Source organism: Hemiscyllium ocellatum, chromosome 13 (genome assembly GCF_020745735.1).
Source record: "Hemiscyllium ocellatum isolate sHemOce1 chromosome 13, sHemOce1.pat.X.cur, whole genome shotgun sequence".
In the NCBI taxonomy this organism is placed as follows: domain Eukaryota; kingdom Metazoa; phylum Chordata; class Chondrichthyes; order Orectolobiformes; family Hemiscylliidae; genus Hemiscyllium; species Hemiscyllium ocellatum.
In genome coordinates this window covers 68,412,318-68,484,406 of record NC_083413.1, presented here as the reverse complement: position 1 = coordinate 68,484,406, position 72,089 = coordinate 68,412,318, and positions in this window count along the sequence as shown.

Genomic DNA, 72,089 nt, shown 5'->3' with positions numbered 1-72,089 from the left:
TGCCACCTCAACCTGCACAGTATTGGAAAACTGAATTTGCGCGAGAGACAAAAACCAACTGCCATTCCATCTGCTGATTTTTATTGAGTATGTTCTACTCACAGCTGACAACAGGAGAGGTCATTCTTTAAAACCCATTTCCAGGTAAATTTGGCAAGGTTGGTATTTGTTATCCATCCCTGAGAAGGAGGTGATGAACCTCCTGCTTGTGTAGTTTGATATAACTGAATTTATATACTCGGTCGGCGCAACATCGAGGGCCGAAGGGCCTGTACTGCGCTGTATCCTCCTATGTTCTATGTTCTATGAATTGTTTTTTGTTTCATTTCAGAGAAGATTAAAGAAGTATCCAGAAATGCGTTAACACCATCGGGAAAATGACAGATGGGAAGAACTTGGAGAAACAACATATTTCGTTGACTAAATCTGGCTTCCGACTATTTTAGTGATGTGGTTGATGATGGCAAAGTGACATTCATTGCTCATCTCTACAAAGGTGGTCGGTAGGATTAATTCCCCATGAACCACTGCAGTCTGTGTACAAATGACCCTCTCACAATGGTGCCAGGTTACACAGTAACTGGTGTGTTCATATCAATTTCTGATACATTATTCAACATCAAACAAAGACAGCTGCCAGAAAAAGAGCACAATCAGCTCCAATTGAAAGCTGTTGGTTTGCCTGCTTCCTATAACAAATGGGAAAGGGCAAACTGAGTGGCACAGAGGCTCAGTGGTTAGCAATGCTGCCTCACAGTGCCCGGGTTCTGGGTTCGATTCTGTCCTCAGGTGATTCTCTGTGTGGAGTTTGCACATTCTTCCTCTGTTGACGTGTGTTTCCTCTGGGTGCTCTGGTTTCCTCTCCGAATCCAAAGGTATGTAGGTCAGGTGGATTGACCATACTAAATTGCCCGTTGTGTCCAGGGTTGTGGAGGATAGGTGGATTAGTCATGGGAGATGCGGGGTTACAGAGGTAGGGTAGTGGTGGTGGTGGTGGTTGGGGGGGGTAGGGGGGGGGTGAAGGGGGGGGTGGGGGTGGTCAAGGTGGGATACTCTTCAGAGGATCAGTGAGATCTCGATGGGCCATATGCCTTGTTTCCACACTGTAGGGATTCCCTGACTTGCTTTTATGCAGTATTTTTGATGAACTCAGGATATTCCATAGTTTACAGCTTATGAAGTACATTTGAAGTGCATTCACTGTTGGAATATAGTAAGATTGTGCATGCTATTGAAGGGTTAATTCCATCAACGGGTCTCATTGAATGCAGAACAAAGAGAATGCAAGAATCACGAGAGATGTTTGCACAGTGCATAAGTGTTTCATAACTGTCAACTTTATTACAAGACCTTCAGATCTTTCTTCTGTATATGTTAATTTTTAAATCATGTGTACTGTGAAGCCTATCAAGCAATTTTGTTGCAGACTTCATCTCATAATTGTACTGTCAGAGCCCCACAGTAGATAACTGCAGCAAAAGAACAACTCCATGTAATTGAAGTGCAAAGCTGCTTGGTAGATCAACCACTGATAGCACATTACCACAGTAGTTAGCAGGGTAATGACCCCCTCGTAGTCGGCAGGCAGTTAGAGACAACAGGAAATACATCAGGAAGTTTTGCGGAGTGATTTCTGGCCTCATGAAATTTGAGATGAAACATTCTGCTGAATGAAACATGGGAAAGGTTTACATCAAGGCCTGGTTATAATAATGTGGGGTTGTGCTCACTCTGGGCCCAGTTATGTTGAGTCAAATGTCTTTTCGCATTTGTTTATGGGATATGGGTGTCACTGGCTAGGCCGGCATTTATTGCGTATCCTTAATTGGCCGGGGGTCAGTTAAGAAACAAACTCATTGTTGTCACTTGTTGGCCAGACTAGCTGAAGTTGGCAGATTTCTTTCCCTGAAGGACATTTCTGAATAAGATGGATTTTTACAGTGATTACAAGGTCACCATTGAACTTACTTTATCTCCCAGATAATTCAGGGAATTCAAGTTTCACCACCTATCATGGTTGAATCCAAACTTATGTTCCTGGGACATTAGCCTGGGGATGCAAATTACTGCAACAGTGACATTATACCATTACCCTTCACCATATGCATGCAGTCTCACTAGCTACCTGCTTGGAAAGTGACCCAACACATTGCTAGCATTAGCTTTGGCTCACCTGCACATCTTAAAGTAAGTCTAACCTTCATAAAAGGAATCTGCACTCAGTGTACAGAAGTCATGCAAACTGTCTGGAGGAACACACAAAGAGGAATAAATTGTACAAAAATGAAGCAATGGCCAAGGTGCGTTTTCTGATATACTTTTGGAGACATTGGTACAATCAGTGAAAAGGAAGAGAAAACTGAAGGCAAGAGGTCCGTAAAGCTTAAGAAGAGACTGGGCGCTGGTGGTTAAGGAGTACCTGGCCCTGGGGAGCTGACAGCAGTGCTGAAAGAAAATCAGTGACCTCACATAATCAATGGACACATTACATCTTCTGCCTCTCTCGCTGCAATGTACCAGAGTCTGTCACCATCCATTAACACATTAGCAAATTGTACAAAAGTTTATCACCCAAACACTCCATGTCTCTCTCACACATCTTTCCCGGATGCTAGCCTAATATTTACCTGTAACTGTTTCCATGAATATCCAGCTTTCAGTATAATAGGCACGACACCCAAGTACATTGCTGTGCGCTATTACTGATTTGACTTACCTTCTCATATAAAACAACTTGGCCCGTAACAGGACAGAAGTGAACAGATTTCAGGTGGTCAAGCATGCTTGTTTCACCTGAACCCTCCGACCAGATAGTCCTTTGCTTTGTAGTTTAGGCACTTATAAAACGTTTGTAAAAAACATTTAAACTTACTCAAATGGAATTAGTCGGAAATGGAGGTGAGTTGGCACACAGACTGGAGGCAGTCTCTATACTGAATTTGAGGCAGGTGCTGGGAGGCAAGTCCCTATCCTGGACTGGAGGTAAGTCCCCAGACTGGCGACTATCACAAGGCGGTGAGTCCCCATCATGGACTGAAGATGAGGCCTTAAGTTTTAAAGCCCAGCATGGTTTAGAGACCTGTCCTGGAGTGGTCTAGAGACTTGGCCTGGTGTGGTCGTGGGACTTGGATTGGTGTGGTCTAGATACTTGACCAATGTGGTCTGGGGACTTGGATTGTTATGGTCTAGGGACTTGGCCTGGTGTGGCCGTGGGACTTGAATTGGAGTGGTCTGGAGACTTGACCAGTGTGGTCTGGGGACTTGGACTGAAGTGGTCTAGAGAATTGGCCAGGTGTGGTCTGGGGACTTGAACTGGTGCGGTCTAGAGACTTGGCCTGGTGTGGTTCAGAAATTTGACCTGGTGTGGTCTGGGGACTTGAACTGGTGTGGTCTAGAGACTTGGCATGGTGTGGTCTAGAAACTTGGCCTGGTGAGGTCATGGGACTTGGATTGGGAAGGTCTAGAGACTTCACCGGATATAGTCTGGGGACATGGACTGGTGTAGTCTAAGACTTGGCCTGGTGTGGTCTAGAAACGTGGCCTAGTGTGGGCTAGGGACTTGGCCTGGTGTAGTCTAGAAACTTGGTTTGGTGTGGTCTGGGGACTTGGCCCAGTGTGGTCTGGGGACACGGACTGGTGTAGTCTGGGATTTGGATTGGTCTCGAGATTTGGTCCAATGTGGTCTAGAGACTTGGCCTGGTGTGGTCTGGGGACTTGGACTGGTGTAGCCTGGGGACTTGGGCTGGTGTGGCCTAGAAACTTGGCCTAGTGTGGTCTGGGGTCTTGGGCTGGTATAGTCTGGGGTCTTGGATTGGTGTGGTCTAAAAACTTGGCCTGGTGTGGCCTGGGGACTTGGGTTGGTGTGGTCTGGGGATTTGGACTGGTGTGGTCTGGGAATTTGGATTGGTGTGGTCTAAAAACTTGACCTGGTGTGGTCTGGGGATTTGGACTGGTGTGGTCTGGGGATTTGGATTGGTGTGGTCTAAAAACTTGACCTGGTGTGGTCTGGGGATTTGGGCTGGTGTGGTCTGGGGACTTGGACTGGTGTGGTCTGGGGACTTGGATTGGTGTACTCTGGGGATTTGAATTGGTCTAGAGATTTGCTCCAATGTGGTCTAGAGACTAGGCCTGGTGTGGTCTGGAGACTGGGTGCCGACACGGACCGGGGTGGAAGGATTGTAAATTATGTATTTTGATTTATAATTTTTAATTTTTCCTTTTCTTTCGTATGGAGGATTTTAAAACATTTTTATGCCAAATACTTAAGTATCTGTACTGAGGTATCTATGCCTAAGATGACACAATAAGTGCAACTTGTAGACTCTTCACTTACATACACGTGACAATAAAGCTAATTCAATTCAATGAAGTGATGAAAAACATGTCTCTCATGTTCCTGGCTCACCTGAAGGCTGGAGGAGTGTTCCCTAAATCCGCAACATACGTAAGGATTTCTCCTACCCTCCTTGAATTCTGTTTTGATTCTCTGTCCCCATACTCCATTTCCATAAGCAGCTCAAAAGGAGCTCCTTCCTTTACTAAAGAGGGTTTTCTCTTCACAGAGAGAAAGCACCTCTGATCTCGCTGTCTGGGTGCAACATTGTTCCCTTAAAAATCCACACATCCAAGCTCCTTCAGGAATATTAAAGCATTTCCACAGGCTATAGTAACAAAGCCAATTCAAAGTTTTCTCTGGCCGAAGCACATGTTCAGTTGGGATTGTTTTATACATTTGTTCAGAGGATGTGAGCATTACTGGCAATGCCAACACTGATTACCCATTCCTAATCATCCCTAAGACAGCAGTGGGGAGTCACACTTTTGATTCACTGCATTCCATGTTGTGCGGGTACACGCACAGTGCTGTTAGGGAGGGAGTTCAAGAATTCTGACCTGATGACAATGAGGGAATGGCCTCATCATTCCAAGTCTTGTTAGTCCATGGTATTGAAGAAAGCTTACAGAAAGTGATGTTCCCAAGCATTTGCTGCCCTTGTTCTTCTCGTTTTTGGGGAGGCAATGGCCACGTGGTATTATCACTAGACTATTAATCCAGAAACTCAGCTCATGTTCTAGGGACCTGGGTTCAAATGTTGCTCTGGAGAAATTTGAATTCAATAAAGAATCTGGAATTAAGGATCGACTGATGACCATGAAACATAGCTGATTGTCAGGAAAAACCCATCTGGTAACTCACATCCTTTAGGGAAGGAATCTGCCATCCTTACCTGGTCTGGCCTATCTGTGACTCCAGACCCTCGGCAATGTGGTTGACTCTTTTTTTTAATAATTTTATTGAGAAGAAAATTTTGAATTTTTTTACAAAATATAAAATTACTACAAAATAATAGAACAATCTTGCAATATAATAGCAATAACAGTAAACAAAATACTACTCTACTCCACAAACAATTTCGGAGGAAAAAAAAACTCTACACAAACTACAATTCAATAAATAACTAAATCAAAAAAAAATTAAACTGAGCTGAACCAAGGCAAATTAAATTAAATTACCTTATGTTACAATACTCAGCGCAAGCCCACCAAAGCTCCCCATCACAGGGAGCATCAGTTGGCAAACTCATATTTTTTCAGAAGTCTTTCTCCCAGGGGTCCCCAGCCCCCCAGACACAGCCCTCATGGCTACACAAAGGCCCTGACCAATATAGCCAATAGGTCTGTGCCTATATAGTTCAAAAAGGGCCGCCACCTCCTATAAAAAAGTTCCTTTCTCTGGTGCACCATACTTTTCTGGAAGTCCAGGGGATGGGCTCCATAACTAACCTATGCCACCCCAAGAGTCCTGAGGGATTTTCCGACACCCAGCTCATCACAATGTTCTTCCTCACACAAAATGGAAGAATACTAAACTGTTTCTTCCCATGCATGTCCAAAGAGGGGAGGTTTGGCAAACCCAAGAGGAGGGACACCAGATCTACCTTGACCTCAGTTCACATGACACCTTCCAAAACATTCACTATAGCACCCCAATGCCTATAAAGCTTGTGGCATGACCACAAATAATGAGTAAGAGTACCGACATCTGTTTTACATTTGAGGCACACTGGGGATGCTCCTGTCTTAAATTTCGTAAGCTGCTCCAGTGCCAAATAAATCCTGTGGAGTACCTTCAATTGCATAGACTGTGTCCTATTGCAAATCAAAATCTTCCTTACGTTCTTCCAAATATCTTCCTACTTCTCTGGTGAGATGTCCACCCCTAATTCCTGAGCTCAGATTCCACACAGCCACTCGATGTCCTTCAAGATACTAACATCTAATAAATGGTAGAGGGTATTGACTGAGAGAGTGCCCATGGACCGAAGCACTCTCCTATCCATATATAATTATAGGGACTAACCATTAATTTAGTCTTTTTCTGTATAAAGTCTCTAAACTGAAAGTAACAAAAGAGGTCCCTTCCTAGATACTTCATATTTCTGGCTCAGCTGCTGAATAGATGTCATGGCCTCCCCATCAAATAAGTCTCCCAACCAGGAAACTCCTCAGGACTCCCAGAGCCTAAAGCTGGAATCCATTGATCCTGGCCTGATTCCTACCAACCCTACTATGGGAGTAAAAGGGGAATTGCCCTCCCTTTGTTGCATCATTCTCTATGCTTTAACCGTATTAAGGACAATCGGGTTTCTGCAATGGTCCGTAACAGTCCTCGTCTTGTCCCATGAAACAACAAGTCAATGAGAGGACATTTTGCCCAGGAGGCCTTGATATCCAGCAGATTGGTCCTGGCAAGCCCAATCAGCCACATAGGATAGTAGGGAACTGAGTTGGTATTTCTTAAAGTCTGGAAAATCCACTAAAGCTGAAATTTGGCAAGCTTAATAAGAGGCCAACTGTGACGCCAGATGAAAAAGCCAAGCCAAATCTTAGCCTCCGTAGCGCCTGCCTGGGTAGTATCAAAGAGAGCATTCGTATGGGGCATAATAAATAAGGAAGAACATTCATTTTAACCAGAGCTATTCTACCCAACCAAGATATCGGAAAATCCTCCCAGCACCAAAGGTCCTGTCTTATTTTCTCTTGCAACTGCACAAAGTTAGCTTTATATAATTGATCAAAGGCCGGGATGATAAAAATGCCTAAATACAGAAAACCTCCCTGTGACCACCTGAATGGAAATCGGATTCCAGCCCCAAGCTCGGGTACTCTGATAAAACCCCAACAGGCATGGCCTCTGAATTAATAAAATTGATTTTATACCCCAAGAAAGAGCCAAATAAATTAATCGCTCGTATAAAACAAAGCACAGATATCGCCGGGTTAGTTGGAAAGAGAAGAACATCATCTGCATAATGGGTGATTTTATGCCTTCCTGATCCCACCTCCAGGGCAGTTATATTGGGGTCCTTCCAGATGGCCTCTGCCAACAGCTCAATCACCAATGTAAATAGTAACCGTGAAAGGGGCATCTCTGTCGGCTATCACTACCAATACTAAAATGGTTAGGCCTTATACCATTCATGGGAACCACTGCTTTAGGGTCACTTTATAACACTGCCACCCTGGCAAAGACCCCTCCAAGGCCAAGCCATTCCATAAAAGAAGTACGGCCGCATCACCCGGTCATACACTTTCTCTGTATCCAGGGAGACTACCAAGCCCAGAATCAACCCTTGCTGGCACACCTGAACCATATTTACCACTCTCCTCATATTATTAGAGGACCTGCAACCCCTAATAAAACCTTTCTGGTCCTCTTTCACAATGAAGGGCAAGACCTTATCCAGCCTCAACACCAGCATTTTTGACAAAATTGTAAACTCCATGCTTAATAACGATATGAGCCCGTACAAAGTACAATCCTCTGGGGCTTTCCCTCTCTTGAGAATAAGAGAAATATTTGCTTCTCTCAGAGAGGATGGGAGGCAGCCCTGGCTATACAAATAATTGTACATATCCAACATTGGCCTGGCCAGCATGTCTAGGAACTCCTTATAAAACTCACTCCGAAATCCATCTGGGCCGGGTGCTTTACCACCATGGAGCTGCCTCACCACCTCCTGTACTTCTTGGATTGTCAGATGGACATTCAAAAGAGTCGCCTGCTCTGACGTTACACCTGGGAGGTCTATAATCTTAAAAAAGGACTTCATCTTTGCCAATCAGTCTTTACGGCCCTCTGACCTGTACAACCCAGAGTAGAACTTCCTGAATGCTGCATTAATCTTTTTGGGATAGCAGGCGATGGTACTAGCTTACTCTTGAATGAATGTGATAGATTGGGGGGGGGAGGGGGGGGGGGGGCACTCTCTTCTTTCTGGCCAAGTACACCAGATACCCTACCTGGTTTATCGCCGTACTCAAATAACCTCTGTTTCACAAAGGAAATCTCCCTCTTTGCTGTCTGGGTGAGCACAGTGTTCAGAGCAGCCCAGAGGGCTGTAATTCCCTGCAACTTAATAACAGACAGTCTGTCAAAATATGCTGTCTCTGCTGCCTTCAGTTAGGCCTCAAGCATATGCTGCTGCTCTCCCTTCTGCTACTTCTGAGTCGCTGAGTAAGAAATAATCAAACCCTGTGCATAGGCCTTGGCAGTCTCCCAGAGCAGCGATGGATTACAGGCCATACCCGAATTAATGTCCCAAAATATTTTAAATTCCTGTGAAAAATACTCAATGAACCTGCTATCCTTCGGGAGGAAAGGATCCGTGCAGCAGTGCCACAAACTTGTCCCATCACCATTGGCTCTAACCTCCAATGTACACAGCCACATGATCAGAAAGAGCTATGTTCCCAATTGCAGGACAGCACCAAATTCAAAAAGGTCGATGGGACAAAAAACATGCCAATCCTTAGAGAAAAAAGTGAAGTCCCTACCCTCAGGGTGAAGACATCTCCACACATCCACCATCCCTGGCTCACTGGTCAGGTCCACCAACTGCCTGGATTGTGGGCAAATGCCCGCGAAACCCCTAGGCATCCTATCCATCTCTGGGTCTATAAGTTGGTTAAAGTGTCCCCTTATAATTGTATGACACGCTCAAAGGGCCATCACCCTAGAGAGTGCATTCCTTAAAGATTTGAGGGAGTATACCGGGGGACAATATACATTCAAGATCCCATATTCCTCTCCATGTATTAAAGATTTGAGGATCAGAAACCATCCACATTTGTCCTTAATTTGGTCTTACAACTGAAATGGAAGGTTCTTCTAAATGAGTGTAGCTACTCCTCTACTTTTCGAATTAAAGGATAAATAAAACACCTGGCTGAACCCTTCCTGCTGAAACTTTAAGTGTTCCTTATCAGTTAGATGAAGTTTTTGCAGCAGGGCTATATAAATCCCTTCCTTTCTAAAGCTTAGAAGTAGCTTTTTTCTCTTAATTGGTGAATGACTCCCCTTAATGTTCCAGGTGTACCATTTAAATGAGCAGTTAGCCATAGTCATCCAAAACAGCCCATGACCCCCTGGAAGGAAGAACCCCATTTATAGCACACTGAGTGGAAGCAGTAAACAGTTTGTATAAACTTGAAAATACAACTTCAAAAACTATCAAATCAAAATTTCTAACAATTACTTCTACAGCGAACCAACATATAACGCAAATACGAGGAGACTTCCCCCCTTGCCCACAGGGGGCGCTCATGCTACCCACTAGCCCCTGCAAGACTCCTTTTAGCTGAAACCACGCCCCAGGCAAAGCAAAGTACAAAAAAGTTACACGCATCTTAGAACAAGAGAATTAAAAGTGAGCATTCAACACATCCCATCCATACTTTGATCCTACGCAATCCTGGTTAAAAAAAGAGTGCAACCCCCTCCCCCACTCCGGTCTCCTGGTAATGCTTCTGCAGCATGGCCAAGATCGGTTTCAGCCTGGTCCGGGTCTCCTCCATCGCTGAATCGATCTTCTCTCAGAGTTTCACGAACTCCAAGACCAGTCTCTGCTGCACAGGTAAGTCCCCAGGAATGTTTGCGGAGGCTGATCCTGCGGACACAGGCGTGTCTGTTGATGCAGGGCTTGTTGCGATCTTTATGGTCCTTTTCTCTTAGTCATTTTCCTTACTCATTTTAACAGATATACAACAACTCTGGTGATCAAATGCTATCGACTTTTACCACAATGAGTAAGAAAGGGAGGGTGAATGCACCACTTGTCCGGGTTCTGGTGCAGAGCTCAGCAGGGCAGACCTACTGGATCGCCGCCATCTTGGATCTCCCCAATGTTTGACTCTTAACTGCCCGCTGGGCAATTAGGAAGGGGCAGTAAATGCTGGCTGAGCTGGGGAAGGCCACATCCCATGAGTGAATAAATAAATTAAAAGTTTGGAGAGGTTACAGATTGGAAGGAGCTTTACTGTCAAAGGAGTCTTGCTGAGGTGATTAGGAAAGAGTGTTAACAGGACTGCATCAGGGAAATTAGCAGCACATGAATCAATTCGGCATTAGGTGTTGACTGACATGCAGTCCACCCACTCTGCTGGACTGTAAGCACACAATCTCACTAGCGCCCTTTTAAGGTAACCCTAAGTTCTCTGGGACGCAGGTGACTGGAATCGTTTGGACTACTGTTCTTTCTCTTGGGCTTCTGTCGCCCTAGTGCTGCGAAAAGTATTGAGATCAGTTCTGTGGTCCAATTATTTATTTATGATTTTTTTAGACCAAATTTTGAGTTTGTCAAATCGAAAGGTACCAGTGAAATGGAACATTCGCCTTGGATCCACAACCCATCTAAAAAAAATTAACTACTCCCACGACAGACATTAGGGCATCTAAATGACAAATAACAGTTCCTTTACTTTTTCCCAACCTCAAAAGAGCACAATTTTCTTGCTGCAGTTTGAGGTTTTTCCACTTGAACCATTTGCTTATTCTGAATGGGGTGAGTAATTAAGTATTGTGGCCTTTCAGAATGATGGAAGAATACAGCACAGTAAAGGTCATTTGACATCTTACAGCACTGAAATATCCATCCAACAAGTTCCATTCCCCTGCCTTTTACTCATAGACTTTGTTTTCCTTTATTTATTTACTTTTATGCAAAACTGATAATGTACTGTGTTATATATTGTGTTTATTTCCCATGCTTCCTGATAAGACAGTACATATCCACATAACATTCCTGTGGAAAATAATCTTTTCTAAGCTTTTTGGTGACAATTTTACATTTGCGACCTCCAATCACAGACTAATGGGAATAATTCTATTCTTGACATTCGCATCCCACCAGAAATTTAAATAACTCACTCAGACCTCCAGCTGACCTTAACAGTAAAACCAAAGTGCTAGTGATCTTCCTGATCAACTGTAGGCCACAGGGTTTCGATGGTGGGGAATTAAGTGCTGGTAATGCTATTTAACATTAATGATAGGTGGCTAGATTGTCCCTTCTACAAGAGGGTTATTGCCTCACACTCAGTGCTACTTCCCAGCCCAAGCTGAATGTTGTCAAGCTTCTGTGGATGCAAACACTGATTGAGTAACTATCGCAGCAATTGCGAATGGAATTCGACTATGCCAGCACTATCACGGACTTCATCAGCAAATTTGTGGAGGACTGTTTACCAAATAAGGCGAAAGTGAGGACTGCAAACGTTGGAGATCAGAGTCGAGAGCGTGTTGCTGAAAAAGCACAGCAGGTCATGCAGCATCCGAGGAGCAGGAGAGTCGATGTTTTGGGCAAAAGCCCTTCACCTGGAATGAGGCTTGTGAGCCAAGGGGTTGGTGAGATAAATGGGCCCAAAACTACAGAATTGATCACTGACTTCAGAATGAAAGAAAGAGAACACGTCCCCATCTACAACAAAGGAACTGAGGTTGAGAGGATAGAGAGCATCAAGTTCCTAGGAGTGACAATAACCGTCAACCTGTATTGGACGTCCCGTGGAGATGTGATGGTTAAGAAGGCACAACAATGCCCCTTCTTCCTCAGGTGGCTCAGGGAATTCAGCTTGTCCATAAGGACCCTCATCAACTTTTACAGTTGCACTGTTGAAAATATACTGTCAGGTTGCGTGATAGCCTGGTACGGCAACTGCTCTGCCCAGGACCATAAGAAACTACAGAAGGTGGTGTACCTAGCCCAGACCATCACAGAAGCCAACGTTCCACACACAGACTCCATTTACACAGCTCGCTACTGTGGAAAGGCTGTCAACATCATCAAAGACCCATCGCACCCTGGTAATGATCTCCTACAGCCTTTTCCATCAGGAAGAAGATACAGAAACTTGTACACACACCATTCAGGTACAGTTCCTTCCTGGCCGTTTTTAGACTGATGATCAACTTCAAATAAGGGCTTATGCCCAAAACATCGATTCTCCTGCTCCTCAGATGCTTCCTGACGGCTGTGCTTTTCTAGCATCACACTCTCAACTCTGATCTCCAGCATCTACAGTCCTCACTTTCTCCTTCAACTTCAAATGATGCTGATCTCGCTAGTGTTGATCTTGCTTAGCTCACGCTCTGTGTAATGTAACCTGAATACCTCTATCTAAGTTTATTTCTCACCCTATGATCTGTAGGTCCTTGCTCACTATGATCTGCTTGTGCTGCTCGTAGACAAAGTTTTTCACTGTACTTAAGCACAATGACAGTCAATCAATCAATCAGGTTGTGTGCAAATTGTTCTGTTACATTTTCTGCTGTGGAGTGAGGAGGATGTTAGCTGGATTGGAGGATTTTAATTATGAAGAGAGAATGAATAGACTGCAGTTGATTTGCCCAGGACAGAGGAGACTGAAGTGATGCCATTGCAATGTTTGAGGGGCATAGACAGTGTAGACAAGAATGAACCATTCCCCCTCGTGAAGGAATCAATGACCAGGGGTCATAGATTTAACATAAGGTGAAGGAGGTTTAGAGAGGATGTGAGAATTTGCTTTTCACTCAGGAGGTGGTAGGAGTCTGGAACTCACTGTCTGTAAGGGTGGTAGTGGCAGAAAGTCTCACAACATTTACAAAGTATTTAGACATACATTTGTAATGGGTAAAAAATGAGGTCTGCAAATGCTGGAGATCACAGCTGAAAATGTGTTGCTGGTTAAAGCACAGCAGGTCAGGCAGCATCCAAGGAATAGGAAATTCGACGTTTCGGGCATAAGCCCTTCATCATGACAAGGCATACAAGGTGGTGGGCCAAGTGCTGGAAAAGATGCTCGTTTTTGACAGGAGGAGACTTGGTGGGCCGAAGGGTCATTATCTGTGTTGTAGAACTCAGCGACTCAATGACTACAACATTGATACTGTAATTACAAGGGCAGGTCAGAAAGTGAAAAGTCTGTGGTGAGTTCCTAAATCCCCAAAGTCTGTCCACTAGTTAGAAGTCAGCAGTGCAGTTTCAACACCAAAGAAGATCAACACCAGCCAGGACAAATCTGTACACTTGATTGGTGTCTCACTCACCACCCAAACAAACCTTCAGTCTCTCCATTATCAATATACTGAGGCAGCAAGATCTAGAAGATTAATTAAAGCAACTCGCCAAATGTCCTTTGACATCACCTTCCAAAGCTGGGACCTCTACCATTCAGAAGAGCAAGGGTACAATCACATGACAATGCCACCCATGAGTTCTCCTCCATATTATGCCACATGGAAATGTACCGCTGCTCCATCAGATCAAACTGCTGAATTTCCTCTCATTGTGAGTGATTCTTTACCAGATGGAATGTAATAATTTAATAAGACAGCTCGCCACTACATTCTCAAGGGCAAATAGAATTGAAAAATAAATGGTGGTTTCATCATGCTCTTATCCTCGGAAGGTGATTTTTTAAAACCTGCATTCCATGTGGGCTTCAGTGGTAGGATTGGGGCTACAGCATTTTAGCCTAAGAACCTTACATTCACTGTGAACCTATTCATTTTCTCTATCACTGCCTTAGCTCTCAACCTCCAACCAGCCCCATCCAAACAACATGGGTTTGCTGAATTGACCCTTCAATGTTCTGGATCTGGAAGAATGACACACACTGTTATGGGATTGCAGTAACTTGCATCAGCTGAGGGTATCACATACATTTTCACAGCTACCTCATGTTGTGCTAAGAACATAATGGGGCTTGCAATATGATATTGATGGAAGTGGTGACAGGATCTCACAGAGAACAGAAGCAAAGTTACTCAGGAGTAATCAATCTGGATTGAGATGAAATTGACAGCAGGTTAGGTTTTGATGGCAAAGTAACAACCAGAACCCAATGTGAGTCACAGCACAACCAGGATGTAAGACTCATACTTTTATCAAGAAATCTATTTTGGTCAATTAAACAATGGATTTTAATCTTTCACACCATTGAGGTCATATAGTGGAACTGTTGTTCGCATTGTCTATCAGAAGTGGAGGAAGTCTCTTCACTGAGCTTACTCTCTTTACTAAAGAGCACTCGATGACTGGCCAGAGATACCAGGAGGCTGGCAAAGTCATGGTGTCATGTTTAATCACAGAGACTGGAGGTGGGGAAAGCACTGGTGATAACATTTGAATAGACATTTTATCTATTTGATCAAATGAAACATGATTCGAAATCAGTTACTGAAGCAACTTCAGCCCATTTTTTGACTTTAACGCAATCACTTTTTTAAATTATTATCAAACTTGAAAATTAAAATTGAAAACCAAGCTACAATATACAATCTTACAAGGCAAATAGACAAAAATGAAGGGTAATCCTATATGGCACACTTTGATGCTGCTGATAGTTCTCATGACCTTTCACACACCATATTGTTTACAACACATACGCCTTTTTACATTCCCAGAAAGTCAAACATGTCATCATGCCTCATGGCATTAATAGCTCAGTGTACGTCTCATCATTGTAGCTGAGAAGGAGTAATACTAATGGAAGCATTACACAAATGGGCATTCTTTCCTCAACTATGGGTCAAGGACACTGAGACCTCATAAAGACTTTTTATAAAAAATATCGTCTGATCCTTTCTTTCAAATTCCTTATTTTCTCACCTTCATTCCTAGAGCTGCCTCCACTCACTATGATCTAACTGGGTCTCAACACCCCGGCTTCTGAAGAAGAGTCACAGGACCCAAAATGTTAACTCTGCTTTCTCTCCATAGGTGCTTCCTGACCTGCTGAGTTTCTCCTCCTATTCCTGTTTTCACTTTAGATCTCTGCATCCCTTCATTTCTATTCCTGTACTCATTTCCATTTTTGTATTATCCAATCACTGCCAGCCACACATTTAGTTGTTTAGATCCTTCAATCTGGAATTCCCCCTGAAACCTTTCAGTTTGTCTCCCTCTCGCACTTCATTGAAGATACTCTTAAAAAGGAACCTGTTTGAATCAGATTTTAGCTGTCCTTGTACCTCCTCGATGACCAGTGACTAATTTTGTCTGACAATGAAGTACATTGGAAGATATTAAAATTTAAAGACACCATACAGCATGTTGTTGCTCTTAGGGAGGATCATCTATCCTGAAAGGTCAGGTTATTCCTGCCATTATGGCAGTGTGAAAGCTTTTCTTTACTGCAGTCATTCGAGTCCTTTGTGATAAATCCAAAATCAGCTGTAAAATGTAGCAGTGTAAGAAGTAGAAGTAGGAGTGGACCATCTAGCCCTTGAGACTGCTCTACCTCTCAGCACAGCATGAGCCTTAATTCCACTTTCCCTCCCACTCTGACTATCCCTTGATTTCCTGATATGCAAAGTCTGTTTGTCTCTGCCTTAAATACATTTCATGGAACGTTCTCAACTCCAAAGGTGGAGAATTCTGGAAATTTGCAAGCCTTTGAGCGACAACATTTATCCACGAAATGATCAGCCTGAGACTGCACCTCTGTGTAAGTGAATATACAAGTGATGGTAACATTTATTAATAACGGACTCTTCACCCACAGCTCAATGCAAATATTGTTCATATGCACTCTATTGCTACAGGCCCTTTCTTTTCTATCTAACTTCAGCATGTTCAGAGATTAGCAGAGGTTCCGTATATTGATATTGAAATAATGGCACTTCATCTCTTCGCACCATTTTTTGTAGATTGCTGTCCATCAACATCTAAATCCTGTTACTTTCCAAATGTTTCTTGCCCCTCACCATTAAGAAAATATTCCAAACTGCCTTTATAGACAAAAACATGGATGACTTCACAGGGGTGGGAGGGTAGCTCAGTGGTTAGCATCGCTGCCTCAGAGCGCCAGGGACCTGGGTTCAGTTCCAGCCTAGAGCAGCTGTATGTGTGGGGTTTGCACATTCTCCTTGTATCTGCGTGGGTTTTTTCCGGGTGCTCTGGTTTCCTTCCACAGTCCAAAGATGTGCAGGTTCAGTGAATTGGCCTTGCTAAATTGTGCATAGTATCCAGGTTAGGTGGATTAGCCATGGGAAATGCAATTTGATGGGTCAGAGTGGACTTGATGGGCCAAATAGCCTGCTTCCACATTGTAGGGATTCTATGATTCTACAGAGCTGTATGACAAACACCAGTTGCCAGAGTGGGGGCTACCTATTTCTCCCTATGCCCTTTTGGTCCAATCATTTGCTGGTGAGTTTCCAATAATATTCCTACTTGAAGCTGCAATTTAACTTGCAATAAACCAAATGCATACAATGGGAATTTATGTGTTTAAATTGCACATAATAATCCAGACGAGTTTACAAAGAGGCACAACAGCAAGTACAATGAATCTCAAGGAACTTTGTCTCAATCCATCTTCACTACATGACCAGAATTTATCAAGGATGGCATAATCTGATGCTATCTATTCCGGGATCTTCACCTTCACAGTGCAATTTGTACACAGACCAATAATGCCCGGAGCAGAAAATACTGTCAGCCTTGGCAAGTTAGCAATCCTTAACTATCCACCAACATTGGGGTAAAGCTTTATTTTTTTAAATTCACTAGTGTGTATGAGTGTTGCTGGCTGACCAGCCTTCATTTCCCCTGCCTAGCTGCCCTTTAGAAGGTGGTGGTGAGCTGCTGTCTTGAACTCCTGCAGTCTATTTGCTATAGGTTGACCCACATTGCCCTCAGGGAGGGAATTCCAGGATTTGGTCCATCAACAGTAAGGGAACAGTAATATATTTCCAGGTCAGGATGGTGTGTGACCTGGAGGGAAACTTGCAGGCATGGTGCTCCCAGTGTATCTGCTACCCCTGTCCTTCCAGGTGAAAGTGCTTGCACATTTGGAAGGTGCTGACTGAGGATTTTCAGAGAATTTCTACAGTGCATCTTGTAGATAGTACACACCCCTGCCTCTGAGCATCAGTGGTGGTGTGAGTCACTATTTGTGGATGTGGTGCCAATCAAGTGGGCTGCTTTTCCCTAGATGGTGGCAAGCTTCTTCAGTATTGTTGAGGCTGTAGTCATTCAGGCATGTGGGGAGTATTCCATCATGCTCCTGATTTGTGCTTTGTAGATGGTGGACAGGAGTCAGGAGTTACTCACTGCAATATTCCTATGACCTGCTTTAGTGGCCATTGTATTTATGTGATGGGTCCAGTTGAGTTTCTGGTCAATGGTAACCATAAGCTGTTGATAACAGTCAATAGTCAATAATAGTAACTTAGTTGGGTGTCATGGGTATGTGGTTAGGTTGTCTCTTATTAGAGACAGTCATTGCCTGGAATTTGTGTGGTGTGAATGTTACTTGAGGAACAAGAAGATTGGATTTGGAATTGACCATTCAACCCCTAGAAGTGGTTCTTCCATTCAGCTCGAACATAACTGATCTGAACGATTGTTTAGTGCTGAATTAATAAATGACACTAGGTTTTAAACATAGAACAGTGCAGCACAGTACAGGCCCTTCAGCCCTCAATGTTTTGCTGACCTTTTATCCGACTCAAAGATCAAACTAACCAACATATCCTTCATTGTACTATCTTTCATGTGGCTATCCAAGAGTCGTTTACATACCAAGGTCATTTATAAAATCACAAAGAGCAGAGGTTCCAGAACAGATCCCTGTGGAACGCCACCAGTGCCCAAGCTCCAGTCTGAACACTTTCCAATCTACCACCAGCCTCTCTCTTCTATGGGTGAGCCAATTCTGTATCCAGACAGCTAGGTTTCCCTGTATCCCATGCCTCCTTACTTACTGAATGAGTCTACCGTGGGGAACATTATCAAACGTCTTGCTAAAATTCATGTACACCACATCCACTTTCTATCTTCATCTATGTGTTTTGGCACACCCTCGAAGAATTCAATTAGGTTTGTGAGGCATGACCTGCCTCTCATAAAGCCATGTTGATTATCTCTAATCAAGCTATAGTTTTCCAAGTAATCACAAATCCTATCTCTCAAATTCCTCTCCAATAATTTGCCTACCACAGACGTAAGACTATTCAATCTGTAACTCCCAGGATTACTGTTTACTGTCCTCCAATCATCTGACAGTAGTCCAGTGAACAGTGAGTTCACAAAGGTGATCACCAAAGGTGCAGCAATCTCTTCCTTCACTTCCTGTAGTATCCTAGGGGATATCCTATCTGGCCCAGGGGACTTATTTAACCTTATGTTTTCCAAAATTTTCAGTACATCCTCCTTCTTAACCTCAACCTGTTTGAGCATATCAGACTGTTTAACACTGTCCTCACAAATGTAAAGGTCCCTCTCATCAGTAAATAGTGAAGAAAAGTATCATTAAGGACCTCCTCTACCTCCTACTCCATGCACAAGTTCCCTCCACTATTCCTGATTAGCCCAGCCGTCACTCTGGCCATCCTCTTGTTCCTCACGTAAATGTAGACTACTTTAGGATTTTCCTTAATCTTACCCACTAAAGTGTTTTCATGCTCCATTCTAACTCTCCTAAGTCCATTCTTCAGTTCCTTTCTTGGCTACCTTGTAACCCTCTCAAACCCTATTTGATCCTTGCCTCCTCAAAATCTTAAGTAAGTTTCCTTCTTCCTCTTGACTAGATGCTCCACATTCCTTGTCACCCACGGTTCTTTCAGTGTACCATCCCTTCCTTGACTCAGTGAGACAAACCTGTCCAGCACTATCAGCAAGTACTCCCGAAACAACCTCCACACTTCTGTTGTGCATTTCCCTGAGAACATGCATTCCCAATTTAGTTCCTACCTAATAGTATTGTAATTCCCCCTCCCCCAGTTAAATACTTTCCCATACTGTCTGCTCCTATCCTTCTTCATGACTATAGTAAAGGGCAGGGAGTTATGATTGCTATCACCAAAATGCCCTCCCACCGAAAGATGTGGCACCTGGCTTGATTTGTTGCCAAGCACTAAATCCAATATGGTCTCCCCACTAGTTATTGAGTCAGGAACCCTTCCTGGACATACCTGACAAAAACTGCTCCATCCATACTATTTGAACAAGTAGAGTCCAATCAATATTAAAGTCACCCTGACAACAACCCTGTTATTTTTGCACCTTTCCAAAATATGCCAATCTGCTCCTCAGTGTCTCTGTTGCTATTAGGGGTTCTGTAGAAAACTCCCAATAAAGTGATTGCTCCCTTCCTGTTTCTGACATCCACCCAGACTGACTCTGTAGATAAAGCCTCCTCGACGACTTCTCTTTCTAGAGTTGTGATATTATCTCTGATTAGCAATGCCACCCTTCACACACCTCTTTTACTACCCTCCCCCATTCCCATTGTAAAATCTAAACATGGAACATTCATCAAGTTTTGATACTTATAGCTTGGGAAGAAATCAGTCAAAGATCTATTGAGATAGTTTCAGGAGAAAGTGCTTCGTAAAAGAGTTAAGTTGGAAAAGGCAGCTTATTGTTCACCCTACGCTGTATGCTTCTCTGTTACTGAGCAAGAGAAAATAAGTTCCGCAAAGACTAATAAATGGAATATATCCACTGTACTGCAGCATCAAAATTCTGAGCTGCTCATTCATCTCACCATTCTGAAAGTCTGATGCAAAGAAGCCTTGTGTCTATTTCCAGAAATGTAACACCTGCAAAGGGTTGACTAACCTCATGCATTGAATTTCCATACTCTAAACTTATATGGAGCATTCAATAGGATGTAGAGGATTTAGACAGTCACCCTGGAGCCAACTTATTTTCTTCCTTCTGTGAGTGTGTTACAATGCAATCTACTTGCAGTTTCTGGTGGAAATTGTGGTTCTGAGCTTGTGTTTCAATGTGCAAATGTCATAACATGAGTTATTTGTGTACTCTGTAAATAGCAACTGACAATAGTTTGCAACGGTAATGTGCTTGGAATGTTTGTCTCCCCAAATGTCCTACAGCTTACAGTTTTGGTTTGTGTATTATGTCCACTTCTGGTAGTAATAATGGCCTGTGCTTTATTACTCCCAACATTTCCTATACATTATAGTCAGCTGTGGATTGAAATGTGCTCAGGAGCAAGCCAATACCATGTGTCTGCTTTCACCTCAATGTTATTGAGCCTGTTTCCATGAGGAAACGGTAACATTAAGGGTGAAACTGGATCATGGATCAAGCAATTCAGCAACGTTTCCTGACCAGTTGGATACGAAGACCCAGGCATCTTGCAGAAAGAGAGGAAGAAATCTTTTGGAAACTGTATCCTATGTAAGTATTTAGGATGTACAGTCTTACAGAGAGGGGGAGCGAAGGTTGGTTTATGAGTGGCCTAGATGTGGTTTTCATCCACACTTGTTGTGGCAGCCACACAACTGATCACAGGTACCTCTTGTAAAGGTACTTTCCAATGAAGGACAAGGAGCCCGTCTATATTATAAACATTAATCCAAGGCTAGACATTTTAATAAAAGAGCTCATCTTACTGCCAATCCTTTCTTCAGTCCAACTATCCCTGATGAAGGGCTTATGCCTGAAACGCCGATTCTCCTGCTCCTCGGATGCTGCATGACCTGCTGTGCTTTTCCATCATCACACTCTCGAATCTAATCTCCAGCACCTGCAGTTCTCACTTTCGCCTTATTTGGTAAACAGTCCTCCATGCGTTTGCTGATGAAGTCCGTGACAGCGGTAATGTAGTTGAATTCCATTCTTAATCGCCAGCATCTGCAGTCCTCACTTCCTCCTAGTCACTTTCTCCTATCCCGTAATGTGGCCCATCAAGACTGGGTACATTTATGACTAATGCTTTCCTTGATGCCCCAATCAGGTCATACCCTCTGCTTGTGTTCACCTATCTACACCTCACCACCCTGCCCCTACTCCCAAAAGCCCCTTCACCTGTAGCTCCTCTTACACCCACACCCCATTCCTGAAGAAGGTTTACACCTGAAACGTTGACTTCTCCATCTCCTGGTGCTGCCTGGCTTGCTGTGTTCTTCCAGCCTCCTGCTTGTCTAACATGTACAGAAAAACATGCTTGCTAGTTGGTAAGATAAATGTGAAGGGGGTGGCACAATGTTTGGGTATGAAGATATGTGGTGGGTTGTTAATTGTAGGGGAATAAATGATTAATAAATGATAAATGGGCCTTACTAGTTAAGTGTTACATGCTGTGCTAAAGTTAGTGATAGAATGAGGAGGCGATGGCCTAGTGGTATTATCAATAGACTATTTATTCAGGTAATGTTCTCGGGATCTGGGATTGAATCCCATCATGGTAGATGGTGAAATTTGAATTCAATGAAAATCTGAAATTTAAAGTCTAATGATGACCATGAAACCATTTTTAATGTTCAGGAAAAATCCATTTGGTTCACCGATGGCCTTTAGGGAAGGAAATCTGCCATCCTTACCTGGTCTGGCCTCCATGTGACTCCAGACCTACCGCAATGCAGTTGATTCTTAACTGTCTTCTAGGCAATGAGGGATGGGCAATGAGCGCCGGCCCAGCCAGAAATGCCCACATCCTGTGAATGAATAATAAAATTAATGATATTAACAGCACTATCTTAACACAACGTTCGGAAGAGGTCTAATTCAACTTTGTGGGTTCTACACAGCTGCGCATTAAGTCTGTTTCACCAGTGCAGAGTCCGATTGAGGAAGTGATAAGTTTCTTGTGGTGACTATGTGGGCTGAAGATTTTCGAAGTAAAATGTTCTGTCTGAGGTGGTAGAAGCAAGGTAAGGAAAGGCAGAAGGCTGTGTGAGTTGGACCGTTCACACCTTTTCTTGTCCTTCTGGTACAGAGTCAGCAGCTCAGTGTGGAAAATTGCCCCAGTGAAGGTGGTACGTGATAACCAGAGGATGTATAAAATGTACATCGGAGATTACACCAAGTAGTCATGATGTGAGGGGGCTGGGTGGGTGTGCTGCTCAGCAAAAGATTTTATAAAAAGCACAGTAACAAAAAGAGCACAATGCATGTTTCACAGCCTCCTCTGAGTATCTATAAGTGTCTTTGCATGGAGGTGGTGGTGTCATGTGAAACAAATTTAGATTGCTCCACGCCTTTTTGCATTTTGTGGTAATGACCAGAGACAAATTTACAGACCCCCTTTTAAGGCCTGACTGGCCTTTCCCTGTAAATACATGAATAGTGCAACCATGAGGGTTGGAAGCTGAATTTTTATCAGGGAGGCAAACCATGAGGTAGAAGAAACACAGGTACATACCCATGGCTCATTCCTTGATGATCTGTTATTCTATATGAAATGGTGAAGATACTGATTCTATCTTAGGCGTTGGATTTAACAGGTTGCCCTGTACCTTGGCTAAAACATTACACAGGAGGACCCAACCCCTCCACACGAGTGACGCACTGCTTTTAAATGAAGTAGTTGGCTATGATTGAGATTAGGCATGCCTTTTGCCCCTCGGAAACTGAGAGTGGCCAAGAGTGTGGTCCCCACTGGCATTGCAGCAATGCTGAGGGGAAACACGTGATGTCAAATCCAGCCCAACAAGAGAGTGCCCATGTGTTCTCATTGGGGCCATGTTGACAGCCCCATCAGTGGGAGTGGGATGGAAGTCTAGGAGTTTGGAGGGGGATGTAGGAAGTTTGACACCTTGAGAGAGGTCCGTCTGATGGGCCCAGGGCACCGATTGATAAGGGACAATGCCCAGGTTGTTACCAGCTCAACATGGCGTGGGCCTCTGCTACCACCACTGGCATGTCAGCTGTGTAGGATGAAGTGCTTAAGTGGGATCTGTTGTCCATTTCATACCCGCTGAAAGGTGGGTTGTCTGAATCCCTGCACTGAAAAAGTTGCAGCGGGACAGATGTGGCTGGGTAGGTAGTCAGCCAATGACAACCCATTGGACTTAACATAACCACCCCCCTCCACCCCATCATTAAGCACATGCACAAAAGGAAATGTTGAATTCAGCATCATTGAATGTAAAGGTACAATAGTGGAACTAAATACCAGAATGAGTGTGAATGATAAACTTAAAGTAGTGATTGGAACAAGGCCAGCCAGGTAGATCTCATAGGATAAGAGTTCCCTAACTGGGGCTGTTAACCTGTTCCAATCAGAGAGATCTAGCTGGCAGATAAGAACAGGAGTGTCAGGGGTTCTGCTCACTCTAGAGGCTGGTTCTGAGCGAGCTGGGTCAGTGTCATGTACTATGTGCATGTAAATAAAGGGTGAAATGGTGATGAGATATTGACCTTAATGGAGTTTTTTCAGTGGTAATGAGAGAAATACACACCCCTGAAGAGACTCACTTGCAACAGTCGTCTGTGAGTTGGGGTAAGCATTTTTGGCATCATACTGTTACTTGGGAAGCTTGACTTATTCGATCCTGCCATCGAAGACTGGGTCCAGCATATGGAAAGAAGGCATCTTTTTATTTCAGGCAAATTACACTGGGGCAGATGAAAAGCAGCAAGTAATTCTCCTGAAATCCTGGAGCCACAGCTTTTTCAGTTATTAGGAGCTTAACTTTCCTGGAGGTACCAAATACTAAAACGCTTCAAGAGTTGACAGAATTAGGTAAGGAATATGACAATCCCAAACCTTTTCTAATTCTGAGATGCTATTGGATTTACTTGGCAGTTCAAGAAGCAGAGGAATTGTGGTGAAGTTGAGATGACTGGTAGAAGCATATGATTTTGGTTTATCCCTCAATGGGATGCTGAGAGACCATTTGGTGTGTGGGATTAATGATGTGACCATGTAAAAGGACGTACTAGCTGAAGCCCAACTGGACTCCAAACAGGCAGTATGACTGCCTTTGTCATTAAAAGATGCGGCAAGTGGAGCTTATGAGTTACAGGGTATGCTTATGGAAATGGACACTCTCACCAGTCTGACTGAGCTTGGGGAATGCCACTTGAGGTCATACAATAGCGTAGTGATATATCCTGAGCAGAGGGACTCCAGGTTAATGAAATCCCAAGACAAAGCCAAGCCTCAGCCAAATGGATAGAATTTTCTCGGAGATCCAGGCTGGCAGGCCATTGTAGTTGCTGCAAATATATGGACTCAAGAGAGCAAAAGAGTCTCACTGGGCCTAAACTGAGAACTCTCAGGCCAGTATCTAGGAGAGTGAGCAGCCTGGAAAGTTCCCCTACAGCTGGTTCAGAACAGTTAAATTGCTTAACAACATCCAAATCAGACCCAATCAAAATAAACTTCTGGTTAAATGATCACCCAGTTCTAATGTAAGTCAATACTGGTGCGGCTGTATCAGTGATTGCACAATCAGTCTTTACCAAAATTCAACCTCCTAACCTTACATTTAAGAAAGACCTCAACCAGGCTGAGAACCTATACTGGGGAGCAACTGAGATACAACTTCAGTTTGGTCTTATGAGAAGCTGCTGGTTCAGTTACCACTGTTTGTATAAATGGTTCATCCAAGCTTGATGAGGGGGAAATTGGGTAAGATAGATTCAACATTGATCAATAGATTCTTGATGCCTCAAGGAATTAAGGGCTACGGGGAGAATGCGGGTAAGTGGAGTTGAAATGCCCATCAGTCATGATTGAATGGTGGAGTGGACTTGATGGGCCGAATGGCCTTACTTCCACTCCTATGTCTTATGGTCTAACATAATTGGCTCCAAATCTTTCAACTGGAAAATGGATGCCTGAGTGAGGTCCTAACTAAATACCTGGATGCTTTTTTTGGGATAGACTAGGGATTATTAAAGGGTCAAAGGTCACCTTGCATGTTGATCAAGAAGCATTCCACAATTCTAGAAATCCCACCCGGTGCCATTTGCCTGAAGTGAAAAAGTAAAGGCAGAAATCAGAAGGCTGGAAATCAAAGGAAGCATCAAGCCAGCACAGTTTACGGAAATGGGCAGCACCGGTTGTATTGATTTTAGCCCAATCCATCAGTTTGCCTTTGTGGGGATTTCAAAATAGTAAACTGCATTTTGCAGCTGGATAAATGCCCAATCTGTAGCATAGAGGATTTATATGCAAAACTGGCAGGGTGGGGGGAGGTGGGTGGGTAGTTGGGAGGGGACATGAGCCATATGTAACTGCAGTTGCGATTGGATGAGGATCCCCAGAAATATGCTACAATTAAAACCCAGAAGGATTTGTACCAATATATGAGATTGCCTTTTGGGGTGTCACAAGCTATCTGCAGAGAGCGGCGCGAGCTGGGCAGAAGTGAGGTTGGAGCGCAGAGCTGGTCGGGAAGGTAAGTGATTGGTATTTGAGTGGGTGTGTTCTAGACCCCAGGCCCTACTTCGTAGGGCCTCCCTCCCATCTTCCTCCTCTAACCTAACTTTAAAGTCCACAGGTAAGCGACTCAGTGTTATTGACTCAGTGTTCTTGTTTTGGAGACAAAGTATACAGTCATGGCAGCGCAGGCAGTGGAATGTTCCTCCTGCAGGATGTTTGAGGTAGGGCTGACCACCGATACTCCTGCCGACTTCGTCTGCAGGAAATGCAGTCAGATCCTGCTCCTCACCGAACGAGTTAGGGAACTGGAACTGGAGTTGGATGAACTGAGGATTATTCGAGAGGCTGAGAGGGTGATTGATAGAAGCTACAGGGACATAGTTACGCCGGAGAACAGAGGTAGCTGGGTAACAGTTAGAGGTGGGAAGGGGAAGAAGCAGGCAGTGCAGGGTTCCCCTGTGGTCGTTCCCCTAAACAATAAGTATACAGCTTTGGAAACTGTTGGGGGGGACAGCCTTGCAGGTGTAAGCTGCAGTGACGGGGTCTGTCACATGAGGTCTGGCTCTGAGATTCAGAAGGGAAAGGGGGAGAGGAGGAGAGCGCTAGTTATAGGAGACTCTCTAGTTAGAGGGACGGACAGGCGGTTCTGTGGACATGGGCGAGACTCTCGGATGGTTTGTTGCCTCCCGGGTGCCAGGGTCCGAGACGTCTCGGACCGTGTCTTCAGAATCCTTAAGGGGGAGGGTGTGCAGCCAGAAGTCGTGGTACACATTGGCACCAACAACATAGGTAGGAAGAGGGGTGGGGAGGTCATTCAAGAGCTCAGGGAGTTAGGCTGGAAGCTAAAAGCTAGGACAGACAAAGTCGTCATCTCTGGGTTGTTGCCGGTGCCACGTGACAGTGAGGCAAGGAATAGGGAGAGAGTGCAGTTGAACACGTGCCTGCAAGGATGGTGTAGGAGGGAGGGCTTCAGGTATTTGGACAATTGGACTGCATTCTGGGGAAGGTGGGACCTGTACAAACAGGACGGGTTGCACCTGAACCAGAAGGGCATCAATATCCTGGGGGTAGGTTTGCTAGCACTCTTCGGGGGGGTTTAAACTAATTTGGCAGGGGGATGGGATCCGGACTTGTAGTCCAGCAAGTAAGCTAGCTGTTTGTCAGGATGTCCAAGAATGTAGGGAGGCTGTGGAGAAGGTAGCACTGACAGGGAATACTTGCGGACACAGAGATGGGCTCAAGTGCGTATACTTCAATGCAAGGAGTATCAGAAATAAGGTGGGTGAACTTAAGGTGTGGATCGGTACCTGGGACTACGATGTTGTGGCCATCACGGAAACGTGGATAGATGAGGGACAGGAATGGTTGTTGGAGGTTCCTGGTTACAGATGTTTCAGTAAGATTAGGGAGGGTGGTAAAAAAGGAGAGGGGGGTGGCGTTGCTAATTAGAAATGGTATAACGGCTGCAGAAAGGAAGTTTGAGGGGGATCTGCCTTTGGAGATAGTATGGGCTGAAGTCAGAAATGGGAAAGGTGCACTCACCTTGTTGGGTTTTTACTATAGGCCCCCTAATAGCAGCAGAGATGTGGAGAAACAGATTGGGAAACAGATTTTGGAAAGGTGCAGAAGCCACAGGGTCGTAGTCATGGGCGATTTCAACTTCCCAAATATTGATTGGAAGCTCTTTAGATCAAGTAGATTGGATGGGGCGGTGTTTGTGCAGTGTGTCCCGGAAGCTTTTCTGACTCAGTATGTAGATTGTCCAACCAGAGGGGAGGCCATATTGGATTTGGTACTCGGTAATGAACCGGGACAAGTGATGGGCTTGTTAGTGGGTGAACATTTTGGTGATGGTGACCACAATTCTGTGACTTTCACCTTGGTTATGGAGAGAGATAGGTGCGCACAACAGGGTAGATTTTACAATTGGGGGAAGGGAAATTACGATGCTGTAAGACAGGATTTGAGGAGCATAAGTTGGGAGCATAGGCTGTCAGGGAAGGATGTGGTGGAAATGTGGAACTTTTTCAAGGAGCAGATACGACGTGTCCTTGATATGTATGTACCTATCAGGCAGGAAAGAAATGGTCGTGTGAGGGAGCCTTGGTTGACGAGGGAGGTTGAATGTCTAGTAAAGAGGAAGAAGGAGGCTTACATAAGGTTGAGGAAACAGGGTTCAGACAGAGCAGTGGAGGGATACAGGATAGCCAGAAGGGACCTGAAGAAAGGGATTAGGAGAGCTAAGAGAAGGCATGAAAAATCCTTGGCGGATAGGATCAAGGATAACCCCAAGGCATTTTATGCGTATGTGAGAAACATGAGAATGACGAGAACAAGGGTAGGTCCGATCAAGGACAGTAGTGGGAGATTGTGTATTGAGTCGGAGGAGATAGGAGAGATCTTGAATGAGTACTTTTCTTCAGTTTTTACGAACAAGAGGGACCGTATTGTTGAAGAGGAGAGTGTGAAACGGACTGGTAAGCTAGAAGAGATACTTGTTAGGAGGGAAGTTGTGTTGGACATTTTGAACAACTTGAGGATAGACAAGTCCCCCGGGCCTGACGGGATATATCCTAGGATTATGTGGGAAGCAAGAGAGGAAATTGCAGTACCGTTGGCAATGATCTTTTCGTCTTCACTGTCAACGGGGGTGGTACCAGGGGACTGGAGAGTAGCGAATGTTGTGCCCCTGTTCAAAAAAGGGAATAGGGATAACCCCGGGAATTACAGGCCAGTTAGTCTTACTTCTGTGGTAGGCAAAGTAATGGAAAGGGTACTGAGGGATAGGATTTATGAGTATCTGGAAAGGCACTGCTTGATTAGGGACAGCCAGCACGGATTTGTGAAGGGTAGGTCTTGCCTTACAAGTCTTATTGAATTCTTTGAGGAGGTGACCAAGCATGTGGATGAGGGTAGAGCAGTGGATGAAGTGTACATGGATTTTAGTAAGGCATTTGATAAGGTTCCCCATGGTAGGCTTATGCGGAAAGTCAGGAGGCATGGGATAGAGGGAAATTTGGCCAATTGGATAGAAAACTGGCTAACCGGTTGAAGTCAGAGAGTGGTGGTAGATTGTAAATATTCAGCCTGGAGCCCAGTTACAAGTGGAGTTCCGCAGGGATCAGTTCTGGGTCCTCTGCTGTTTGTAATTTTTATTAATGACTTGGATGAGGGAGTCGAAGGGTGGGTCAGTAAATTTGCAGATGATACGAAGATTGGTGGAGTTGTGGACAGTGAGGAGGGCTGTTGTCGGCTGCAAAGGGACTTAGATATGATACAGAGCTGGGCTGAGGAGTGGCAGATGGAGTTCAACCCTGCCAAGTGTGAGGTTGTCCATTTTGGAAGAACAAATAAGAATGCGGAATACAGGGTTAACGGTAGGGTTCTTAGTCAGGTGGAGGAACAGAGGGATCTTGGGGTCTATGTACATAGATCTTTGAAAGTTGCCACTCAGGTGGATAGAGCTTGTAAGAAGGCCTATGGTGTATTAGCGTTCATTAGCAGAGGGATTGAATTCAAGAGTCGTGAAGTGATGTTGCAGCTGTACAGGACTTTGGTTAGGCCACATTTGGAGTACTGTGTGCAGTTCTGGTCGCCTCACTTTAGGAAAGATGTGGAAGCTTTGGAGAGGGTGCAGAGAAGATTTACCAGGATGTTGCCTGGAATGGAGAATAGGTCATACAAGGATAGGTTGAGAGTTCTCGGCCTTTTCTCGTTGGAACGACGAAGGATGAGGGGTGACTTGATAGAGGTTTATAAGATGATCAGAGGAATAGATAGAGTAGACAGTCAGAAACTTTTTCCCCGGGTACAACAGAGTGTTACAAGGGAACATAAATTTAAGGTGAAGGGTGGAAGGTATAGGGGAGATGTCAGGGGTGGGTTCTTTACCCAGAGAGTGGTGGGGGCATGGAATGCGCTGCCCATGGGAGTGGTAGAGTCAGAATCATTGGCGACCTTTAAGCGGCAATTGGATAGGTACATGGATGGGTGCTTAATCTAGGATAGATGTTCGGCACAACATCATGGGCCGAAGGGCCTGTTCTGTGCTGTATTGTTCTATGTTTTATGTTCTATCCTAGTTTCCAGCAGACGATGTAAAACATTTCTCAAGGCCTACCGTAGATCGCCATTTATCAGGATGGCATCCTTATAACAGGGATGACTAATGAAGAGCATTTAAAGACCTTGGACATAATGCTGAATTGTTTCACTAAGGCAGGTGTACACCTTCAAAGGGAAAAAAAATGGTGTTCCAGGCACCCCAGTGATCTACATGGACTACAGATTCAACAAGTCTAGGTAACACCCATTGAAAGATAAAGTGAGGCTGATCAAAAGTGCCCTGCCTCCCATGTCTGTACTGGAGCTTAGATCTTTCCTTGGGTTGGTGAATTGTTATGAAAAATTCATATAGAACCTGCCTCCATCCTGCCATGCTGACATTTGCTGCTGAAAAAGTGTCAGCTTTCAATGTGGTCTCATAGCCAAGACACAGCCTTTAGGGAAGCAAAGAAGCAGCAAGTGATGGCGCATGACAATCTCAAGTGCGAAATTTGCAGACATATGATGCCTCCTGTACGGTATCGAGGTTGTATTGGCTACCTAGTGTCACAGTGGAGAGGAACACCCAACAGCATATGCTTCCTGGACTTTGGCTGATGCCAAAGATATGCCCAGATAGAGAAAGAAGGCTTTAGTGTGAGAAAGTTCCACCAATACCTAAATGGATGAAACTTTATAACAGTAATGGACCACAAACCCCTGCTAAGATTACTTAAAAATATCAGGGCCGTGCTAGCCATAGCTTCAGGTTGAATTCAGCAGTTGTCTTTTATTCAGAACAATTACAACTACAAATTGGAACACTGCCTGGGAGACCAAGTGGCGCATGTGGATACCCTAAGGTGCCTCTCACTGGTGGATACACCAGCGGTACCACCTCTAGAAGAGTCCATTATGGTTTTAAACTTTCTTGGCACCCTTCCGATAACCTCTGACAATATCAGTGTGTGGACACAAAAAGGTCCAGTCCTGGCAGAACTAAAACAGCTGGTGGTGAAGGGGAAAACAAAATAGCCTTCACAACCAGAACTGAAACCTTTCCAGACCCTGTGAGACCAGATCATCAGAGAGGGTGTGATATATCGTTATGGAGGCCAAGGGCAATTGTCCTGAGCAAAGGTCGCTGCCAGATACTGGCTGAACTCCCACCAGGGTCATCCAAAATGAAGACGTTGATGAGAAGTGACATCTGCTGGCCAGGATTGGATGCCAACAGAGCTGTGTTGGTGCAGCAGTGCCCAGAACAACAATGACAACAAACATCCCCCCAGCAGCTTCGCCACATTCGTGGGAATGCCGGATAAATCCTGGATTCATTTAATCTTAAACACTGCAAGCCCTTTTATTGTCCCCATGTCCTTAGTCATTATGGTTGCCCATTCAGATTGGTTGGATGTGCGTAGAATTCATTCTTCAAACACAGGGACAACAATTGAAAAGCTGCGAGCATCTTTTGCAATACACAAACTCCTGGAGACGTTGGTCACAGCCAAAGGGCCATCATCTACCAGCAGGATAGTCGAGTATTTCCTAAAGTTGAATTGCATTCAGCATGTAAGGACAGCTCTATACCATCCATCGTCCAATAGTCTGGCAGAAAGAGCAGTCCAAACTTTGAAAGCAGGCTTAAAGAGGCAGCCTGCAGCTTCACTTGATAACAAACAGTCCTGGTTCCTGTTTGGTTATAGCAGCACCCCCCACGTAACTACAGGGATAGCTCAAGCAGAATTGCTAATGAAGAGAAGGCTCCACATCAGATTAAACCTAATCTTCCTGGATCTGATGGGGACAGTGAAACAACATCAGGAACACCAATACTGGACACAAGACTGCACTAGGTTGAAAATGTGTTGCTGGTTAAAGCACAGCAGGTTAGGCAGCATCCAAGGAATAGGAAATTCGACGTTTCGGGCATAAGCCCTTAATCAAGACTGCTCTAAGTGAGAGACATAGTGAAAAGTTTCAAGGCCTCAAAAGCTAGTGCTTCCAAATAAACCTATTGGACTATTGCCTGGTATTGTGTGACTTTTAACTTTGTACACCCCAGTCCAATACTGGTTCCTCCACATCATGACTAAGCGAGGGAGGCAGTTTATGTCAGAGGATGAAGTTTGCTGTTGAAACCCCAGGAATGGCCCTGTCTGGATAACAGGCATGGTCAATGTGAGGTCAGGTCCTGTGAGGTATAAGGTTCGAGTAGGTGAGGTGGTCCTGAGCAAACACATGGACCACATGAAAGTTGCAACCTTGCAACTGGGCCAGGAGCAAAACATACCCTTTCCCTCAGAACATCCAAGACTGTCAGAACCTGTAGGTCCTCCCTCTCTGGCTAGCATCAAAGAAACCTCTGAGGAAGAGGTAGACATGCAGATGTTCCAGCCTTGCCGCCTTTATCGCCAGAAGGAGAAAATAAATTTCCTCCAAGACACTCCTGGCACCGGAGGCAGACTACAGTCCAGTAAATGCCACCAGTATCTGAGGCAGAGGAGGAGGAACCAGACCTGGCACTTAAACCATCCAGGAACAGCTGTAGGAAAAAGGATGGGTCTACATCCCAGGACCTACAGGGGGAGGGATATAGTGTTTGGAACCAGGTAAGCCAAGTGGACCTCATTGAATGAATTCCCTGATTGTGGCTGTTAACCAGGTCCAGTCAGGCTGACAGACACAGACAGGAGTGTCAGAGGTTCTGTTCACTCTAGGAGCTGGCTCTGTGTTAGTTCGGTCAGTGTCATGTACTATACATGTGTAAAAAAAAGTGACGTGACGACAAAATACTGGCCTCCATGGAGTTATTTCACATCATTTGAATATGTAAGCTGAATTCATAATCTATGAGCTCCATTCTACATTTCCTTATGCATATTTGAGTTACATGGGGCAGGAGAATTCCCAGTTCAATCCCAACATGCAAAAAATTAGCCATCATCTGCTCCAATTAGCTCATCGTATCTGGCCTGAGAGAGAAAGAATTCAAGAGAATTTACATTCTTCAAATAACCCCTTCCAGAGAATGCTTTTCTCGCTATATCAGCTGAGGGCAAAATCGGGCACAAGTCTAAAAGGTCTCATCACAAAGTGTTGTCCCTTGGTTTAGTCCCACCACCTGGTGTGGGAGAAAAGTGAATACAATCTCATCTATTACCCTAGTTTCATTCATAATCGTTGGAATCCGGTTTCATTCCTGTTCGATCATGTGGCTCAGAAACCTCTGTCTGCCACGTTTGAACCCATTAAGTGGAGCAATAGCTCACTGCGGTCCAGCATCCAATTTGCAGCTTTGAGTTAACAGTGGTGTGCTGGCTTTCACAGCTGGAACAAAAGTATCCCTTTACAAGGTATACTCACAACAGCAAGTAACCTCAGGGTATAATGGTCTCAGACTCTATCTTAACTGGGGTCACTTAAAGCTTGACATGCTAATGAAAGCGTACTCCTCTTTGTAACCAAATAGCTGAATATGAGCCCAGATATATATGTGTCTTTGTGTCTAACAGTGAGCCATGATAAACTTTATACTGGATTCTTCAGCACCAAATCGAATTCTTATGCTTAAAGGGATTACATAATCATTGCCACATCAAGTGAAGATACTCTGCTGGAGGTAAGACACACATCAGAGAGTTAACTTAAGAGTGTCAGTAAATGTCCACCTGACTGCGCTTTTTTAATCTTTCAGTACATGACCATTGTTTGTCTGTAACCTCAGATTGCAGATCTGAGCATAGCATGGAGGGCCTGACCAAAATATCTGCTGCTGTCATCACAAAGAACTTGTGATATTGAGTCTGAACCCCAATGCTATTTTTCATGTAAGGTATCGACTGCCATGGAAGTTAACTTTATTTTTATACCTCTAAGATACACTGTGTTGAATTGGAAAGCGAGCCTGTGAGTTATGTGCTCATTGTACTAGTGGTTCATTATATTTTCTGTTGTGGGATCCTGAAGTGGGGAAGGAGTTTGTTTCCTGGTGGGTAAAGAGGCTAATGGAGAGGGATCTGGTCCAGATGAGGTAACATGGTGGTGGAGGCTGTGGAGTCTGATGGACAGGCAGTACTTAGGCCACCACTGTTTTCAAACAGTGGTGGCCTAAATACTGCCTGGACATCAGAAAATCATATCTTCCAGATAGCATGCATCTCTCACTGAAACAGGAAGTATGACTGTATCATGTTTTGCCACAGCAGCTGACACTCTCTGTCTTGGAGTGAGGAGTGGGGCCTATTGCTGCAATTCACAAACAAGAATGGCAAGGTAACATGGCAAAGTAACATCACCTTTAGTTGTCAGTGAGTAATCATTATTAGTAATCAGCAAGCTTAATACAAAATGCTAACTTTTGCTTAAAACTTATTAAGGGTTTTTTCAAAGGACAATTTCTCATGTCTCATGCTGATGAGGATTTAGGGTGTTAAGGTGATGGGTCCAGATGGAGAACTTGGTGGAGTTGAGAGAGTGTTCATTGTTCAGGCTTTAATTTGAAATCCACTTTCATTCTTTCCAAACATCATTCCCACTGTTAATTACAGCCAACTGTGAGCTATGAATATGATTAAAAGTGGGATCGTGCTGAAGTATACTTCTATGTTAATTTCCAGGCATTGAGCCCAAATCTTCAATGCCAAGATCAGTATCAATGACACATTTGTCAGGGCTGAGGTATTTGAATTAATTCTGCCCAGTGGAAGTTATACTTCCTCAGTAAATACTGTGTATGAATTAACAGATCTGTTAAATGCAACTATAGCTAATGTCTCAACATCCAGTCCTGTCACATCAGTAGATCTAGGCAATGGGATTAGGGGCAGGGTCACACAGGAATTATGCTCAGCAAAATAACCATAACAAATAAAATAATGGTGCCAAAGAGAGACAGGTCCTCAGGACCATCCTCATCTTAAATGTTATTGATGTCTCTTCATAGTAACTTTACCAAAATCCTGGAACTCCATTCTATGCAATTGCACCAAAGGATGACATTGGTTCAAGAAGTCAGCTCATCACCACCAAGATCTCTGATGAAGTTAAAGATGGAGAATAAATGCTGCAAATTCCTACTTTCCACAAGTGATCAAACTAAAGATGTGTCCTATCCCTGGGTATTGTAGTGAAAGTAAGAATATTCATCCCTAAGTAATATCTTCTGAAGTTCTCTTGATTGAGAGACCATACATTCTGATTTTTTGATTTTTATGACAAAGAGGATCAACACTGTTTTGTGCAGCCAAGAACTTGAATCCAGAAGGTTCTGTTTTCTACTTGGTGCAAGTGTTTGGGACATTCTGTCATGCTGGACAGAAATTTGGACTAGAACAGGAATGATCAGATTGTCCTGGTCCATGTAGGTACCAAGAGCATAGGAATGATTGTGAAAAAGTTATAGCTTAGAGGTGGGACAAGCTAACTACCAAACCGAAAAGCAAAATTTTTAGGTAAAAGTCATCTCCAGAGTTCTACCTGATTCACGCAGCAATCGACGGAAGGCTCATTGATAAGTGACATCAATAGCTGGCTCGAAGACTGTTATAAGAGAAATGGTTTCCAGTTTGTGGGCACTGGCATTAATACTGATGGAAGTGTGGGCTATACCCTGGGGGCAGTCTGCACCTGAACTGCATTGGGACCAATATTTTTAAAAATTCATTCAAGGGATGAGGGTCTACTAATAATTAGACATGTATGTTTACTTGCTCAGCTGGAAGGTTTATATCTGTCACCCTACTAGGTAACAGCTTCAGTGGGCCTCTGGGTGAATCACTGCTGATGATACTTGCTTTCTATTGGTATCTTTGGGTTTATTTGGGTTAATGATGTCATTTCCTGATCTTTTTTTCAGAGGGTAGTAGATGGGGGTCTAGCTCGATGTGTTTGTTGATAGAGTTCCTGTTGAAATGCCTTGCTTCTACGAATTCTCATGTGTGTCTCTGTTTGGCTTGTCCTGGAATGGGTGTGTTGTCCCAGTCGAAGTGGTGTCCTTCCTCATCCGTATGTAAGGATACTAGTGAGAGAGGATCATGTCATTTTGTGGCTAGTTGATGTTCATATATCCTGGTAGCTATTTTTCTGCCTGTTTGTGCAATGTAGTGTTTGTTACAGTTTTTGCACAGTATTTTGTAAATAACATTAGTTTTGCTTGTTGTCTGTATCGGGTCTTTCAAGCTCATTAGCTGCTGTTTTAGTGTATTGGTGAGTTTGTGGGCTACCGTGGTGTCAAGGGGTCTGAGTAGTCTGGCAGTCATTTTCAAGATGTCTTTGATGTAAGGGAGAGTAACTTCAAGATCAAAGACATCTTGAAAATGACTGCCAGACTACTCAGACCCCTTGACACCATGGTAGCCCACAAACCCATCAACATACTAAAGCAGCAGCTAATGAACTTGAAAGACCCTATACAGACAACAAGCAAAACTAATGTCATTTACAAAATACTGTACAAAAACTGTAACAAACACTACATTGCACAAGCAGGCAGAAAAATAGCCACCAGGATACATGAACATCAACTAGCCACAAAACAACATGATCCTCTCTCACTAGTATCCTTACATACGGATGAGGAAGGACACCACTTCCACTGGGACAACGCATCCACCCTAGGACAAACCAAACAGAGACACACACGAGAATTCCTCGAAGCATGGCATTCCACCCAGAACTCTATCAACAAACACATCGAGCTAGACCCCCATATACCACCCTCTGAGAAAAAGAACATGAAATGACATCACCACAGGAAATGACATCGCCAACCCATGATGGGGGCACAGTGGCTCAGTGGTTAGCATTGCTGCCTCACAGCAACAAGGTCCCAGGTTTGATTCTAGCCTTGGGTGACTGTCTGTGTCAAGTTTGCACATTCTCCTCATATCTACATGGGCTTCCTCCTACAGTCCAATGATGTGCAGGTCAGGTGAATTGGCCATGTTCAATTGTCCATAGTGTTAGGTGCATTAGTTAGAGGGAAATGGGTCTGGGTGGGTTACTCTTCGGAGGGTCGTGTGGACTGGTTGGGGCAAAGGGCCTGTTTCCACATTGTAGGAAATCTAATTTGATAAAAAATAAGACTGGGGGTCTGGAGTCACATGTAGACCAGATCAGGTAAGGATGACAGTTTTCTTCCCTTCAAAATGCATTAGTGAACCAGATGGATGTTTTCAACAATGGTTATCATCAGACACTGAATTCCAGAAGTTTGTTGAATTCAAATTCCACCATCTACCATGGCAGGATTTGAGCCAGTGTACGCAAGACATAATCCGGGTCTCTGGATTAATTGTCCAGCGATAATGCCATTAAGCCATCATCTCCCCATCAGTGATGATATCTAGTAAATGATATATCTTGGAATGTAGTGGTGGCTTTAAACTAAATAGTTGGGATGAGGAATCAAATGTGGGTCATTGAAACAAATGAAGGAGTAGAGTTGCGCATGAAAGCCACACAGCGTTATCAGTAATAAAGATTGAGGAATGGCTGGAAGAGACTAAGAGAATAAACCTAAGAATACATTAACAACCAAGACTAGATGTTGCAAAGATCGCTTTCAAGGCAAAGCCAAAGACTCTATTCCTAAATATTTGCAACAATCTTAACAAAATAAATGAATTGTTAGCTCAGTTTGAAGTAAATAGATATAGCTGTACGCCATTACAGCTGCATGGTAACAAGAATTGGATCCAGAAAGGTGAGGAGCACTGACAGAGAAAAAGAATGGCAATCTAGATAAAAATGAAGGAACAGCACTGGAGTTAATCAAGGTTAGCATTGAAGCAATAATTGGTTCAGGCAACCAAGATGTAGAATCAATTTGGATGGAGATGAGGATGAGAAAGAGAAATAAGTCACTTGTGTGACCGGTCTACAGGCTTGCAACATCAATTACAATGTAGGACAAAGAATACAAGAAGAAATGTTAGGTGCTTTTGAAATGGCAGTAAATCACATGTGATTTAAATCAACATACAAATATCAGATTGAAAATGATAGCCTGGATGAAGATTTCTTAGAATACTTTTGAGATAGTTTCTTGGGGCAGTCTGTTCTGGAACCAACCAGATAGCACAGCATGGTATTGTGTAATCTGACAACTTTAATTAGTGGCCTCAGAATACCAAGTAGCAGAAAATACAATACGATTGAGCTTTATACCCAATTTGTGAGGTAGGAGAGTCAACCTATGATTAATATTTTAACATGCGTAAGGGCAATTTTGTAGGCATGGAGGGTGAAGTAATTGAAGTGATCTGGAAAACTAAGCTGGGGGATAAATCAATAGTGATGCAACGGTAAATGTTGAAGGAGATATTTCAGGATAAGTAGGCACCTACTAAAAAACAAATTACAATGGAAGGAAGTTTCATCCATTGATCAATAAAGAAGTTGAGCAAAGTAAAAAGTTAAGGAAGAAAATGTACAAGCGTGCAAAGATAAGTGGTTGGTCTTATAAGACAATGTAAAGAACAGCAGAGAATGACTAAAAGATTAATTGAAAAAGGACATTAAAGAGTGAATGGAAATCAGGTAGTTGTGTAAAAATGTAGAGCTCAAGTTTCTACAGGTATTCAAGAAGGAAAACAAGTGAGTACTGGTTCTCCAGAAAGTGAGAATGTGGAATTAACAGTAGATGCTTAGAAAAAGACAGATGGTGTGAAAAAAAATAATGCTTCTGTCTTCACTGGAGAGAATATGAAAACAATTCGAATGATCATGTAAATCAGGTAGTGGCAGAGACAGAGGATCTCAGTGAAATTGCAATTACTGGAGTACTGAGCAAACTGATGGAGCTGCTGGCTCACAAATCCCAGTTCCTTCATTCTACGCCTTTAAAAGATGTGGCTGTTTGGCCATTCAATGAGATGTACAATGTATTTTCATTTACCATTTCCAATGTACTTGCATTCCATATCATTTATCCTTTAGTTAACAAAAATGACCATTTATAAATTTAATTCTAACAATTACCATTTCTGGAGAGAGTTTAAGACTCTTATTACCCTTAACATCTAAAAGTTGTGGTTACTGAGGTACTGGATGTGTTATTGTTAATTTTCCAAAATTCATGAGATTCTGGAAATGTTCCAATGGATAGGAAAACAACAAATATAAGCCCCCAATTCAAGAAGTCAGGGAAGCAGAAAACAGGAAACTGTAAGCCAGTTAGATCAACATCTGTCATTGGGAAGGTATTATGGCTGAGCACATAGAAAAAGTCAAGGTAATTGGGAAGAAGGTTTCTCAAAGGGAAATCATGCTTAATTAATTCATCTTAATTCTTTGAAAAAGTAACGTACACTGTTGCTAAAGTGGTGCTTGCAGATATTCTGTACTTGGATTGCTGGAAGGCATTTAACAAGTTCCTACGTTAAAGGTTATTACGATAAGCAAGAGCTCGTGATAATATATCAGCAAAGATAGAAGTTTAGCTGTCTGCCAAAAATGTTTATATAAATAAATGAACTAAATAGTGTGAAATGTTTTGAGCTGGTTATAAAGTTTCGAATGAAGGGACATAGTTTAAAAATTGGTGCCAAACTTTTTAGGAATGACGTTAGGAAAGATTTTTACACGTAACGGATAGTATGAGTCTCAAACTCTCTCCAGAAATGATACTTGTTAGAATTAAATCAATAAATGGTCATTTTTTTGTTAACTAAAGAATAAAGGGTTTGGGATGCATGTGGGTAAATAGAAATATGTTTCTCATTGAATGGTCAAACAGCCTCAAAAAGCGAAATGATCTCCTGCTAAGTTCCCATATTTACTCTGACGGTTTATGTTTCTTTCACTCTCCAGTTTGCATTTTCCACCCCCTCTCACTCTTTTTGTCTTTCTACCCCCATGCTCCATCCCCATTTAATTTCTCTCACTCCATCCATGTCCCATTTCTCGTCTCACTTTTTTTTCTCTCATTTTCCAGTTTGTGTTGCTGTTTCTTGTCTTTGGCTACTTGTTTAGGGCGGCATGGTGGCTCAGTGGTTAGCACTGCTGCTTCAAAGCACCAGGGTTCAATCACCCACGTTGGCTGACTGAGCAAACTCCATGCAGACAATCTCCCTGTGTCTGTTGGGGTTTCTGCTGGATGCTACAATTTCCTCCCCCAGTCCAATGATGTGCAAGCTAGGTGAATTGGCCATGCTAAATTGCCCCGTGGTATGCAGGCTAGGTGGATTAGTCATAGGAAACCTGAGATCACAGGTTAGGGTAGGATGCTGTTCAGAGGGTCAATGCAGACCTGAAGGGCTGAATGGCCTCTTTCCACACTGTAGTGATGGTATGATTCATGTTTCAGAATGTTTGCTGATCCTGATGCCAGCATCCTCAAGTAATGTTGTGAACGGCAGGAGAACAGAAGGCTCAAACAATGTGGTTTTACCGAAGGCAATTACAGCCGGGGTACTCTGCATCTCCATGGAGAGTCCTGAGAACCCGAAATAGCAGAGATATTGAACTTGTGCATCAGTGCAAAAATAGGCAAAAACGCCCATTTTATCACCAACCATTGATTTGAAGAGGAAAGGAAAATAGGAGGGTGTAAAAGCCTACAATACAATATCAGCCATTTTTACACAACCATCCAAGATGAATTCCACCCACACAGTGCTTACATAACAATATAACATTAACTTATACAGCCCACTCATTACCTGGCCCTTTGTAGGTGTGCAGAATGAAAATTATTACCTCTTGTGCTCCAAATCTGAAGGCGTATTTTATCAATTACATTGCATGTGCAGGCCTACACTTCTCTCACATTGTTCAAATAGCACTTTCTCATTTTGTTTGAACCTGACCTTCACTTGGTTTGTGTCCAGATCTAAAATTATTTTGCTGAGTTTTCTTGTTTGAGAAGAAATCTGAACTGAACCGGGCAAGGGAGAGCAAAACAAGATTTTTGTGAAGATTTACACAGAGTGAATTGGAGCTGAGATACCTCTAAGTCTTTTAGAGCTGAACATGATTCACAACATTGTCAATTATAGGTATTCAAGTGAGGTTTTGTATATTTAAGCATTAGGGAGGTTGTATGGGGGAAAGAAAGGGTGGGGAAATTGTTCCCCATGCACTTCTTTGTCCATTCTTAGTCACAAACATCTGCTGATCTTGATGTCGGTTTCATGTTAAATGGAGCCGTTATCCCTGAAGTGTCGAAGATTGAGGTGTGACCTTATAGAGGTTTCTAAAATTACAAGAGACATGGATATGGTGAATAGTCATGGACTTTATCTGAGGGGCCCATTGAAACACAAACTTCCAGCCATTGGGAACCAATGGTTACTCAGCACCGGGCAACCGAGAGCAGTGATGCAGGAGCAGAACACGACAGCCCCTCGGCCAGTCTCAGAACCGGACCTTTCTGGCTTTGTTCCTGCCCCAATGACATGGAATTAGGGCAATGTCCACTAGGAGGAACAGGACAGCTACCTCAGTTGGCCAACATTTTGCCCATTCTAAGGGAATGCAGGGAGTCCCCCAGTGACAAGGGTATGGATGTTGGGACTACGGGCACTTCTATAAACACTCAATGGGTTTTAAAACTGCCTGTTTGTACAGGAGTATGGGTTACCGTATCTCAGCAGCTACTAGTGATGGTCAAGCTGCTGGGCCCACCTGCCTTTGAGTTGGTCGGGGGAAGCGATTGCTGTTCTTCCAGCCTGGGGATTCTGCTACGAGGAAGCAACATCACCATCTCTAACGTTAGCAAGGTGATAGGCGGGTACCTCCCCATAGCAGATGTTACATACAGAAAGGCTTCCCTGAGTCTAATTAACACACTCGCTCCAGTGGTACAGAATGAGTGGCTGGCCGTCCTGCAGCAGTTCCTATTGCTGCTGGCGATGTCCAGGCCGGTCAGACTGGGCAGAGACCTCAAACTGCATCATCGATGCGGATGGACGATCTGGAGGGGCTGACAGCCATCTGGACACCACGTCCACATTCCTGATGGAAACGTTAAAGTCGCCAAACTGCACAACATCTTCAGCTCCCCTGCAGACAGAGCACAGCATAGATACATCTGGTCACAGCCAGAGAAGTCTATCCACTCAAGGATAGATTTCCTCTTTGTATCCCACATGTTCTCAATTAGATCCATCGATTGCAAGCCGGTGTTCCTCTCTGATCACTGCCTCCTGCTGGCTGACTGTCACATACAGCATGACCAGCTGGCTGGTAAGGGAAAGTGGAAGCTGAACATGAAACTGTTGGCTCCAGAAAACTGTGAGGAGCTCAGAAGGATTACACAGGTTTGTGGTTAGCACTGCTGCCTCACAGCGCCAGAGACCCGGGTTCAATTCCCGACTCAGGCGACTGTCTGTGTGGAGTTTGCACGTTCTCCCCGTGTCCTGTGTCTGGGTTTCCTCTGGGTGCTCTGGTTTCATCCCACAGTCCAAAGATGTGCAGGTCAGGTGAATTGGCCATGCTAAATTGCCTGTAGCGTTGCGTAAAGGGGTAAATGTAGGGGAATGGGTGGGTTGTGCTTCGGCAGGTCGGTGTGGACTTGTTGGGCTCTAGGGCCTGTTTCCACACTGTAAGTAATCTAAACAATGAAGCCCCTCTTTGAGTCTCCAGCAGACTGGTGGGAAACAGTCAAGGGGAACACCAAGAGGTTCTTTATCCTCAAAGGTGTTTAGAAGGTAAGAGAGAGAGAGAGAGATGGGGAAAACTGTCCAAACTCCAGAAAAACATGCAGAACCTACTCCTGCTGAAGACAATGGGGGTTAATGTCATGGACAATCTCCAGGGGATGAAGAGCTAGCAATCCTTGCCCTTTGCCTCAGAGGCCTCCAAGATAAGGACTCCAGGGTCTGCACTATGGAGCAGGCTGAGAAAGTGCACAGGGAGAGCTTCTCCTGAAGGAAGAAGATGGTTCAGTCACGCCATCTCAGTTTGATGTCCTCATGATCAGCAAATCCTTTTACACCAACATGTATGACATGAAGTCCACAGACAGTACGGGATCCCAGTCGGTTCGGCCTATTATCACAGAGGTCTTAGACGACAGCATTTGGGAAAGGCTGTACCAGTCATTATTGCTGGATGAGGCAATCAAGGCCCTCAAGTCTTTCGTAAAGACTAAAACTCCCGGAAGCGATGGCTAAATCGTTGAGTTGTATTCAGCTCTGGGGGACTTGATTGGCCAGGATTTCTCTGGGGGTGTATTACAGTATGCTTCTGGCAAGGAGTATGTGCGAATCCATGAGGAAAGGTACCATCACACTCATCTACAAACAGAAAGGGGAGAGGGAGGAAATGGTGACCAACTTCACTGCTGAATGAAGATTACAAAATCCTGACTGAGGTGATTGCTAACCAGGACAGAGGCTTTTCAAGGATTGGTGATTCACCCCGACCAAACCTGTGGTCCAGGCAGGATGGTCCCCAGGGATATGATCGCCCACATGCAGGACAGGATGGACCAGTAGAAGGCCTGTGACAGGATAGTGCATACGTACATATGATACACAAAGTGGGCTTTGGGGAGTGAGTCCACAATTGGACCTGTCCGCTTTACACCAACATGGTTAGTGTAGTCTTAATCAATGAGTAGGAATCAGAAAGCTTTCCAATCAGATCCGGGTCAGGAAAGGCTGTCTACTCTCTCCTGCCTTGTTTGTGTGTTGTACAGAGCCTTTTGCTGAATCCATCAGGATGGAGATGAGCCTGAGAGGGGTGACTATTCCAGGCAGTGGAGGTCTGCAGGTCAAAACCTCCCTGTACACGGTGACATAACTATTTTCTGCTCGAATCCACTGCCAGTGTGCAGACCCATGAGCATCTGCGACCAGTTCGAACTGGCATTGGGAGCCAAGGTAAATCAAGGCAAGAGTGAGGCCATGTTCTTTGACCTCACTCTTTATCCCCTTCACCATAAGGACAGATGACCTGAAGGTGCTGGGAATATGATTCGGAGGGGCCGGGCACGCACAAAATCTTAGGAGGAGGGTATCACCAAGTGGAGGCAGGGACTGGATTTTTGGGAATACTGCTCTCTCTCTCCATTGGGGTAAAACCCTGGTCATCAGGTGTGAGGTACTCTCTCTGCTGTTGTACATGGCACAGGTTTGCATCACCCGAGCCATCTTCCACTTCCTCTGTGGGTGCGGGATGGACCATGTTCACAGAGACACCATGTACAAAACGATGGATAAGGAGGGGAGAAACATACTCAACGTTGCCCTCATCCTGATGGCCACTTTTGTGTACAGCTGCATCAAGCTGTGCATAGACCTTCGGTACACAAACACCAGTATATACTGACGTTCTACCCATCCCTGAGTTTGCAAAGAATGGGACTGGCCTCATTGCTGCCGAATGTTTCAAGTTGTTGGACCATTCCATATTGTTGAAGAAATTTTCAGAGAAACTCGTTTGTGCACAGGTAAGCCTACAGTGTCCTCAAAATCCTGTGGAGAAAGGAAAGGGTAGATCCTGTTGCATGATTCCCTGAGCATAAAAAAGTTATTTGGCAGAATGCCTCATCACCAGAACTTTGCCAACAAGCACCTAGACATCATTTGGTTGGTGGTGAGAAGGGCACTACTTGTGAGATCCTTCATGTATACCTGGACTCTGTGCACCACCACATGCTGCCCTTGAAACAGCAGTGGGAGGCTGGTAGACACTGGGTCACACACCTCCTTCTAGAATGTGCCTTTACAAAAGAAGTCTGGAGGAAAGATGCAGTGGTGTTTGGCAAGGTTCGTCCCTAGCAGCTCCATGCCACAGGATTCTGGGCTCTACAGTCTGTTCCCCAGGATGCACATCGAGACAAATATTGACTGTGGGTGGAGGATCATCAACTCGGTGAAAGACACTCTTTGATCTTCCTGAAACTTGCTGGTCTTCCTGAGCAAGTGTTGCAGACTGGCACATTCCAAGGTGCAGGACTACAGGCTGAAGGATTCAGTAAAGCTTGGGGCTTGGAAAGACTAGGCAAAAGTGAGGACTGCAGATGCTGGAAACCAGAGTTTCGATTAGAGTGGTGCTGGAAAAGCACAGCAGGTCAGGCAGCATCCAAGGAGCAGGACAATCGATGTTTCGGGCAAAAGCCCTTCATCAGGAAAGACTGCTGTCTGAGGTCCTCCTGCTGAAGATAAATGGGTGTTTGTTCGGTTATCAGATCCTCCCAGTGCCTCAAATACATGTAGACATAGTCTTGTACAAGTAAGAAAGTCCTTTGGTTTGTTTGCTGGATACAGTCAAACTCCAAGGTTTATTTGTTCCTCCATATGCAACTGCACAGAACCGAACTGCTTCAGTGACTATGTATGTGTATAAAGATGTTTTATGATTAAAGTATATTTTTGAAGCAAAAGAAAGGTTCTACCAGGTTTTATCCCATTGCACTTCAGGTGTGCTGACGCTTGCAATGTCCCCTCAAAAAAGATAAATATTACATGTCACAATATCTGTTGCTGCTTGTTCTTCAGAGTTGATTTCCTTTTTATGCTAATCTTCCAGGCTGTACCTTGTGTGATGTGTAACTCATAGAAAGCTGCTGCTCATTTTCTGCTTGCTATTTCTCGTTGCCTGTCATTCATCAGGCTGTTTGCTTCAAAGCACTTATTCTCATCTACAAATCCTGAAATCACAGTCTTACCTCAGCAATTTCCAAGAGTCCACTTTGGATCATCTGTTCTTCCAACTCAGTTGTTTTGTATGTTCTCTTCCTTCCTTCCAACCTCCCTAGCTTTTCACACAAAGTTCTTGAGCCCATTCTCCTGAACTGTATGAGAGTCTTTCTTCGCCATTTAAAAATCCCTCAAAACCTCACACTTTGCAGAAACCTTCATCCAAATACATAGTTTCTTGGCTGTGATCCTGAGGCAGTGAAGCACTTTTAAATATTTAATGTCACATGAATCTATACCCTTTTTATCTCTCTGGGAGGGAAGCAATGAAAATTCAATGGAAGAATTGTCCCTTTCTAGATTGCTAACTCACTCATTTTACAACAACAACATTACGAAATAGATTCCCTTACTGGGAATCAGGTATGAAGGAATGGGCAGGGGTGACTTACTTACAACAGTGGTTCTCAAACTGGGCTTCATGGTTCCTGCAGGACAAGCAGTGATCTTTCACAAGTGCTGTGATGCAGAACCTGCCTAATAAGTGGGTAAAGAGTGCTGACCCTTAGTGCCATTGTCCAGAGTCAATAGACTTATGGAGTCATAGAGATGTACAGCACAAAAACAAACCCTATGGTGCAACTCATCCATGCTGACCAGATATCCAAAATTAATCTAGTCCCATTTGCCACCATTTGACACATATCTCTCCAAACCCTTCCTATACGCATACCCATCCAGATACTTTTTAAACATTGTAATTGTACCAGCCTCCACCACTTCCTCTGGCAGCCCATCCCATACACCCACCACCCTCTATATGAAAACGTTGTCCCTTAGGTCTCTTTTATATCTTTCCTCCTTACCTTAAATCTATGCCCTCTCATTCTGAACTCACTTACCCTGGGGAAAGGCCTTGGCTACTCAACTAATCCATATCCCTCATGATTTTATAACCCTCTATAAGGTCACCGCTCAGCCTCTGACACTCCAGGGAAAACAGCCCCAGCCTATTCAACCTCCCCCTGTAGTTCAAACCCTCCAACCCTGGCAAAATTCTTGTAATTTTTTTCTGCACCCTTTCAAGTTTAGCAACATCGTTCCTATACAAGGGAGACCAGAATTGCTCACAGTATTTCAAATGTAGCCTAACCAATGTTCTGTACAGCCGGAACATGACCTCCCAACTCCATTCACAGACCACTGAAGGCAAATGTGCCAAACACCTTTTTCCATTATCCTATTTACATGCAACACCATTTTAAGGAACTATGAACCTGCACTCCAAGGTCTTTTTGTTCAGCAACTCTCCCAAGGACCTTATTGTTAAGTGTATAATGGAGACAGTGAGGTCTGCGGATGCTGGAGATTAGAGTTGAGAGTATGTTGTTGGAAAGTCGACATTTCGGGCCAGAGCCATTCATCAGGAACATCGATTTTCCTGCTCCTCAGATGCTGCCTGACCTGCTGTGCTTTTCTGGCAATACACTCTCAACCTTAAGTGTACAAGTCCTGCCCTGATTTGCCTTTCCAAAATCCAGCACCTCATGAGTGATCAGAAGCATGTTCTGCTGTTCTCTTCTCCCTGCATTCTGACTCCGGGCTCCTGCACCCTTGTCCCAGTCCTCGATCTACCATGTGCTCCTGCTGTTGTCCACCTCAGTCGTCTGTCTCCCTGGCCTCCTCCTTTCTCCAAATCTGCCAAGGATAGACAGCCTGTTCTTTGAGAGGCAGTCAGAATTATCTGATTGGTATCTGGAAGTGAACATCTATTTACTTAAGATGTTATCAAAAGATTACTTGCATACCGAATTTTCATTTTGTGACATTTTGTAGTATGTGTTGGACTGGGCGATCAGGGGTGCCATTATCACTGACCTCTTTGAAAATGCATCCTTCACCTAAGACTCAATTAAAAGGAAACAGTAAAGCATGGTGTATTTGTTAGAAGTATTGCACAGTGGGTTTTCAACAAAACAATGCACGAGTCTCTCATTGCTGTTTCAGTATGGTAATTGTAAGAACACCATTGCTGCCACCTTGTGGAATATGCATGCACACACTTCCTGGAACAGTCATGATTTGGAGGCACCGGGGTTGGACTGGGGTGTACAAAGTTAAAAATAACACAACACCAGGTTATAGTCCAACAGGTTTATTTGGAAGCAAAGATTGGAAGCAAAACTTTGGAAGCAAATGATTTTTAACTTCCTAAAACAGGGACAGACCAGAGGACACAGTCATGGCACTACTATCTTTTTGAAGAGTTGTTCTGTAAGATGCGCAATTATGTGCTGGGTTTGTACATTCCAACATAGGGCAAATTTTGATCTGCACCTATTCGGATGAAGCCTAATTTTTTAAAAAAGTACTTGAATGCTTGGGGATAACTTTAACATGACCTGCCTAATGGAGAATTGACAGTATGATTAGCTGCCCATTTCATACACAGGTTGTAAATGGTTAATTATAGCTTTACTCTAAGCATAGCTATTCAGTAAATGTTTTGTAGCGGGATAAGAAAGCGCTATTTTCTGGGTCTGTAGATTGGAAGAAGCAAAATGGCCTTTAGTATAGTGATATGCTCTTCTTGTCAGGGAGAGTTTTCATGTTACTGAGGATTATATCTGTAATAAATGCCATTGGTTGCGAATCCTATTATATTGAATGGATCGGTTGGAGAGGCAGTTAGAGGCAATGAAGAATCTACAAGAGCAAGGGGATGTGATGATGGCAGTTATAGGAAGGGGGGAACATCTCAGATACAGTCACATAGATGGGTTAACTCCAGGAAAGGTAAGAGAGGTAGGCAGGTAGTGCCGGAGTCTTCTGTGGCTATCCCATTTCAAACAAGCATGCTGTTTTGGAAAATGTAGGGGGTGATGGATTATCAGGGGAATGTAGCACAAACAGCCAAGATTCTGTTATCAAGACTGGCTCTAATGCAATGAGGTGTACATTGGGTTCCAAGAGGTCAATTGTGATAGGGGATATTCTAGTCCAAGGCACAGATAGATGTTTAGATAAATGTGAGGTGCTCCATTTTGGGAAAGCAAATCTTAGCAGAACTATACCCTTAATGGTAAGGTCCTAGGAAGTATTGCTGAACAAAAAGACCTTGGAGTACAGGTTCATAGCTCCTTGAAAGCAGAGTTGCAGGTAGATAGGATAGTGAAGAAGGCATTTTGTATCCTTTCCGTTATTGGTCAGAGTATTGAGTACAGGAGTTGGGAGGTCACATTACAGCTGTACAGGACATTGGTGAGGCCATGTTTAGAATATTATGTGCAGTTCTGGTCTCCTTTCTATTGGAAGGATGTTGTGAAACTTGAAAGGGTTCAGAAAAGATTTATAAAATCATGAGGGGCATGGGTAGGATAAATAGACAAAGTCTCTTCCCTGGGTTGGGTCTGTTTCCGTGCTGTACATCTCTATATTTCAATGACTCCATGCCCCGAAGAAAAATGTCAGAGTGACATTAAATCACATAACATTGGAACTTGAATCTGTTCGTTTACTGAGATAGCCTGTCTAACTTGTCTGTAGTTATGTTTAACCCTCACTCAGACATGATCTGACATCCACACCCCACATTTTCACTTACTTTCCCATTACTAATATTACTTTTGATAAAATTCATAGCTATTTATATCATATCCTTAAAACTGGAAAGTGTCGAGTTGAAAAGTTGAATTTGGACAAAAATTGATATTAAACTAAGAAAATAATACCGGGAGCTGGTGTTGGCCAAAAGCTTTCTAAATACGTAAATTTTCCAGAGCGATGCACAGAGAGATGGAGAAAGGAAAGAGATTGTTGTGTTTTATCCTGTATCTGGGTCATAATGGCTGGGTTCATGAGTGATCTACAGTTATTTTCATCCACTGCTTTAATAAAAAAAACCTATTCTCTTTCCTTCAAGAATAAAGATTTTTAAGCTTCAAAAGCAGATGAGTGTCAACACATTTCCAATACCTCTCCTGACCATTCCTCCAAGCCTTTTACCCCCGGATCTGGTTCCCATTCTCAATCTCACCCATGTTCTGAAATGATGGTACCCTCTGACCATTACATCCCTGACTCTGAATGATCTATCCTTAGTGAAGACCCTAACTTCATCAATCAATAATCCCTCCTGACCACCTCAATCAACCTCATGGTCAACATGTACTCATAGAACATAGAACAGTACAGTACAGTCCCGGCCCTTTGGCCCTCGATGTTGTGCTGGCCTTTTATCCTACTCTAAGATCAGTCCAGCCTACATACCCTTCATTTCACTATCACTCATGCACCTATCCAAGATTTTCTTAAATACCCCTAATGTATCTGACTCTACTACCACTGCTGGCGTGAATTCTATGCACCCATCACTCTCTGTGTAAAGAACCTTCCTCTGATAACTCGCCTGAACTTTCCTCCAATCACCTTAAAATAATGTCCCCTCGTGATAGACATTTCCACCATTGGGAAAAGTCTCTGTCTATCCACTCCATCTATGCCTCTCAACATCTTGTACACCTCTATAAAGTCACCTCTCAACCTTCTTGGCTCTAATAAGAAAATCCCTAACTTCCTCAACCTTTCCAAATAAGACATGCCCTCCAGTCCAGGCAGCATCCTGGTAAATCTCCTTTGCATCCTCTCTAAAGCTTTCACATCCTTCCTGTTATGAGGTGACCAGAATTGAATACAATATTCCAAGTGTGGTTTAAGTAGGGCTTTATATAGATGCAGTATAACCTCGGGGTTATTAAACTCAATCCCCTGCTAATGAAAATGAACACACCATATGCCTTCTTAACACCTATCGACTTGAGTGGCAACTTTGAGGAATCTATGGAGATGGACCCCAAGACCCCTCTGTTCCTCCACACTGCCAAGAATCCTGTCTATAATCCTGTATACTGCAATCAAATTCAAACTTCCAAAGTGAATCACTTCACACTTTTCTAGGTTGAACTCCATCTACCACTTATCAGCCCAGTTCTGCATCCTGTCAATGTTTTGTTGCAACCTATAACAGCCCTCAATACTATCTACAGTCCATCAACATTCGTGTCATTGGCAAGTACAAACCCACCCTTCCACTTCCTTATCCAAATCATTTATAAAAATCACAAAGAGCAGAGGTCCCAGAACCAATCTCTGTGGAACACCACTGGTCACCAAGCTCCAGGATGAATACTTTCCATTTACCACCACCCTCTGTCTTCTGTGGGTCAGCCAATTCTGTATCCAGACAGCCAGATTTCTCTGCGTCCTGTGCCTCCTTACTTTCTGAATGAGCCTACCATGAGGAAACCTTATCAAACATCTTGCTAAAATCCACGTACACTACATCCATTGCTCTACCTTCATCAACATGTTTTGTCACATCCTCAAAGAATTCAATAAGGTTTGTGAGGCATGACCTGCCTCTCATAAAACTATGCTGACTAGCTCTAATCAAAGTATGGTTTTCCAAGTAATTATAAATCCTGTCTCTCAGAATCCTTTCCAATACTTTGCCCACTGCTGACATGAGATTGATTAGTCAGTCATTTTCATGATTATCCCTATTCCTTTTCTTGAATAAGGGAATAGCATTAAGTGTCCTCCAATCATTTGACAGTACTCCAATGGACATTGAGAGCACAAAGATTACCACCAAAGGTGGCACAGTGGCACAGTGGTTAGCACTGATGTCTCACAACGCCAGAGACCCGGGTTCAATTTCTGACTCAGGCGACTGACTGTGTGGAGTTTGCACGTTCTCCCCGGGTCTGCGTGGGTTTCCTCCGGGTGCTCTAGTTTCCTCCCACAGTCCAAAGATGTGCAGGTCAGGTGAATTGGCCATGCTAATTGCCTGTATTGTTAGGTAAAGGGGTAAATGTAGGGCAATGGGTGGGTTGCGCTTCGGCGGGTCGGTGTGGACTTGTTGGGCCGAAGGGCCTGTTTCCACACTGTAAGTGGTCTAATCTAAGGTGTAACAATCTGTTCCTTCACTTCCTATAGTAACTTAAGGTTTATCCCGTCTGGCGCAGGGGACATATCTATCCCTACATTTTTCAAAATTTTCAGAATGTCCTCCTTCTTAATATCAATTTGTTTGACCATATCAGTCTGTTTCACGCTGTCCTCACAAATGTCAAAGTCCCTCGTATCAGTGAATAATGAAGCAAAGTATTCATTAAGGACCTCCTCAACTTGCTCTGACTCCTGGCACAAGTTCCCTCCACTATCCCTGATCACCCCAGCCCTCACTCTGGCCATCCTCTTGTTCCTGATATAAATGTAGAATGCCTTAGGATTTTCCTTAATCCTACCTGCTAAAGCTTTTTTATGTCCCATTCTAGCTCTCCTAAGTCCATTCTTCAGTTTCTTCCTGGCTATCTTGTAACCCTCTCAAATGTTGTTTGATCGTCGCCTCCTCAACCTTAAGTAAGCTTCCTTCTTCCTCTTGACTAAGTGTTCCATATCCCTTGTCACACATGGTTCTTTCAGCCTACCATCACTTCCTTGCCTCAAGGGACAAACCTGTCCAGCACTATCAGCATGTGCTTCCTAAACAACCTCCATATTTCTGTCATGCAGTACCCTGAGAACATGTGTTCCCAATTTAGGCACTCCAGTTTCTGCCTAATAGCATTGTTATTCCCCTCCCCCAATTAAATACTTTCCCATATTGTCTGCTCCTATCCTCTCCATGACTATAGTAAAGGTCAGGTCTGACTGATAATATATTTTAATTGAAATGAGATACAGCAACATTCTAGAAAGAAATGAAAATATCTTTTATTGAGATGGTGTGACATAATTCATGTACCCTTTCTCATCTGGTTGTAACTCCAGCAAACAAAATGCATTGTTCTTGGTCTCCACAGTCCAAAGCCTGCCATTATGGGATTTATGATAAATTCTTTGTTCTAGTTTTAGTATGCCTTAACTAATATCTCCCCAGTCAATTGATGACTGTAACAAAGCCACTTCCTTGCCCTAAAATGGAAAGTTTTCTCTTTTACTTGTTCAACACTGATACATTTTTAACTTTTTCCCAGTCCTAATGAAAGATGACAGGCCTGAAATGTTAACTTGGTTTTATTTTTCTCCACTGACACAGTCAGACCTGCTGACCATTCCCAAAAATTTTAGTGTAAATTACTTTTACACAGATTTCCAGCATGTTGCTTTTAACAATGCAAATAGTATTGACACAGCTCTCAAGATTATTTCCCATAGTGCTTAGCCCATCATGGGGATAGCCATCAGCATTACCCATCATGCTTCACACTTTCTAACAGCACTGTGGATGTTCCTACATGCCAAGAATTACAACAGTTCAAGATGGCAGCTCACCACCAGCTTCTCCAGGACAATTAGGGATAGGCACCTGGTTAGTGAAGCCCACTTCTCGTGACCAAGTACGAACAATATGACATTAGAAAATCAAACAAAATTCTTCTATCTTGAAATGATTCTCACAACAAAAATTGATCCAGCATTAGAAATGAAATTTTCAAAGGCTGAGCTTTAGAGAGTGTGTGCAACTTTAAACTTTGGCCTTGCTGTTTCTTTACAGCACAGAACGAGGTTAATAAGTCCAACCCATTCATGCTGGATTTCAGAAGAGCAAGCTAATCAGTTCCATTTGCCTGCTCTGTGGGCTTGTTATTCTCAATGAATGTTGCTGAACAAAGAGACCTGAAAGTGCAGATTCATAGTTCATTGAAAATAGAGTCACAGATAGATAGGATCATGAAGCCAGTTCCTTTATTGGTATGCTTTCCTTTATTGGTCAGAGCATAGAGTAAAGGAGTTGGGAGATCATGTTGTGCTGTACAGTACATGGGTTAGGCCACTTTTGGAATACTGTGCGCAATTCTGGTTTCCTTGCTATAGGAAGGATGTTATGAAACTTGAAAGGGTGGACAAAAGATTTACAAGGATGTTGCCAGGATTGGAGGATTTGAGATGATGGTATTAAAAGTAATATTAGCAAATTTGCTGATGATACAAAGCTGGGTGGCAGGGTGAAATGTGAGGATGATGCTAGATTACAGGGTTATCTGGACAGGCTGAGTGAGTGGACAGATTCATGGCAGATGCAGTTTAATGTGGATAAATGTGTGGTTATCCACTTTGGTGGCAAGAACAGGAAGGCAGATTACTACCTAAATGGAGTCACGGTAGGTAAAGGGGCAGTACAACGAGATCTAGGTGTTCTTGTACATCAGTCAATGAAAGCAAGCATGCAGGTACAGCAGGCAGTGAAGAAAGCTAATAGCATGCTGGCCTTCATAACAAGAGGAATTGAGTATAGAAGCAAAGAGGTTCTTCTGCAGTTGTACAGGGCCCTGGTGAGACTGCACCTGGAATATTGTGTGCAGTTCTGGACTCCAAATTTGAGGAAAGACATTCTGGCTATTGAGGGAGTGCAGCGTAGGTTCACAAGGTCAATTCCCGGAATGGCGGGACTATCTTACGTTGAAAGATTGGACCAACTGGGCTTGTATACCCTTGCGTTTAGAAGGCTGAGAGGGGATCTGATTGAGGTGTATAAGATTATTAAAGGATTGGACACTCTGGAGGAAGGAAGCATGTTTCCACTGATGGGTGAGTGCCGAACCAGAGGACACAGTTTAAAAATAAGGGGTAGGCCATTTAGAACAGAGTTGAGGAGAAACTTCTTCACCCAGAGAGTGGTGGGTGTGTGGAATGTTCTGCCCCAGAAGGCTGTGGAGGCTAAATCTCTGGATACTTTCAAGAAAGAGTTGGATAGAGCTCTTAAGGATCATGGAATCAAGGGTTATGGGGATAAGGCAGGAACAGGATACTGATTGAGGATGATCAGCTATGATCATAATGAATGTTGGTGCTGGCTCAAAGGGCAGAATGGCCTACTCCTGCACCTATTGTCTATTGTCTATTGAGCGATAGGGAGAGGCTGAATAGTCTGGGGCTGTTTTCTCTGGAGCGTTGGAGGTTGGGAGTTGACCTTGTAGAGGTTTATAAAATCATAAGGGGAATGGGTAGGGTAAATAGACAAGGTCTTTTCCCTGGGGAGGGGGAGTCCAGAACCAGAGGGCATAGGTTTAGGGTGAGAGGGGAAAGATATACGGTAGAACCTCGATTATATGAGCGAGACAGGTGGGGAGTATTTTATTCACATAATTGATCGTTCGGATAATTTGATCATAAATGAGAGGTCATTTATGAATGCCGATTATTGAACATTTCTCGGTTATCTGGCAATGCATGCCATTTAACTGATAACTGAATGGTGAGTTGCCCAATGCTGTTTTTAAGGGACCTTTAGACCTTGTTTGGATAACCCAAAATTTGGATAATTGATGTTCGAATAGTCGAGCTTCTATTGTAAAAGGGACCTAAGGGGCAACATTTTCACACAGAGGCAGTTGCATATATGAAATGAACTGCCAGAGGAAGTGGTGGAGGCTGGTACAATTATAATATTTAAAAGGCATCTAGATGGGTATATGAATAGGAAGGGTTTAGAAGGATATGGGCCAAGTGCTGGCAAATGGGACTAGATTAGATTAAGATAATTAGTTGGCATGGACGAGTTGGACTGAAGGGTCTGTTTCCGTGCTGTATGTTTCTATGACTCTACGACTTTAAGTGCCCACTCAGTTCACTTCTTAATCATTGCTCAGATCTCCTTCCACCTGCTCCAGGAAGTAAGTGTGAGGTTTTTAACATATGCTGTGTAAAACATTTTCCTCACATATCCTCTGTAGCTCTTGCCCAAATTCTTAGATCTGTGTCTCCTGGTCCTTGTGCAATTAGTTAATAATATCAGGTTTTCTTTTATCTACCTTGTCTAAACTGGTTGTATACTTCTATCACATCTGTCCACAATCTCCTTTACCCCAAAGGACAACAACTCAACTTCTCCAATCCAACTGTGTAGCTAAAACTGTGCATCTCACCAAATCTAAAGGCACTGACCTCTCCAGGGCCCCTGCATCCTTTGCAAATTGTTGTAACCAAGATTGCATTCAATGTTCTGACTGTGGTTGAATCAGATCTTTAAAACCATCTGGTATAATGTCTCTGCTTTTGCATTCAGTTTCTCTGTTTACGAAACACAGAGTCCCAGATGATTTGCTTATCACCCTCACAATATGTCCTGCCCCTTTAAGGATGCATTAATCCCTCAAGGCCTCTGACCCTACACACTATTTAGAACTTTGTCATTTAGTTTACATTATCCTCTATTTTGCATCTGAAAAACTCCATCACCCAATATTGCTTCGTAATAAATTTCATCTTGCCATATATCTGTCCCAAAGAATCTCTTTGTCTTTTTGCAGTGAGTTGACATCATCTCACTATTTGTCATATTTCCAAGTTTAATGCAATGGGAAAATTGTACTCAAATGATGAAATTGTACTGTGCATTCTAATGCCAAGTCATTTATATTCATCACAAGATGCAGTGGTCACAGCATTGGCATTTGGGAACACCCTTGTTCATTATCCTCCAGTTTGAGGAACAGCATTTACCATGACTTGCTGTCTTGTGTCTTTTAGGAACGCAGTGGATAGTGAATAGTCACTCGTATCTTTGATTGAGATGACTTCAGTGCTTTCAATAGCTGTTACATAATTGTCAGGGTTTTGCTGGTGAGTTTCACAAACTCTGAGAAACTTGTGCACTCAACCTTAAAGTGAGAACAGTGCAATATTAATTTATTGACCTATTAGCTTGAAAAACTGTGTCTCCCAAGGGGGTCGTGTGCAGGAAGTCTGACAGCTCAGAGTGAAATCTGGAAGTCAATCAGCTAAATTCAGTACCCGAAACATTGTCATGCCGTTTTTTTTAAATATTCTCACTGTCTACTAACCCTGAGGGTTTTCTATGTTATAATTCCACCCAATTGTTATCTAGTAGCCAGATTTCCCACTGCCTTCCTATAAAAGTCCAAAGCAACATATAACAATTCAAATGAGTCAATCATGGAAAGTTGAGGGCTTCTGTTTACTGCCTCTGACAAACCCTATACTAGCAACTAGGCAGAAGAGTGAAAATGCAACCCTATTATTCAAAGTGCAGAATTAATAATCCATTTTATCTGTGATTTTTAAAATTTTGGGTAGTGAAAGTGAAACTGCAAGCAATAAATATAGCATTTATCGATAGCACACCTAAGTATGGATTTACCCTGCCTTTACTGTAAAACAACAATGTTCTCCAATTCCTATATAGTGCCATGGTATCACTGCATGGTGACTTCCCATTGCATTCCTCAGCTATCTTTTGACTTCTTTGGCTCAGATTGTCTCAGATTGAGGCCAATATTGCCCCACAGGCCCACAGATTGGATTGAGACTAAAATATTCCATTTCAAATATCCCAATGTTAGTTAGAATTGTGAAAGCAGCCTTTCATTGTCAACAGACAGTTAGCAAACACTTCAGAGTTAGAAAGCAATAGAATCAAGTCCCACTGCAGTGTTTGACAACATTATTTGGATTGACACTTCAGTGGAATATTGTAGGAATGCTGTGAAGTTCCAGGGGTCTATTCAGTTTGAGGTAAAATATCCCATGTATGCACCTGGTATCCTGTTATCTCACAACCAGTGGTCATCCACGTGAAACTTTCCACAACACCACTGCCTCCATTTAAAAAAAAATAATTGTCTTGTGAAGCTCTTTGGAACTGAAGGTGGTAAATGCAACCCTTATTTTCTTTTGTTGTGGATTTATGTAAGGTTTTTTTTTCACAGATTGATGTACATTATTATTTTTCTTGTTTAAAAAGAATTAGACTGGAAAATAATACACAGTTGTACCAACATGCAAAGCAGGTGAAAAGAAATAACATTTGAATCAAGGAAATCATCAAATTAATGGTTTTGTATTACAATATAAAATACTGTCTGTAGAGGGAGCCCTGCTACAAGAAAGGTCTCTTGTGCAGAAAGTCAGTACTGAAGGGTACAATATTAAAAGGGATTTATGAATTGCAAATTTGTGCCTGTGATATTGTCAGACACTGTTGTAAAATACCCGCAAGATACATATACACCTTGACTAATCACTTCATCTGCCATAGATAAGCATTATTTGTGATTTAAATCTTCTGTTAAAGAAGTTGTGGCTTCTGGACATTAAACACAAGACCATAAGAAATAGGAACAGGGAATGTAAATGATGGAAAACTCAGAATGGTGCTAGAAGACTGAACAAGTCTGTCTGGCAAAGTGGTCTTTTCAGTGTTGAGAAAACCCCAAGTTGCAAACAAGGAAGAAATAGGAATAAGAGCAGGTCATTCAGCCCCTTGAGCCTGCTACATCATTCAATGGATCATGGCTGATCTGACACACCTTATGTTCACTTTCCTGTCTCTGTCCCAAAACCCTTGATTCTACTGCTGATTGAGAATCTAATAAGATTGTAATAAATAGAAATAGGACTCTATCAGTGTAAAAATGAAATGAATGTTTTTAAATGTCAATCAACTTAGCAACACAGCTGAGTTTCAGGCATAATAGAATGTAGTGCCAATATTTTCATGACTATGCATTCATATTTTTCAAAAGAAACCACATTAGAAATTGGATTTTGTTTTATATTGTGGGCATCTGATCAACAAAGACAGTTTTATGTGGCTGGGTAGTTGTGGGATGAGGGCTGGGGATGGTGGACACTCCATTGTGTCTATATGTTTGTCACCTGTCTCAACTAGGCATTGAGCAGCAGCTTATTGTTCCTGAGCATATCGAAAGAAATGGTATTTTGGAGGCTGAGGAAATTCAAGGTCAACAGCAGGCCTCTGACCTAAATACTAAGTGTGCAGAGTAGTTATCATCTCAGTTCAAGCCGTTATTAATTAAGCTGCAGTTCTGTAAACAATAAAAGTAAACTAATCTATCATTTCTCAGTTTGGGTGAGACTCAACTTGTTGCATTTAACATTCATCAAAAAGATCTAATTGATAAATAACCCGCATTATGGTTTGCGAACCATCAGAAACACCCTCCCACACCAATCACTGTTTCTCCTATTTCCTCAAGCCTGAATGAGAAATATAGACTTCCAACTGTAAAGTACTTTGCAAGAGCCTGGAATCCCAAAGCACCTTATAGCCATTGAAGTATTTTATACAATGGAGTCCCTATTGTAACGTAGAAAATGTGGCAGCCAATTTCTGCAGAACAAAGTCTCACAAACAGCAAATGTATCAGAATCTGCTTACTTTTTTAAACTGATGCTAGTTTGAAAGGTTAATATCATACCAGCTCAATCTAGTATTTCAATTTTATTTAAAGGCTAATTCAAAAGATGGCCCTCCAACAGTTCAGCTCCCTGAACTTTGTGTACATATCTGTCTGAACTTTGTGTACATCTTTGGAGTGGAGCTTGAACTATTGACCCAATGATTCAGAGTTGAGTCAAAGTGACTTAATCCACAAAAAGGCAGGAATTCCTGATGCAGAGCTTATGCTTGAAACATCGACCCTCCTGCTCCTCGTATGCTGCCTGACCTGCTGTGCTTTTCCAACAGCCATTTGTATTACATGGGTTAACCCGAGAACCTGGTAAAGAGTGTACTTTCTTTGGCCCTTTAAAGAGCCTAATTTATCAACAAACCAAGTCTTGATCCAACCTGACTGGAAAATATTTGCTAAATGACACCTGATATGAATTAGTCCTTGATTTTCCACTGCCTTAGAGTAGAAACTCATCCTTTAACCTGTTGCACTGGAAGTGAACTGACAGTTGGTGATGTTCCTGCTGCCCTTGTCCTCCTCAATGGTAGTAATCATGGGTTTGGAAAGTGGTGTCAAAGGACCCCTAGTGACTCTCTGCATTGTAACTACTGGAAATTACACATGGCTGCCACTGAATGTTGGTGGTGGAATGATTGAATGTTTGCAGATGTGGTACCATCAAGTGGACTGCTTTGTCCTGGATGGTGTCAGACCTCCTCTGTGTTGTTAGAACTGTGTTTATACAGGCAAATGAGTATTCCATCACACTCCTGACTTTCACTTGTAGATGGTTGACAGGCTTACAGGAGTCAAGAATGCAATTGCATCCTGCTGGATTCCTAGCCTCTGAACTGTTCATGTAGCCACAGTATTTACATGTCTTGTTCAATTCGGTTTCTGGTCAATGGTAACCCCCCAGGGTATTGACAGCTGGAAATTCAGTGATGATAATGCCATTGAATATCAAAGAGCATAGGTTGGAATCTCTCTTCTGGGAGATGGTCATTGCCTGAAATTTGTGTGGCATGAATGTTGCATATCGCTTGTCAGCCCAAACCTAAGTATTATTCACATCTTGCTAATTTTGGTCATGGAGTATTTCAGTATCTGAGGCGTCGTGAATGGTTCTGAACATCATGCACTTCTAATTTTATGAAGGAGAGAAAGTTATTGATCAGTCAGCAGAAGATGTTTGGGCTTATGACATTTATCTTTACAATAGCCTTTGTCTTTAAATGTTCTTAATTAGACCCTTATGGGTGTCAATTGGCAGTGCAGCAGAAAGGAAAGTGGAGAGGTTTTGGAACATTATTACTACACTTAATATAAACTGTGAGCAATACTGAATCCTCACTGTGTTCTCAATAGAGCAGGAACCATAACAGAAATATTTTTTCATGACCAATTAATGTTTGTTTTGCTGATCCAGAGCTAACAGACCTCAGTTGTGTTGTTCAACCAACACAGAGTCCTGGGGAGGAGAAATGGAGCCCTAGTCACATAAACATAACAGATATATCAAGCATCATTCACCACAATTCAAATGACTGTTGTGTTATGATTTTAATAAGAACTTGCCATCCGTTTGTTTACCCACCTTCTAATCACATTTCACTGAAACATTTCTTAGGTCTTCATGTACTGTTCAAAATAGATGTGAATCTCATTCCATTCTTTTGCCAGAATTCAAGGGTTTTTAAACACTTTCTGGTCCCAGATGCTCCGACATTCAAGCATGAGCTAATCCCGTGATTATTTTACTGAAGGTATAAGCTTTGGCTCAGTAGCAGCATGTTGCACCTCTGAATTATGATTTTAAGTCCCACTCTAGGGAATTGAATTCAACATGTGGGCGGCACGGTGGCACAGTGGTTAGCACTGGAGACCCGGAGACCCGGGTTCAATTCCCGTCTCAGGCGACTGACTGTGTGGAGTTTGCACGTTCTCCCCGTGTCTGTGTGGGTTTCCTCCGGGTGCTCCGGTTTCCTCCCACAGTCCAAAGATGTGCGGGTCAGGTGAATTGGCCATGCTAAATTGCCCATAGTGTTAGGTAGGGGTATGGGTGGGTTGCGCTTCGGCGGGTCGGTGTGGACTTGTTGGGCCGAAGGGCCTGTTTCCACACTGTAAGTAATCTAATCATGCAGCCTGACACTCTGCTGCCATACTGAAAGAGTACAGCACTTCCCAAGATTCAGTTGAGATGTCACATTGAGACCCTGTCTACCTTCTCTGTTGAATGCATGTCACAAGTTGAAGCAGCATAAAAGAGTTGTTCTCATGTCCTGGGCAATACTATTCCCTCACTTGATATCTGAAAGCAAATTATTTGGCCAATAAGACATTGATATTGGTGCATTCTTGCCATAAGCCAATTGGTTGACTTGTTTTTTACATTACTGTTGTGTCTATACTTCAATGCAGCACTCTATTGGCCATTCTAAAGTGCACAGCTGTCAAATGAGTCAGTGTCATCACTTGCTGGTGATTAAAACTTAATGGGACCAACTATCTTAGGGAAACCGCACAAATAACAATGATGTGAGTGAATAGTTCATCTGTATCAGTGATCATCGCTGAGGAACAATGTAGTCATTATGCTGAAAAAAACCCAAGATTGTATTTGAAGAATCCTGTGAGATTTTCAAAATAACATGCAGAAGGTCTACAAGTTTCTTGCTATTTTGAAGTGAGGATAATTCATATTCATTCTCTTTCATCAATCATTTGTATGAATCTTACAGCGTAGCATTTTTAAAAATGCTGCTATTGAACACTTCATAATTGCAGATCCATAATTGGTGGGTATTTAGATCTGAATCTGTTCAAAAGCTAGATAGCTCTTTAATACAACCTTCAATTGAAAACCTATTGGCACTGCAAAATTAAAATCATGGAACAGAACCAACGTCTTTGCGCTAATGCAAAATATGTGACATAACTCATTTATTGAGACTTTGCTAGTTCTCCTTTAAGTAGGTACTGAAGGCTGATTCTGACAAGTATACTGGTTAATCTATTCTGACTCCAGTTCAACAATGCTTTGTTTCTGAAATTGTCATATGTGCTTTCAAATCTCACCATGGCTGTAACCTCCTCCAGTCTATCTCTGCTTTTCCAATTCTAACCTCTTCAGAATCCACTTGGACTGTTTTACACAGTTAAAGGCATTATAAAAATACAAGTTGTTCATCTGGTAAAATATCTGAGTAATTCAAACTGGGAACTTGTTAGATTTGTTGCTCAAAGAACACATTCGGTTGTACTGTAGCATTGGTTTTGCTCCTTCAGAGCTCTGAAGGGGGAACGTTGTTCTCAATTATCCAGAGATGATCACAATCCAACTGGAATTTAGTTGTGTTGGAACATTAAGAAATCAGTAAACTAGCCCGTGGCAGTCAACTCATCTATGGACAATCGCCATCAAAGCTTGCTCATGTGTAATGACATCCTTACTGAGCTCCCAAGGGTGACTGTCACCTGCTGAATGTTGGAATATTATTCTGGGAAGAGATCATGGAAGGAGGGGAGAGGGAAAGATGAATAAAATTATTTTTATCGAATCAATGATATAGCTGTGTTCTCTCCAGTTGAGAAATTGTTTCACACTTGTAAGCCACGGACATGTAAGATTTTATCAAATTCTAAGGAAACAGAGGCGCTGTTCAAATACATCATCTGTTTTTTAACAAAATTCACCCTGTGAAATAGCTACCACAATTCCCTGTAAGGTACGCAACTTGTGGCTTCAACTTTACTTGTTTTTTAATACTAATTCATGTAATATAATACAGATATACTTGTAAACATAGCACTTTAAAGAAAAGTTGCACAGCAGTTTCTGTTTCACATAAGCCCATCAGGTTAGGTGTCAGCTTTCCTAAGTCTCTGCCTGAGTTCTGACTGATTTGTCTCTTTGGCAACACTGTGGCAGAAAGTATTGGAGTTATTCTTCATGTGATACTGTGTCAAACCCCAGATTATCAAAACCTAATAAGGCTGAGCAAATTGAGAATCCATGTCATAAAATGCAAAGAAAATGCACATACACTGGTGCAAGAGCAGACATGCAGTAACATAAGAACTTTGCACATAAAATCACAAATAAACAAGAACAATATCAAAAAATAGGGAATTAAAAAGTTTTAGAAATGTTCATCAGGCCAATTTACAAGTGTTAAACTAATATTTCTCCCTACGAGCTCTTACAGAGCTGCTCTACATGCTTTGGACTTTAGCTTCATAAACTGGTAAGTAACTGTTTAATGTATTAAAGCTGTATTGGAAAACCAATCATGTGTTCCATTAAATGATTGTTTAGTTTTCTTGCAGTTTGAAATCTGATTGGTGAAATAGACATTACATGAATTACATCTAATGTTAGAAATGTTATGGTGGTGGTAAGTATCGATGACCAAATTTTAGCATTCATCATCTGACTGTTATACCCGAGACCTTCTATGAACAAAACTTATTTTTAAAAAGTAGACAAATAGATCTAAGGTGACTGCAGTGGTTATCTCATCACACATTAAGGCAAGATTTGGAAAAGCTGTAAAATTAATAGAACATAGAACATAGAACATAGAAGGATACAGCGCAGTACAGGCCCTTCGGCCCTCGATGTTGCGCCGACCGAATCCTACCTAACCTATACTAGCCCAATAACTTCCAAATGCCTATCCAATGCCCGCTTAAATGACCATAAAGAAGGAGAGTTCACCACTGATACGGGCAGGGCATTCCATGAACTCACAACCCGCTGTGTGAAGAATCTACCCCTAACATCTGTCCTATACCTACCACCCCTTAATTTAAAGCTATGTCCCCTAGTAACACCTGACTCCATTAGCAGTAAAAGGTTCTTAGTATCTACCCTATCTAAACCCCTAATCATCTTATACACTTCTATCAGATCTCCCCTAAACCTTCTCTTCTCCAATGAGAACAGCCCCAAGTGCCTCAGCCTTTCCTCATAAGATTTTCCTACCATTCCAGGCAACATCCTGGTAAACCTCCTCTGCACTCGTTCTAAAGCTTCCACATCCTTCCTATAGTATGGCGACCAAAACTGCACACAATACTCCAGATGAGGCCGCACCAGAGTCTTATACAACTGCAACATGACCTCAGGACTCCGGAACTCAATTCCTCTGCCAATAAAGCCCAGTACACCATATGCCTTCCTCACAGCACTATTTACCTGGGTGGCAACTTTCAGAGATCTGTGTACATGGACACCAAGATCCCTCTGCTCATCCACACTACCAAGTAGCCTACCATTAGCCCAGTAATCCATCATCTTGTTATTCCTACCAAAGTGAATGACTTCACACTTAGCTACATTGAATTCCATTTGCCACATTTCCGCCCAGCTCTGCAACTTATCTATATCCCGCTGTAACCTATCACTTCCTTCCTCACTATCCACAACTCCACCGACTTTCGTGTCATCCGCAAACTTGCTTACCCAGCTTTCAAGTCCTTCCTCTAGATCATTTATAAAGGTAACAAAAAGCAATGGTCCCAAGACAGATCCTTGTGGTACACCGCTAGTAACTGCGCTCCAAGATGAACATAATCCATCAACTACTACCCTCTGTCTCCTTCCAGCCAGCCAATTCCTAATCCAAACCTCTAATGTATCCTCAATGCCATACCTCCGAAGTTTTAGCATTAGCCTACCATGGGGAACCTTATCGAACGCCTTACTAAAATCCATATACACAACATCTACTGCTTTACCCTCATCCACTTCCTTGGTCACCTTCTCAAAGAACTAAATAAAACCATTGTATTAAATATTTTTTTTATCTGAAGACATCAAAACCTAGCAACTGAGCATCAAGACACTTGCATCTCCTGTTTAATCCATATGTGTTGATAAATATCTGGGAGATGAAAGGGTTGCCTGTCAGTTAGCCAGCTTGGAAAGACAATGGTGCTAGACTATGGAGTATATGTTGACCTATATTCTATAAATTGCTTTTGAGCAGGACAACAACGAGAAAGAAAAATGAATTTGTGACATGAACTGGGAAACTCTCTGTCTCTCTCCCTCCTTATCTCTCTCATCACCTCAGAATATAATGGCTCATGACAAAGCAAGTTGGGCTTAGGGAAACACTCATTCACCAAAATACAAATATCTTCAAATTCTGCTACTTCAGAGGATACAATGGCAGATGCTGATATCCCATCACCAAATCACCTTTTATTAACACACGGAGAGTCTCTGACACAGATCCAGTTCCCTCAGTGCCAGCTCTCAGAATGAATGGGATATCTTTCAGCCCTGTTCTTATCTGTCAACCAGGGCTCCCTGATTGGAGCAGATTAACAGCCTCAAGCAGGGAATTTATATTCTATGAAGTCATCAAAACAAGTCAACCAATAAACTGTGGTCTCAGGTTAAGAATTTAACACATCAAATAATCCAAGAACGTGGGTTTCCTCCGGGTGCTCCGGTTTCCTCCCAAAGATGTGCGGGTCAGGTGAATTGGCCATGCTAAATTGCCCATAGTGTTGGGTAGGGGGTAAATATAGGGGTATGGTTGGGTTGCGCTTCGGCGGGTCGGTGTGGACTTGTTGGGCTGAAGGGCCTGTTTCCACACTGTAAGTAATCTAAAAAAAACTTTTATATCGTATTGTCCTATTTCTTCTTACATTCATGTTTTAGAAGGAAAACATTTGTTCCTGTGTGCATTATGTTGCATTTTTATTACTTTTATTTAATTCAGTAAGTGATAAAATTTTTATTTCTTTCGCTCAAGAAATCCTTGGTAATTAGCTCCTTTACTTTCGAGTGAATCAGGTTTTAATTGAAGTGTGAAAGCTATAAGCTTAAAACAGAAATAAAAAAATTTGTTGTGACCAACCAAGAGGGAGTTAAAAATAAGGAGCCAATTCCCCTCCTCACCTAATCATAACAGAGGAAATGGAGGTTAAGGGAACTCGCCACAACAATCATGCAATATTTATCGTTTTTGGGCAGAATCTTTTGACATGGCGAGAAAGTTGGAAAAATTGCCTGAGATTGGAAGTGTTGACTGGCCCACAGATCACAGCTGAAAATGTGTTGCTGGTCAAAGCACAGCAGGCCAGGCAGCATCTCAGGAATAGAGAATTCGACGTTTCGAGCATAAGCCCTTCATCAGGAATGAGAGAGAGTAGCCAAGCAGGCTAAGATAAAAGGTAGGGAGGAGGGACTTGGGGGAGGGGCGATGGAGGTGGGATAGGTGGAAGGAGGTCAAGGTGAGGGTGATAGGCCGGAGTGGGGTGGGGGCGGAGAGGTCAGGAAGAAGATTGCAGGTTAGGAGGGCGGTGCTGAGTTGAGGGAACCGACTGAGACAAGGTGGGGGGAGGGGAAATGAGGAAACTGGAGAAATCTGAATTCATACCTTGTGGTTGGAGGGTTCCCAGGCGGAAGATGAGGCGCTCCTCCTCCAGCCGTATCCGGAGGGAGGTCTGTTGCTGGAGGCTTCGGATTTGTTGTAGGTACAGGTTGTCCTGGTTGGGTCCAACCACAAGGGATGAACTCAGATTTCTCCAGTTTCCTCATTTCCCCTCCCCCCACCTTGTCTCAGTCGGTTCCCTCAACTCAGCACCGCCCTCCTAACCTGCAATCTTCTTCCTGACCTCTCCGCCCCCACCCCACTCCGGCCTATCACCCTCACCTTGACCTCCTTCCACCTATCCCACCTCCATCGCCCCTCCCCCAAGTCCCTCCTCCCTACCTTTTATCTTAGCCTGCTTGGCTACTCTCTCTCATTCCTGATGAAGGGCTTATGCTCGAAACGTCGAATTCTCTATTCCTGAGATGCTGCCTGGCCTGCTGTGCTTTGACCAGCAACACATTTTCAGCTGTGATCTCCAGCATCTGCAGACCTCATTTTTTACTGGCCCACAGATCAATCAAGGTTTACAGCTTTGAGACAGGAGTTCTTGCACAGTTTGTTAAGTTCAAGGCCTTGGGCACAGTGTGGACTGGGGTGGTCAGGGTTAGGGTCCTGTCCTGATAAGGTGTGAGGAACAGAATTTCAGGCACATCACCATCTGCTTTGGCCCCTTCTGCCTGAATGTGGGCCTTTTCTTCTTGAGTGGGACAAAGTGAGGATTTTTGTTGGATGAAGGTGGCTGGCACAGCTGTTATTGCGAATGGAGGTGGGAGAAAGGTCCCGACTGGGTGAGTGGGCTGTGCACAAGGCATGCAGAGTTAGTGAATTGTGGCAGGAGGGGGGTTTGTTCGCGTGAGAGCCAGTGAGGCAAGATGTTGCATGCAATAGTAAGTGTGGTACATCCTGAGTATTGGTAGGACATGTCCATAGAAGTGAAGGAGAGTGAGTGTGAGGTAGCAGAGAGAAAATAGCCACATTTACTCCTGTGGAGTGTAGAAGGTCATTGACCATCTTCCTGAATTTTTGACTCAGGTGTCAGCCTCATAACAAGCTGATAGTGTCTATTGGCATGGTCACCTTCGCTGGTCCTGATGAAAATGGATGACACACTTCTGAACCACCCCATCTACCAGGACCTCCATATGCCTATTGGTAAGGTGGAGAGCAAATTTCCTCTTGTTCACCATAGCCATAGTGATTAACAGGAACCATGATGAGTACCTTCATACTTAGTGCTTGACTTTGGTGCATAACTGTGTTTTAAAGATGGTGTGGGCAATACCAGGAGGTCCTGGCAATGGCATATGCTTCTATTTGCAGTGAATTGCAGGATGCAGCATGCAGGCAAGGTGTATTGATAATGAGGTGAATTTGGGGGACCATGGCTCCCCCAAGGGCCCACAGAAAGAAACTCCGTGAATTGCAGCAAAATGATTTCCAGTAAAATTTTTCCAGAAGTTTGTGCGATATAAGACAAAGGGTCTGAAGGTGTTAATCTTTTTGTTACATTGTTGCCACCCGTTTGACTACTTTCACATACATTCCTTGGGACATGGAGTTCTACTCTAGCTTTTGGCGGGACCAGTGGTATCTCCCTAAAGTCTAAGTAATAATACCTGACAAATGTAGTTATGTTTACTGCTATCATGCAACAAACCTTATTCTTATCTAAGAGCAGTGTAGATGCTCTGGATTAGTGAATGCTCTCTCACCAATCACTAGATAACCTTAAGAGAAAGAAATGTCTAAGGAGGTTTTGTGGCAGTAAACTACCTTAAACGACACATACCCAGTACTGCGAGAGTTTACCAAGACCACAATCTGGAAAACACCACAGCTCCAGATCCACTGTAATTCGATTTTTATCTTGTTCCATCATTGAAAATAAATCCAAGGAACAAAACTCTGCAAGTAATGACTGTCATCTGACAACCTTTTTCAAGTCTTTCATCAACATAGAAGTTAACATGAACCTTCCTTACTAACATATGAACGTTGCAGTTAAGAACTTTCCCTAAACAATGCTATGTAGACCCTTAGGGAAACAGGCCCTTCAGCCCAACCAACCCTCCAAATAGTATCCCACCCAAAGCCATTCCCCTACATTTACCCCTGACTAATGTACCTAACCTACACATCCCTGAACACTATGGGCAATTTAGCATGGCCAATTTACCTAACCAGCCCAACTTGCATTGAGGGAGGGAACCCACGCAGACACAGAGGGAATGTGTAAATTCCACAAAGACAGTTACTCAAGGCTGGAATTGAACCCAGGTTCTTGGTGCTGGGAGGCACAGAACCACCATGCCACTCATGCCACCTAAGACTTTGGATATCAAATCATACTACATTCATAGGAAGTGGAACCGAGCTTACAGCTTGTAGGCCCTAAAAATCAAGTGCAACATTTCTGCTAATATTTAATTTTCTGAAAATATTCTCCTTCTATTTGAAGTTACACAGTTACTCAAACTTTCCAATCTTTGGACCATAATGAGTTACAGGGGATTATCATGGGACTGTGATAGGAATCAATGTACAAATTTGGAAGTCTGAACGGCTTTTGAATCTTCAAAAATATCAATCCTATGAGAGACAAACATCTTACCAAACACAATAACCAAAACAGCAATTGCTGGAGAAACTCAGCAGGCCTGTGGAGAGAAAGTAGAGTTAGCATTTTGCATCCAACTGACCCTTCTTCAGAACTTCTGGAAGTTTCTCCAGCAATTTCTCTTTCAGTTTCAGATTTCCAGCACCTGCAGTTCTTTGTTTCTTTTTAACCTTAACACTTTAAGTTGAATACAGGGGTGTCTGGTGTCATTCTGTTAGTGTTACTTTTGAATCGTTTTTTCCAAGAAAACAGATGCATCTCTTATTCATTTAAGAGAACGTTTGGGGTTTAGTTTCAATATTAGAACTTATTCAAGACACGATAAGCTCAGTACGATGCTTATGACATCACCGTGCTTGAAAACTAACGTCTCATGGTTCTGACATGATTCATGTTTCATGTCAGGGAGCAGTTTATTGCAAGTGCAACTCCGAAGGTCCGTGCTGATTGAAGTTTTGGGAGAGAAGTGGGATGTGGGTGGTGAGGAGCATGTTAATGGTACTGAAGGTTATTAAGAAAGCTTAATAAGGGAGCTGCTATATGACTGCTGCAAAAATAAAGGGGTGCCTCTTCTTAATGATGGCAGGTTTTTGGATTAGCAAAAGGCAATTTTATTCTTAATCTAAATTTGTTTGCAGTCTGCTTTTGTTTTAAAATTTTGGTGAAGACTCAAGAAATCTGATTGGAAAACCTAAAGTTTAGCAAGGAACGTAAAAATTCATCAGGCTTCATGATAGTTCGGTTTTCAGAATATAACTCATTTGCAAACATTGTAGATGAAACACTTTCTTTTTCTTCAGGGGAAGTCCCAGTAAGTTTTCAGCAGAAGCACTGGTGTTTCCTGGAAATAACTCTAATTTTGACGCTAAACTGATGCAACTTCTCAAAGTTTATAATGTTATTTGCATCTTTGATCTGGGAGTATTTAGTTAGCTATCTGGACAGAGGTTCACTGTAACTAGCCAAAGGAGGAGATCGCAATCAATGAATCCAAGACTCACTACGTCAGGGCAACCTCTCCTGAACTAAACGAGTAGGGGCTCTGTTATGACCAAATCAGAAGCCTTTATATCTTTATATCATGCCTCCCTAAAAGTGAAAAGCAAAGTACTTAAATTTAGAGGTTAACATAGAAAATGAGAAATAGACTCAAAAGAGATCTGTATCATATTTTATGATAAAAGATATATTTATTTGATGCTTTTATGTCTCTAAAAATTCTTCAGGTGCCATGAGTTCATTTGAAACTCATTATTTCTTGTTTTGTCACTAACAATTGGACCATTTCATAAATTGAAACACAGATAAAGTTCATGCAAAATATTGGAGGAGAAAATGTATCTTAAGCAGGAGCACAAAATGGCTTAATGACTTATCAGGTGATATTTGCCTTGTGCTGTTGCATAGATTCCAGACCAAATAGGTTATTTACATGTCATCACATCATGTGACATTTCAGTACAAAGATACCTGTCTCACCTTCAAATTGCTCTCTGAGTGCAATGGAGTCAGTGTAGTGTGTTCATTCAATAACTTGTGTGGATATAATGTACAGCAACATCAGAAATTACATAACTCAGATTAGGTGTAAATCTGTGATATTGCAGTAATGTAAATATTTGGTGTTGTTACTAAACTTCAAGACATCTGCTTTAACAAGAGCTTGATGTTTGTAGTATATGTTATGTAAGCTAATGTACAGGGCAGGACTCAGAGCATATCATATTGACAGTGATGTTTGACACAGTTCTATTATTCCACAGTGCAATCCTCATTTTAGTTCCATTCAACTTACAGAGTCATACAGCATGGAAACAAAGCCTTCGGTCCAACTCTTCCACGACAACCAAGCTTCCTAAACTAAACTAGTCCCATTTGCCTGCATTTGGGCCAGATCCCTTGAAACTTTTCTTATTCATGTACTTGTACAAATGTCTTTTAAATGTTGTAACTGTGCCTGCACTTACCACTTCCTCTGGCAGTTCATTCCACATGTGAACCACCCTCTGTGTGAAAAAGTTGTCCCTCAGGTCCCTTTTAAATCTTTCTCTTCTCACCTTAAAATTATGCCCTCTAGTTTTGAACTCCCTTACCCTAGGAAAAAGACCATATCTATTTAATAAACCTTTATAAGGTCGCTTCTCCTACCTCCTATGCTCTAGTGAAAATGTCCCAGCTTATTCAGCCTATCCTTATAATTCAAACCTCCCAGTCCCAGGAACATCCTATAAATCTTCTTCTGTATCCTCTCTAATTTAATAACATCCTTCCTATAGCAGAGTGACAAGAACTGAACACAATATTCCAAAAGAGCCCTCAGCAAAGTCCTGTACAACCACAACATGACATCCTAATTCCTACACTCAATGGTCTGAGCAATGAAGGCAACATGCAAAATGCCTTCTTTACCACTCTGTCTAATTGTGATGCAACTTTCAAACAATTATATATTTGAATTCCTAGGTCTCTCTGTTCAATAACACTCCCTGGGCCCTACCATTAACTATGTAAGTCCTGCCCTTTTTCATCTGACCAAAATGCAACACTTTGCATTTATTTAAATAAAACTCCATCTGCCACTCCTCAGCCCATTTGCCCGATTGATCAAGTTCCCTTTGTCATCTTAGATAATCTTCTTCACTGTCAACTGTGCCATCAATTTTGGTGTCATCCGCAATCTTACTAACCACCTCCCCATAGTTTTATCCAAATTGTTTATATAAATGACAAACAACAGTGGATCCAGCACCAATCTCTGCAGAACACCACTTGGCACAGGCCTTTGATCCAAAAAACAGCCCTCTATTATCAACAACCTCTGTCCCTTACTGTCAAGCCAATTTTGTATCCAATTGTCAAGTTCTCCCTGAATCCCATGCAATCTAACTTTACTCATCAGTCTGCCAGGCAGAACCTTGTCGAAGGCTTTACTAAAGTCTATTTAGACATTGTCTACTCCTCCGCCCTCATCTATCTTCTTGGCCACATCCTCAAAAAACCAACTGACAACCATGTAGAGCAAAATTATGGCAGGCTCTTTGATATTGAATGTTTCATAAGTCCCAAATAAGACAAACATTTGTCAGATGTTTTTCTTTCAGAAAATTCATTTCCTGTGATAGTTCATTTTTAATATTATTTGACTGAAACTGATAGCACACAGTACAAGGTAAAGAGTATAACGACTTACTTTACAAAAGTGGTTTAAATCCACAATTCAGATTGCTTCTTTTGATGAACACCAACCTATTAAAAGCTGCTATAGTTCAAATTAAACAATTAATTTGCCCTGATTTTTGTGATCTCTTGGCCCATCTATCTGAGACAAAGAGAAAACCCATCTCTCTGCTCCAAAAACACAATCTAAACAAACTTTCCAAACTCACTAGCCTCTCTCTTACATGTTTTTATCCTTCCTGCAATGTTGTAGGAACATATCTTGTAAATTTTAGAACCTCATTACAATTCCTGCAAAAATATTCCACAGCATGTACTCCCAGAGACTTTGAAATATGAGTCCTGAATATGAATAAACTTATTTATCTGTTGGTTGCTGCTGTACTGATGTTTAGGCAGAGTGACAAGCAAAAATGTTGTAAATGGACAAGTAGGGGAGGCCCACTGCAATATGTGATCTCCTCTGGAAGGAATATATCCTCAATTTGAAGGCCTGAGGTTTCCATTGGATTGTGGATATTAATGCTACAGATCTAAATTTCACACCCTCAGGACGAGAATTCCAGAACTTAAAGCTAGACAATGGAAAGCTGAAATCAATAATGGAGCAAAGAATGGGAAGGGACAT